This window comes from Ascaphus truei, unplaced genomic scaffold, assembly GCF_040206685.1.
Source record: "Ascaphus truei isolate aAscTru1 unplaced genomic scaffold, aAscTru1.hap1 HAP1_SCAFFOLD_112, whole genome shotgun sequence".
NCBI classification, from domain to species: Eukaryota; Metazoa; Chordata; class Amphibia; order Anura; family Ascaphidae; genus Ascaphus; species Ascaphus truei.
In genome coordinates, this window is record NW_027453986.1 from 518,767 (window position 1) to 590,855 (window position 72,089).

Sequence of the window (72,089 nt, forward strand, 5' to 3'; positions counted from 1 at the left end):
AAACTTGCCATTTTACCGCTGAACCTAAAAATGGGTAGAAAGTACTTTTTCTCCCTTCCTGTTAATGCCACAGACTTCGCCTTTACAGGGCACACGTTTTCTATCTTCCCCGCTTCAGCCCATGAAATATTGAGCTTCAAATGTGTTGTTAACATTGTGTAAAAAAGTTGCTCACAGCTGTTCTAGGAACACATTGTGAAATCGCGTATATCTTTTCTTCTACACATAGGAATGTATTGTGCTTTGCTTAACACACTATTCTACAGTCAAGAGGAGAGAATTCATCAAGTTTAATAAGCAAAAACACTGTATAAGTCGAATTTCAGCATTTTTGTGTGACCGGGAAAACCACAGTCACAAGCCGAGATGCAGTTCCATAGAAACTTGCCATTTTACCGCTGAACCTAAAAATGGGTAGAAAGTACTTTTTCTCCCTTCCTGTTAATGCCACAGACTTCGCCTTTACAGGGCACACGTTTTCTATCTTCCCCGCTTCAGCCCATGAAATATTGAGCTTCAAATGTGTTGTTAACATTGTGTAAAAAAGTTGCTCACAGCTGTTCTAGGAACACATTGTGAAATCGCGTATATCTTTTCTTCTACACATAGGAATGTATTGTGCTTTGCTTAACACACTATTCTACAGTCAAGAGGAGAGAATTCATCAAGTTTAATAAGCAAAAACACTGTATAAGTCGAATTTCAGCATTTTTGTGTGACCGGGAAAACCACAGTCACAAGACGAGATGCAGTTCCATAGAAACTTGCCATTTTACCGCTGAACCTAAAAATGGGTAGAAAGTACTTTTTCTCCCTTCCTGTTAATGCCACAGACTTCGCCTTTACAGGGCACACGTTTTCTATCTTCCCCGCTTCAGCCCATGAAATATTGAGCTTCAAATGTGTTGTTAACGTGGTGTAAAAAAGTTGCTCACAGCTGTTCTAGGAACACATTGTGAAATCGCGTATATCTTTGCTTCTACACATAGCAATGTATTGTGCTTTGCTTTACACACTATTCTACAGTCAAGAGGAGAGAATTCATCAAGTTTAATAAGCAAATACACTGTATAAGTCGAATTTCAGCATTTTTGTGTGACCGGGAAAACCACAGTCACAAGCCGAGATGCAGTTCCATAGAAACTTGCCATTTTACCGCTGAACCTAAAAATGGGTAGAAAGTACTTTTTCTCCCTTCCTGTTAATGCCACAGACTTCGCCTTTACAGGGCACACGTTTTCTATCTTCCCCGCTTCAGCCCATGAAATATTGAGCTTCAAATGTGTTGTTAACATTGTGTAAAAAAGTTGCTCACAGCTGTTCTAGGAACACATTGTGAAATCGCGTATATCTTTGCTTCTACACATAGGAATGTATTGTGCTTTGCTTTACACACTCTTCTACAGTCAAGAGGAGAGAATTCATCAAGTTTAATAAGCACAAACACTGTATAAGTCGAATTTCAGCATTTTTGTGTGACCGGGAAAACCACAGTCACAAGCCGAGATGCAGTTCCATAGAGACTTGCCATTTTACCGCTGAACCTAAAAATGGGTAGAAAGTACTTTTTCTCCCTTCCTGTTAATGCCACAGACTTCGCCTTTACAGGGCACACGTTTTCTATCTTCCCCGCTTCAGCCCATGAAATATTGAGCTTCAAATGTGTTGTTAACATTGTGTAAAAAAGTTGCTCACAGCTGTTCTAGGAACACATTGTGAAATCGCGTATATCTTTTCTTCTACACATAGGAATGTATTGTGCTTTGCTTAACACACTATTCTACAGTCAAGAGGAGAGAATTCATCAAGTTTAATAAGCAAAAACACTGTATAAGTCGAATTTCAGCATTTTTGTGTGACCGGGAAAACCACAGTCACAAGACGAGATGCAGTTCCATAGAAACTTGCCATTTTACCGCTGAACCTAAAAATGGGTAGAAAGTACTTTTTCGCCCTTCCTGTTAATGCCACAGACTTCGCCTTTACAGGGCACACGTTTTCTATCTTCCCCGCTTCAGCCCATGAAATATTGAGCTTCAAATGTGTTGTTAACGTGGTGTAAAAAAGTTGCTCACAGCTGTTCTAGGAACACATTGTGAAATCGCGTATATCTTTGCTTCTACACATAGCAATGTATTGTGCTTTGCTTTACACACTATTCTACAGTCAAGAGGAGAGAATTCATCAAGTTTAATAAGCAAATACACTGTATAAGTCGAATTTCAGCATTTTTGTGTGACCGGGAAAACCACAGTCACAAGCCGAGATGCAGTTCCATAGAAACTTGCCATTTTACCGCTGAACCTAAAAATGGGTAGAAAGTACTTTTTCTCCCTTCCTGTTAATGCCACAGACTTCGCCTTTACAGGGCACACGTTTTCTATCTTCCCCGCTTCAGCCCATGAAATATTGAGCTTCAAATGTGTTGTTAACATTGTGTAAAAAAGTTGCTCACAGCTGTTCTAGGAACACATTGTGAAATCGCGTATATCTTTGCTTCTACACATAGGAATGTATTGTGCTTTGCTTTACACACTCTTCTACAGTCAAGAGGAGAGAATTCATCAAGTTTAATAAGCACAAACACTGTATAAGTCGAATTTCAGCATTTTTGTGTGACCGGGAAAACCACAGTCACAAGCCGAGATGCAGTTCCATAGAGACTTGCCATTTTACCGCTGAACCTAAAAATGGGTAGAAAGTACTTTTTCTCCCTTCCTGTTAATGCCACAGACTTCGCCTTTACAGGGCACACGTTTTCTATCTTCCCCGCTTCAGCCCATGAAATATTGAGCTTCAAATCTGTTGTTAACGTGGTGTAAAAAAGTTGCTCACAGCTGTTTTGGGAACACATTGTGAAATCGCGTATATCTTTGCTTCTACACATAGGAATGTATTGTGCTTTGCTTTACACACTATTCTACAGTCAAGAGGAGAGAATTCATCAAGTTTAATAAGCAAAAACACTGTATAAGTCGAATTTCAGCATTTTTGTGTGACCGGGAAAACCACAGTCACAAGCCGAGATGCAGTTCCATAGAAACTTGCCATTTTACCGCTGAACCTAAAAATGGGTAGAAAGTACTTTTTCTCCCTTCCTGTTAATGCCACAGACTTCGCCTTTACAGGGCACACGTTTTCTATCTTCCCCGCTTCAGCCCATGAAATATTGAGCTTCAAATGTGTTGTTAACATTGTGTAAAAAAGTTGCTCACAGCTGTTCTAGGAACACATTGTGAAATCGCGTATATCTTTTCTTCTACACATAGGAATGTATTGTGCTTTGCTTAACACACTATTCTACAGTCAAGAGGAGAGAATTCATCAAGTTTAATAAGCAAAAACACTGTATAAGTCGAATTTCAGCATTTTTGTGTGACCGGGAAAACCACAGTCACAAGACGAGATGCAGTTCCATAGAAACTTGCCATTTTACCGCTGAACCTAAAAATGGGTAGAAAGTACTTTTTCTCCCTTCCTGTTAATGCCACAGACTTCGCCTTTACAGGGCACACGTTTTCTATCTTCCCCGCTTCAGCCCATGAAATATTGAGCTTCAAATGTGTTGTTAACATTGTGTAAAAAAGTTGCTCACAGCTGTTCTAGGAACACATTGTGAAATCGCGTATATCTTTTCTTCTACACATAGGAATGTATTGTGCTTTGCTTAACACACTATTCTACAGTCAAGAGGAGAGAATTCATCAAGTTTAATAAGCAAAAACACTGTATAAGTCGAATTTCAGCATTTTTGTGTGACCGGGAAAACCACAGTCACAAGACGAGATGCAGTTCCATAGAAACTTGCCATTTTACCGCTGAACCTAAAAATGGGTAGAAAGTACTTTTTCTCCCTTCCTGTTAATGCCACAGACTTCGCCTTTACAGGGCACACGTTTTCTATCTTCCCCGCTTCAGCCCATGAAATATTGAGCTTCAAATGTGTTGTTAACGTTGTGTAAAAAAGTTGCTCACAGCTGTTCTAGGAACACATTGTGAAATCGCGTATATCTTTTCTTCTACACATAGGAATGTATTGTGCTTTGCTTTACACACTATTCTACAGTCAAGAGGAGAGAATTCATCAAGTTTAATAAGCAAATACACTGTATAAGTCGAATTTCAGCATTTTTGTGTGACCGGGAAAACCACAGTCACAAGCCGAGATGCAGTTCCATAGAAACTTGCCATTTTACCGCTGAACCTAAAAATGGGTAGAAAGTACTTTTTCTCCCTTCCTGTTAATGCCACAGACTTCGCCTTTACAGGGCACACGTTTTCTATCTTCCCCGCTTCAGCCCATGAAATATTGAGCTTCAAATGTGTTGTTAACTTTGTGTAAAAAAGTTGCTCACAGCTGTTCTAGGAACACATTGTGAAATCGCGTATATCTTTGCTTCTACACATAGGAATGTATTGTGCTTTGCTTTACACACTATTCTACAGTCAAGAGGAGAGAATTCATCAAGTTTAATAAGCAAAAACACTGTATAAGTCGAATTTCAGCATTTTTGTGTGACCGGGAAAACCACAGTCACAAGCCGAGATGCAGTTCCATAGAAACTTGCCATTTTACCGCTGAACCTAAAAATGGGTAGAAAGTACTTTTTCTCCCTTCCTGTTAATGCCACAGACTTCGCCTTTACAGGGCACACGTTTTCTATCTTCCCCGCTTCAGCCCATGAAATATTGAGCTTCAAATGTGTTGTTAACGTGGTGTAAAAAAGTTGCTCACAGCTGTTCTAGGAACACATTGTGAAATCGCGTATATCTTTGCTTCTACACATAGCAATGTATTGTGCTTTGCTTTACACACTATTCTACAGTCAAGAGGAGAGAATTCATCAAGTTTAATAAGCAAATACACTGTATAAGTCGAATTTCAGCATTTTTGTGTGACCGGGAAAACCACAGTCACAAGGCGAGATGCAGTTCAATAGAAACTTGCCATTTTACCGCTGAACCTAAAAATGGGTAGAAAGTACTTTTTCTCCCTTCCTGTTAATGCCACAGACTTCGCCTTTACAGGGCACACGTTTTCTATCTTCCCCGCTTCAGCCCATGAAATATTGAGCTTCAAATGTGTTGTTAACATTGTGTAAAAAAGTTGCTCACAGCTGTTCTAGGAACACATTGTGAAATCGCGTATATCTTTTCTTCTACACATAGGAATGTATTGTGCTTTGCTTAACACACTATTCTACAGTCAAGAGGAGAGAATTCATCAAGTTTAATAAGCAAAAACACTGTATAAGTCGAATTTCAGCATTTTTGTGTGACCGGGAAAACCACAGTCACAAGACGAGATGCAGTTCCATAGAAACTTGCCATTTTACCGCTGAACCTAAAAATGGGTAGAAAGTACTTTTTCTCCCTTCCTGTTAATGCCACAGACTTCGCCTTTACAGGGCACACGTTTTCTATCTTCCCCGCTTCAGCCCATGAAATATTGAGCTTCAAATGTGTTGTTAACGTTGTGTAAAAAAGTTGCTCACAGCTGTTCTAGGAACACATTGTGAAATCGCGTATATCTTTTCTTCTACACATAGGAATGTATTGTGCTTTGCTTAACACACTATTCTACAGTCAAGAGGAGAGAATTCATCAAGTTTAATAAGCAAAAACACTGTATAAGTCGAATTTCAGCATTTTTGTGTGACCGGGAAAACCACAGTCACAAGACGAGATGCAGTTCCATAGAAACTTGCCAATTTACCGCTGAACCTAAAAATGGGTAGAAAGTACTTTTTCTCCCTTCCTGTTAATGCCACAGACTTCGCCTTTACAGGGCACACGTTTTCTATCTTTCCCGCTTCAGCCCATGAAATATTGAGCTTCAAATGTGTTGTTAACGTGGTGTAAAAAAGTTGCTCACAGCTGTTCTAGGAACACATTGTGAAATCGCGTATATCTTTGCTTCTACACATAGCAATGTATTGTGCTTTGCTTTACACACTATTCTACAGTCAAGAGGAGAGAATTCATCAAGTTTAATAAGCAAATACACTGTATAAGTCGAATTTCAGCATTTTTGTGTGACCGGGAAAACCACAGTCACAAGCCGAGATGCAGTTCCATAGAAACTTGCCATTTTACCGCTGAACCTAAAAATGGGTAGAAAGTACTTTTTCTCCCTTCCTGTTAATGCCACAGACTTCGCCTTTACAGGGCACACGTTTTCTATCTTCCCCGCTTCAGCCCATGAAATATTGAGCTTCAAATGTGTTGTTAACATTGTGTAAAAAAGTTGCTCACAGCTGTTCTAGGAACACATTGTGAAATCGCGTATATCTTTTCTTCTACACATAGGAATGTATTGTGCTTTGCTTAACACACTATTCTACAGTCAAGAGGAGAGAATTCATCAAGTTTAATAAGCAAAAACACTGTATAAGTCGAATTTCAGCATTTTTGTGTGACCGGGAAAACCACAGTCACAAGACGAGATGCAGTTCCATAGAAACTTGCCATTTTACCGCTGAACCTAAAAATGGGTAGAAAGTACTTTTTCTCCCTTCCTGTTAATGCCACAGACTTCGCCTTTACAGGGCACACGTTTTCTATCTTCCCCGCTTCAGCCCATGAAATATTGAGCTTCAAATTTGTTGTTAACGTTGTGTAAAAAAGTTGCTCACAGCTGTTCTAGGAACACATTGTGAAATCGCGTAAATCTTTGCTTCTACACATAGCAATGTATTGTGCTTTGCTTTACACACTATTCTACAGTCAAGAGGAGAGAATTCATCAAGTTTAATAAGCAAAAACACTGTATAAGTCGAATTTCAGCATTTTTGTGTGACCGGGAAAACCACAGTCACAAGCCGAGATGCAGTTCCATAGAAACTTGCCATTTTACCGCTGAACCTAAAAATGGGTAGAAAGTACTTTTTCTCCCTTCCTGTTAATGCCACAGACTTCGCCTTTACAGGGCACACGTTTTCTATCTTCCCCGCTTCAGCCCATGAAATATTGAGCTTCAAATGTGTTGTTAACATTGTGTAAAAAAGTTGCTCACAGCTGTTTTGGGAACACATTGTGAAATCGCGTATATCTTTGCTTCTACACATAGGAATGTATTGTGCTTTGCTTTAGACACTATTCTACAGTCAAGAGGTGAGAATTCATCAAGTTTAATAAGCAAAAACACTGTATAAGTCGAATTTCAGCATTTTTGTGTGACCGGGAAAACCACAGTCACAAGCCGAGATGCAGTTCCATAGAAACTTGCCATTTTACCGCTGAACCTAAAAATGGGTAGAAAGTACTTTTTCTCCCTTCCTGTTAATGCCACACACTTCGCCTTTACAGGGCACACGTTTTCTATCTTCCCCACTTCAGCCCATGAAATATTGAGCTTCAAATGTGTTGTTAACGTGGTGTAAAAAAGTTGCTCACAGCTGTTCTAGGAACACATTGTGAAATCGCGTATATCTTTGCTTCTACACATAGCAATGTATTGTGCTTTGCTTTACACACTATTCTACAGTCAAGAGGAGAGAATTCATCAAGTTTAATAAGCAAATACACTGTATAAGTCGAATTTCAGCATTTTTGTGTGACCGGGAAAACCACAGTCACAAGCCGAGATGCAGTTCCATAGAAACTTGCCATTTTACCGCTGAACCTAAAAATGGGTAGAAAGTACTTTTTCTCCCTTCCTGTTAATGCCACAGACTTCGCCTTTACAGGGCACACGTTTTCTATCTTCCCCACTTCAGCCCATGAAATATTGAGCTTCAAATGTGTTGTTAACGTGGTGTAAAAAAGTTGCTCACAGCTGTTCTAGGAACACATTGTGAAATCGCGTATATCTTTGCTTCTACACATAGCAATGTATTGTGCTTTGCTTTACACACTATTCTACAGTCAAGAGGAGAGAATTCATCAAGTTTAATAAGCAAATACACTGTATAAGTCGAATTTCAGCATTTTTGTGTGACCGGGAAAACCACAGTCACAAGCCGAGATGCAGTTCCATAGAAACTTGCCATTTTACCGCTGAACCTAAAAATGGGTAGAAAGTACTTTTTCTCCCTTCCTGTTAATGCCACAGACTTCGCCTTTACAGGGCACACGTTTTCTATCTTCCCCGCTTCAGCCCATGAAATATTGAGCTTCAAATGTGTTGTTAACGTGGTGTAAAAAAGTTGCTCACAGCTGTTCTAGGAACACATTGTGAAATCGCGTATATCTTTGCTTCTACACATAGCAATGTATTGTGCTTTGCTTTACACACTATTCTACAGTCAAGAGGAGAGAATTCATCAAGTTTAATAAGCAAATACACTGTATAAGTCGAATTTCAGCATTTTTGTGTGACCGGGAAAACCACAGTCACAAGCCGAGATGCAGTTCCATAGAAACTTGCCATTTTACCGCGGAACCTAAAAATGGGTAGAAAGTACTTTTTCTCCCCTCCTGTTAATGCCACAGACTTCGCCTTTACAGGGCACACGTTTTCTATCTTCCCCGCTTCAGCCCATGAAATATTGAGCTTCAAATGTGTTGTTAACGTTGTGTAAAAAAGTTGCTCACAGCTGTTCTAGGAACACATTGTGAAATCGCGTATATCTTTTCTTCTACACATAGGAATGTATTGTGCTTTGCTTTACACACTATTCTACAGTCAAGAGGAGAGAATTCATCAAGTTTAATAAGCACAAACACTGTATAAGTCGAATTTCAGCATTTTTGTGTGACCGGGAAAACCACAGTCACAAGCCGAGATGCAGTTCCATAGAAACTTGCCATTTTACCGCTGAACCTAAAAATGGGTAGAAAGTACTTTTTCTCCCTTCCAGTTAATGCCACAGACTTCGCCTTTACAGGGCACACGTTTTCTATCTTCCCCGCTTCAGCCCATGAAATATTGAGCTTCAAATGTGTTGTTAACATTGTGTAAAAAAGTTGCTCACAGCTGTTCTAGGAACACATTGTGAAATCGCGTATATCTTTTCTTCTACACATAGGAATGTATTGTGCTTTGCTTTACACACTATTCTACAGTCAAGAGGAGAGAATTCATCAAGTTTAATAAGCAAAAACACTGTATAAGTCGAATTTCAGCATTTTTGTGTGACCGGGAAAACCACAGTCAAAAGACGAGATGCAGTTCCATAGAAACTTGCCATTTTACCGCTGAACCTAAAAATGGGTAGAAAGTACTTTTTCTCCCTTCCTGTTAATGCCACAGACTTCGCCTTTACAGGGCACACGTTTTCTATCTTCCCCGCTTCAGCCCATGAAATATTGAGCTTCAAATGTGTTGTTAACATTGTGTAAAAAAGTTGCTCACAGCTGTTCTAGGAACACATTGTGAAATCGCGTATATCTTTGCTTCTACACATAGGAATGTATTGTGCTTTGCTTTACACACTATTCTACAGTCAAGAGGAGAGAATTCATCAAGTTTAATAAGCAAAAACACTGTATAAGTCGAATTTCAGCATTTTTGTGTGACCGGGAAAACCACAGTCACAAGCCGAGATGCAGTTCCATAGAAACTTGCCATTTTACCGCTGAACCTAAAAATGGGTAGAAAGTACTTTTTCTCCCTTCCTGTTAATGCCACAGACTTCGCCTTTACAGGGCACACGTTTTCTATCTTCCCCGCTTCAGCCCATGAAATATTGAGCTTCAAATGTGTTGTTAACGTGGTGTAAAAAAGTTGCTCACAGCTGTTCTAGGAACACATTGTGAAATCGCGTATATCTTTGCTTCTACACATAGCAATGTATTGTGCTTTGCTTTACACACTATTCTACAGTCAAGAGGAGAGAATTCATCAAGTTTAATAAGCAAATACACTGTATAAGTCGAATTTCAGCATTTTTGTGTGACCGGGAAAACCACAGTCACAAGCCGAGATGCAGTTCCATAGAAACTTGCCATTTTACCGCTGAACCTAAAAATGGGTAGAAAGTACTTTTTCTCCCTTCCTGTTAATGCCACAGACTTCGCCTTTACAGGGCACACGTTTTCTATCTTCCCCGCTTCAGCCCATGAAATATTGAGCTTCAAATGTGTTGTTAACATTGTGTAAAAAAGTTGCTCACAGCTGTTCTAGGAACACATTGTGAAATCGCGTATATCTTTTCTTCTACACATAGGAATGTATTGTGCTTTGCTTAACACACTATTCTACAGTCAAGAGGAGAGAATTCATCAAGTTTAATAAGCAAAAACACTGTATAAGTCGAATTTCAGCATTTTTGTGTGACCGGGAAAACCACAGTCACAAGACGAGATGCAGTTCCATAGAAACTTGCCATTTTACCGCTGAACCTAAAAATGGGTAGAAAGTACTTTTTCTCCCTTCCAGTTAATGCCACAGACTTCGCCTTTACAGGGCACACGTTTTCTATCTTCCCCGCTTCAGCCCATGAAATATTGAGCTTCAAATGTGTTGTTAACATTGTGTAAAAAAGTTGCTCACAGCTGTTCTAGGAACACATTGTGAAATCGCGTATATCTTTTCTTCTACACATAGGAATGTATTGTGCTTTGCTTTACACACTATTCTACAGTCAAGAGGAGAGAATTCATCAAGTTTAATAAGCAAAAACACTGTATAAGTCGAATTTCAGCATTTTTGTGTGACCGGGAAAACCACAGTCAAAAGACGAGATGCAGTTCCATAGAAACTTGCCATTTTACCGCTGAACCTAAAAATGGGTAGAAAGTACTTTTTCTCCCTTCCTGTTAATGCCACAGACTTCGCCTTTACAGGGCACACGTTTTCTATCTTCCCCGCTTCAGCCCATGAAATATTGAGCTTCAAATGTGTTGTTAACATTGTGTAAAAAAGTTGCTCACAGCTGTTCTAGGAACACATTGTGAAATCGCGTATATCTTTGCTTCTACACATAGGAATGTATTGTGCTTTGCTTTACACACTATTCTACAGTCAAGAGGAGAGAATTCATCAAGTTTAATAAGCAAAAACACTGTATAAGTCGAATTTCAGCATTTTTGTGTGACCGGGAAAACCACAGTCACAAGCCGAGATGCAGTTCCATAGAAACTTGCCATTTTACCGCTGAACCTAAAAATGGGTAGAAAGTACTTTTTCTCCCTTCCTGTTAATGCCACAGACTTCGCCTTTACAGGGCCCACGTTTTCTATCTTCCCCATTTCAGCCCATGAAATATTGAGCTTCAAATGTGTTGTTAACGTGGTGTAAAAAAGTTGCTCACAGCTGTTCTAGGAACACATTGTGAAATCGCGTATATCTTTGCTTCTACACATAGCAATGTATTGTGCTTTGCTTTACACACTATTCTACAGTCAAGAGGAGAGAATTCATCAAGTTTAATAAGCAAATACACTGTATAAGTCGAATTTCAGCATTTTTGTGTGACCGGGAAAACCACAGTCACAAGCCGAGATGCAGTTCCATAGAAACTTGCCATTTTACCGCTGAACCTAAAAATGGGTAGAAAGTACTTTTTCTCCCTTCCTGTTAATGCCACAGACTTCGCCTTTACAGGGCACACGTTTTCTATCTTCCCCGCTTCAGCCCATGAAATATTGAGCTTCAAATGTGTTGTTAACATTGTGTAAAAAAGTTGCTCACAGCTGTTCTAGGAACACATTGTGAAATCGCGTATATCTTTTCTTCTACACATAGGAATGTATTGTGCTTTGCTTAACACACTATTCTACAGTCAAGAGGAGAGAATTCATCAAGTTTAATAAGCAAAAACACTGTATAAGTCGAATTTCAGCATTTTTGTGTGACCGGGAAAACCACAGTCACAAGACGAGATGCAGTTCCATAGAAACTTGCCATTTTACCGCTGAACCTAAAAATGGGTAGAAAGTACTTTTTCTCCCTTCCTGTTAATGCCACAGACTTCGCCTTTACAGGGCACACGTTTTCTATCTTCCCCGCTTCAGCCCATGAAATATTGAGCTTCAAATGTGTTGTTAACGTTGTGTAAAAAAGTTGCTCACCGCTGTTCTAGGAACACATTGTGAAATCGCGTATATCTTTTCTTCTACACATAGGAATGTATTGTGCTTTGCTTAACACACTATTCTACAGTCAAGAGGAGAGAATTCATCAAGTTTAATAAGCAAAAACACTGTATAAGTCGAATTTCAGCATTTTTGTGTGACCGGGAAAACCACAGTCACAAGCCGAGATGCAGTTCCATAGAAACTTGCCATTTTACCGCTGAACCTAAAAATGGGTAGAAAGTACTTTTTCTCCCTTCCTGTTAATGCCACAGACTTCGCCTTTACAGGGCACACGTTTTCTATCTTCCCCGCTTCAGCCCATGAAATATTGAGCTTCAAATGTGTTGTTAACGTTGTGTAAAAAAGTTGCTCACAGCTGTTCTAGGAACACATTGTGAAATCGCGTAAATCTTTGCTTCTACACATAGCAATGTATTGTGCTTTGCTTTACACACTATTCTACAGTCAAGAGGAGAGAATTCATCAAGTTTAATAAGCAAAAACACTGTATAAGTCGAATTTCAGCATTTTTGTGTGACCGGGAAAACCACAGTCACAAGCCGAGATGCAGTTCCATAGAAACTTGCCATTTTACCGCTGAACCTAAAAATGGGTAGAAAGTACTTTTTCTCCCTTCCTGTTAATGCCACACACTTCGCCTTTACAGGGCACACGTTTTCTATCTTCCCCACTTCAGCCCATGAAATATTGAGCTTCAAATGTGTTGTTAACGTGGTGTAAAAAAGTTGCTCACAGCTGTTCTAGGAACACATTGTGAAATCGCGTATATCTTTGCTTCTACACATAGCAATGTATTGTGCTTTGCTTTACACACTATTCTACAGTCAAGAGGAGAGAATTCATCAAGTTTAATAAGCAAATACACTGTATAAGTTGAATTTCAGCATTTTTGTGTGACCGGGAAAACCACAGTCACAAGCCGAGATGCAGTTCCATAGAAACTTGCCATTTTACCGCTGAACCTAAAAATGGGTAGAAAGTACTTTTTCTCCCTTCCTGTTAATGCCACAGACTTCGCCTTTACAGGGCACACGTTTTCTATCTTCCCCACTTCAGCCCATGAAATATTGAGCTTCAAATGTGTTGTTAACGTGGTGTAAAAAAGTTGCTCACAGCTGTTCTAGGAACACATTGTGAAATCGCGTATATCTTTGCTTCTACACATAGCAATGTATTGTGCTTTGCTTTACACACTATTCTACAGTCAAGAGGAGAGAATTCATCAAGTTTAATAAGCAAATACACTGTATAAGTCGAATTTCAGCATTTTTGTGTGACCGGGAAAACCACAGTCACAAGCCGAGATGCAGTTCCATAGAAACTTGCCATTTTACCGCTGAACCTAAAAATGGGTAGAAAGTACTTTTTCTCCCTTCCTGTTAATGCCACAGACTTCGCCTTTACAGGGCACACGTTTTCTATCTTCCCCGCTTCAGATCATGAAATATTGAGCTTCAAATGTGTTGTTAACGTGGTGTAAAAAAGTTGCTCACAGCTGTTCTAGGAACACATTGTGAAATCGCGTATATCTTTGCTTCTACACATAGCAATGTATTGTGCTTTGCTTTACACACTATTCTACAGTCAAGAGGAGAGAATTCATCAAGTTTAATAAGCAAATACACTGTATAAGTCGAATTTCAGCATTTTTGTGTGACCGGGAAAACCACAGTCACAAGCCGAGATGCAGTTCCATAGAAACTTGCCATTTTACCGCGGAACCTAAAAATGGGTAGAAAGTACTTTTTCTCCCCTCCTGTTAATGCCACAGACTTCGCCTTTACAGGGCACACGTTTTCTATCTTCCCCGCTTCAGCCCATGAAATATTGAGCTTCAAATGTGTTGTTAACGTTGTGTAAAAAAGTTGCTCACAGCTGTTCTAGGAACACATTGTGAAATCGCGTATATCTTTTCTTCTACACATAGGAATGTATTGTGCTTTGCTTTACACACTATTCTACAGTCAAGAGGAGAGAATTCATCAAGTTTAATAAGCACAAACACTGTATAAGTCGAATTTCAGCATTTTTGTGTGACCGGGAAAACCACAGTCACAAGCCGAGATGCAGTTCCATAGAAACTTGCCATTTTACCGCTGAACCTAAAAATGGGTAGAAAGTACTTTTTCTCCCTTCCAGTTAATGCCACAGACTTCGCCTTTACAGGGCACACGTTTTCTATCTTCCCCGCTTCAGCCCATGAAATATTGAGCTTCAAATGTGTTGTTAACATTGTGTAAAAAAGTTGCTCACAGCTGTTCTAGGAACACATTGTGAAATCGCGTATATCTTTTCTTCTACACATAGGAATGTATTGTGCTTTGCTTTACACACTATTCTACAGTCAAGAGGAGAGAATTCATCAAGTTTAATAAGCAAAAACACTGTATAAGTCGAATTTCAGCATTTTTGTGTGACCGGGAAAACCACAGTCAAAAGACGAGATGCAGTTCCATAGAAACTTGCCATTTTACCGCTGAACCTAAAAATGGGTAGAAAGTACTTTTTCTCCCTTCCTGTTAATGCCACAGACTTCGCCTTTACAGGGCACACGTTTTCTATCTTCCCCGCTTCAGCCCATGAAATATTGAGCTTCAAATGTGTTGTTAACATTGTATAAAAAAGTTGCTCACAGCTGTTCTAGGAACACATTGTGAAATCGCGTATATCTTTGCTTCTACACATAGGAATGTATTGTGCTTTGCTTTACACACTATTCTACAGTCAAGAGGAGAGAATTCATCAAGTTTAATAAGCAAAAACACTGGATAAGTCGAATTTCAGCATTTTTGTGTGACCGGGAAAACCACAGTCACAAGCCGAGATGCAGTTCCATAGAAACTTGCCATTTTACCGCTGAACCTAAAAATGGGTAGAAAGTACTTTTTCTCCCTTCCTGTTAATGCCACAGACTTCGCCTTTACAGGGCCCACGTTTTCTATCTTCCCCGCTTCAGCCCATGAAATATTGAGCTTCAAATGTGTTGTTAACATTGTGTAAAAAAGTTGCTCACAGCTGTTCTTGGAACACATTGTGAAATCGCGTATATCTTTGCTTCTACACATAGAAATGTATTGTGCTCTGCTTTACACACTATTCTACAGTCAAGAGGAGAGAATTCATCAAGTTTAATAAGCAAAAACACTGTATAAGTCGAATTTCAGCATTTTTGTGTGACCGGGAAAACCACAGTCACAAGCCGAGATGCAGTTCCATAGAAACTTGCCGTTTTACCGCTGAACCTAAAAATGGGTAGAAAGTACTTTTTCTCCCTTCCTGTTAATGCCACAGACTTCGCCTTTACAGGGCACACGTTTTCTATCTTCCCCGCTTCAGCCCATGAAATATTGAGCTTCAAATGTGTTGTTAACATTGTGTAAAAAAGTTGCTCACAGCTGCTCTTGGAACACATTGTGAAATCACGTAAATCTTTGCTTCTACACATAGGAATGTATTGTGCTTTGCTTTACACACTCTTCTACAGTCAAGAGGAGAGAATTCATCAAGTTTAATAAGCACAAACACTGTATAAGTCGAATTTCAGCATTTTTGTGTGACCGGGAAAACCACAGTCACAAGCCGAGATGCAGTTCCATAGAAACTTGCCATTTTACCGCTGAACCTAAAAATGGGTAGAAAGTACTTTTTCTCCCTTCCTGTTAATGCCACAGACTTCGCCTTTACAGGGCACACGTTTTCTATCTTCCCCGCTTCAGCCCATGAAATATTGAGCTTCAAATGTGTTGTTAACATTGTGTAAAAAAGTTGCTCACAGCTGTTCTTGGAACACATTGTGAAATCACGTAAATCTTTGCTTCTACACATAGGAATGTATTGTGCTTTGCTTTACACACTCTTCTACAGTCAAGAGGAGAGAATTCATCAAGTTTAATAAGCACAAACACTGTATAAGTCGAATTTCAGCATTTTTGTGTGACCGGGAAAACCACAGTCACAAGCCGAGATGCAGTTCCATAGAAACTTGCCATTTTACCGCTGAACCTAAAAATGGGTAGAAAGTACCTTTTCTCCCTTCCTGTTAATGCCACAGACTTCGCCTTTACAGGGCACACGTTTTCTATCTTCCCCGCTTCAGCCCATGAAATATTGAGCTTCAAATGTGTTGTTAACGTGGTGTAAAAAAGTTGCTCACAGCTGTTCTAGGAACACATTGTGAAATCGCGTATATCTTTGCTTCTACACATAGCAATGTATTGTGCTTTGCTTTACACACTATTCTACAGTCAAGAGGAGAGAATTCATCAAGTTTAATAAGCAAATACACTGTATAAGTCGAATTTCAGCATTTTTGTGTGACCGGGAAAACCACAGTCACAAGCCGAGATGCAGTTCCATAGGAACTTGCCATTTTACCGCTGAACCTAAAAATGGGTAGAAAGTACTTTTTCTCCCTTCCTGTTAATGCCACAGACTTCGCCTTTACAGGGCACACGTTTTCTATCTTCCCCGCTTCAGCCCATGAAATATTGAGCTTCAAATGTGTTGTTAACATTGTGGAAAAAAGTTGCTCACAGCTGTTCTAGGAACACATTGTGAAATCGCGTATATCTTTTCTTCTACACATAGGAATGTATTGTGCTTTGCTTAACACACTATTCTACAGTCAAGAGGAGAGAATTCATCAAGTTTAATAAGCAAAAACACTGTATAAGTCGAATTTCAGCATTTTTGTGTGACCGGGAAAACCACAGTCACAAGAGGAGATGCAGTTCCATAGAAACTTGCCATTTTACCGCTGAACCTAAAAATGGGTAGAAAGTACTTTTTCTCCCTTCCTGTTAATGCCACAGACTTCGCCTTTACAGGGCACACGTTTTCTATCTTCCCCGCTTCAGCCCATGAAATATTGAGCTTCAAATGTGTTGTTAACATTGTGTAAAAAAGTTGCTCACAGCTGTTCTAGGAACACATTGTGAAATCGCGTATATCTTTGCTTCTACACATAGAAATGTATTGTGCTTTGCTTTACACACTATTCTACAGTCAAGAGGAGAGAATTCATCAAGTTTAATAAGCAAAAACACTGTATAAGTCGAATTTCAGCATTTTTGTGTGACCGGGAAAACCACAGTCACAAGCCGAGATGCAGTTCCATAGAAACTTGCCATTTTACCGCTGAACCTAAAAATGGGTAGAAAGTACTTTTTCTCCCTTCCTGTTAATGCCACAGACTTCGCCTTTACAGGGCACACGTTTTCTATCTTCCCCGCTTCAGCCCATGAAATATTGAGCTTCAAATGTGTTGTTAACGTGGTGTAAAAAAGTTGCTCACAGCTGTTCTAGGAACACATTGTGAAATCGCGTATATCTTTGCTTCTACACATAGCAATGTATTGTGCTTTGCTTTACACACTATTCTACAGTCAAGAGGAGAGAATTCATCAAGTTTAATAAGCAAAAACACTGTATAAGTCGAATTTCAGCATTTTTGTGTGACCGGGAAAACCACAGTCACAAGCCGAGATGCAGTTCCATAGAAACTTGCCATTTTACCGCTGAACCTAAAAATGGGTAGAAAGTACTTTTTCTCCCTTCCTGTTAATGCCACAGACTTCGCCTTTACAGGGCACACGTTTTCTATCTTCCCCGCTTCAGCCCATGAAATATTGAGCTTCAAATGTGTTGTTAACATTGTGTAAAAAAGTTGCTCACAGCTGTTCTAGGAACACATTGTGAAATCGCGTATATCTTTGCTTCTACACATAGGAATGTATTGTGCTTTGCTTTACACACTCTTCTACAGTCAAGAGGAGAGAATTCATCAAGTTTAATAAGCACAAACACTGTATAAGTCGAATTTCAGCATTTTTGTGTGACCGGGAAAACCACAGTCACAAGCCGAGATGCAGTTCCATAGAAACTTGCCATTTTACCGCTGAACCTAAAAATGGGTAGAAAGTACTTTTTCTCCCTTCCTGTTAATGCCACAGACTTCGCCTTTACAGGGCACACGTTTTCTATCTTCCCCGCTTCAGCCCATGAAATATTGAGCTTCAAATGTGTTGTTAACATTGTGTAAAAAAGTTGCTCACAGCTGTTCTTGGAACACATTGTGAAATCGCGTAAATCTTTGCTTCTACACATAGGAATGTATTGTGCTTTGCTTTACACACTCTTCTACAGTCAAGAGGAGAGAATTCATCAAGTTTAATAAGCACAAACACTGTATAAGTCGAATTTCAGCATTTTTGTGTGACCGGGAAAACCACAGTCACAAGCCGAGATGCAGTTCCATAGAAACTTGCCATTTTACCGCTGAACCTAAAAATGGGTAGAAAGTACTTTTTCTCCCTTCCTGTTAATGCCACAGACTTCGCCTTTACAGGGCACACGTTTTCTATCTTCCCCGCTTCAGCCCATGAAATATTGAGCTTCAAATGTGTTGTTAACGTGGTGTAAAAAAGTTGCTCACAGCTGTTCTAGGAACACATTGTGAAATCGCGTATATCTTTGCTTCTACACATAGCAATGTATTGTGCTTTGCTTTACACACTATTCTACAGTCAAGAGGAGAGAATTCATCAAGTTTAATAAGCAAATACACTGTATAAGTCGAATTTCAGCATTTTTGTGTGACCGGGAAAACCACAGTCACAAGCCGAGATGCAGTTCCATAGGAACTTGCCATTTTACCGCTGAACCTAAAAATGGGTAGAAAGTACTTTTTCTCCCTTCCTGTTAATGCCACAGACTTCGCCTTTACAGGGCACACGTTTTCTATCTTCCCCGCTTCAGCCCATGAAATATTGAGCTTCAAATGTGTTGTTAACATTGTGGAAAAAAGTTGCTCACAGCTGTTCTAGGAACACATTGTGAAATCGCGTATATCTTTTCTTCTACACATAGGAATGTATTGTGCTTTGCTTAACACACTATTCTACAGTCAAGAGGAGAGAATTCATCAAGTTTAATAAGCAAAAACACTGTATAAGTCGAATTTCAGCATTTTTGTGTGACCGGGAAAACCACAGTCACAAGAGGAGATGCAGTTCCATAGAAACTTGCCATTTTACCGCTGAACCTAAAAATGGGTAGAAAGTACTTTTTCTCCCTTCCTGTTAATGCCACAGACTTCGCCTTTACAGGGCACACGTTTTCTATCTTCCCCGCTTCAGCCCATGAAATATTGAGCTTCAAATGTGTTGTTAACATTGTGTAAAAAAGTTGCTCACAGCTGTTCTAGGAACACATTGTGAAATCGCGTATATCTTTGCTTCTACACATAGAAATGTATTGTGCTTTGCTTTACACACTATTCTACAGTCAAGAGGAGAGAATTCATCAAGTTTAATAAGCAAAAACACTGTATAAGTCGAATTTCAGCATTTTTGTGTGACCGGGAAAACCACAGTCACAAGCCGAGATGCAGTTCCATAGAAACTTGCCATTTTACCGCTGAACCTAAAAATGGGTAGAAAGTACTTTTTCTCCCTTCCTGTTAATGCCACAGACTTCGCCTTTACAGGGCACACGTTTTCTATCTTCCCCGCTTCAGCCCATGAAATATTGAGCTTCAAATGTGTTGTTAACGTGGTGTAAAAAAGTTGCTCACAGCTGTTCTAGGAACACATTGTGAAATCGCGTATATCTTTGCTTCTACACATAGCAATGTATTGTGCTTTGCTTTACACACTATTCTACAGTCAAGAGGAGAGAATTCATCAAGTTTAATAAGCAAAAACACTGTATAAGTCGAATTTCAGCATTTTTGTGTGACCGGGAAAACCACAGTCACAAGCCGAGATGCAGTTCCATAGAAACTTGCCATTTTACCGCTGAACCTAAAAATGGGTAGAAAGTACTTTTTCTCCCTTCCTGTTAATGCCACAGACTTCGCCTTTACAGGGCACACGTTTTCTATCTTCCCCGCTTCAGCCCATGAAATATTGAGCTTCAAATGTGTTGTTAACATTGTGTAAAAAAGTTGCTCACAGCTGTTCTAGGAACACATTGTGAAATCGCGTATATCTTTGCTTCTACACATAGGAATGTATTGTGCTTTGCTTTACACACTCTTCTACAGTCAAGAGGAGAGAATTCATCAAGTTTAATAAGCACAAACACTGTATAAGTCGAATTTCAGCATTTTTGTGTGACCGGGAAAACCACAGTCACAAGCCGAGATGCAGTTCCATAGAAACTTGCCATTTTACCGCTGAACCTAAAAATGGGTAGAAAGTACTTTTTCTCCCTTCCTGTTAATGCCACAGACTTCGCCTTTACAGGGCACACGTTTTCTATCTTCCCCGCTTCAGCCCATGAAATATTGAGCTTCAAATGTGTTGTTAACATTGTGTAAAAAAGTTGCTCACAGCTGTTCTTGGAACACATTGTGAAATCGCGTAAATCTTTGCTTCTACACATAGGAATGTATTGTGCTTTGCTTTACACACTCTTCTACAGTCAAGAGGAGAGAATTCATCAAGTTTAATAAGCACAAACACTGTATAAGTCGAATTTCAGCATTTTTGTGTGACCGGGAAAACCACAGTCACAAGCCGAGATGCAGTTCCATAGAAACTTGCCATTTTACCGCTGAACCTAAAAATGGGTAGAAAGTACTTTTTCTCCCTTCCTGTTAATGCCACAGACTTCGCCTTTACAGGGCACACGTTTTCTATCTTCCCCGCTTCAGCCCATGAAAAATTGAGCTTCAAATGTGTTGTTAACATTGTGTAAAAAAGTTGCTCACAGCTGTTCTAGGAACACATTGTGAAATCGCGTATATCTTTGCTTCTACACATAGGAATGTATTGTGCTTTGCTTTACACACTATTCTACAGTCAAGAGGAGAGAATTCATCAAGTTTAATAAGCAAAAACACTGTATAAGTCGAATTTCAGCATTTTTGTGTGACCGGGAAAACCACAGTCACAAGCCGAGATGCAGTTCCATAGAAACTTGCCATTTTACCGCTGAACCTAAAAATGGGTAGAAAGTACTTTTTCTCCCTTCCTGTTAATGCCACAGACTTCGCCGTTACAGGGCACACGTTTTCTATCTTCCCCGCTTCAGCCCATGAAATATTGAGCTTCAAATCTGTTGTTAACGTGGTGTAAAAAAGTTGCTCACAGCTGTTCTAGGAACACATTGTGAAATCGCGTATATCTTTGCTTCTACACATAGCAATGCATTGTGATTTGCTTTACACACTATTCTACAGTCAAGAGGAGAGAATTCATCAAGTTTAATAAGCAAAAACACTGTATAAGTCGATTTTCAACATTATTGTGTGACCGGGAAAACCACAGTCACAAGCCGAGATGCAGTTCCATAGAAACTTGCCATTTTACCGCTGAACCTAAAAATGGGTAGAAAGTACTTTTTCTCCCTTCCTGTTAATGCCACAGACTTGGCCTTTACAGGGCACACGTTTTCTATCTTCCCCGCTTCAGCCCATGAAATATTAAGCTTCAAATGTGTTGTTAACATTGTGTAAAAAAAGTTGCTCACAGCTGTTCTAGGAACACATTGTGAAATCGCGTATATCTTTTCTTCTACACATAGGAATGTATTGTGCTTTGCTTTACACACTATTCTACAGTCAAGAGGAGAGAATTCATCAAGTTTAATAAGCACAAACACTGTATAAGTCGAATTTCAGCATTTTTGTGTGACCGGGAAAACCACAGTCACAAGCCGAGATGCAGTTCCATAGAAACTTGCCATTTTACCGCTGAACCTAAAAATGGGTAGAAAGTACTTTTTCTCCCTTCCTGTTAATGCCACAGACTTCGCCTTTACAGGGCACACGTTTTCTATCTTCCCCGCTTCAGCCCATGAAATATTGAGCTTCAAATGTGTTGTTAACGTTGTGTAAAAAAGTTGCTCACAGCTGTTCTAGGAACACATTGTGAAATCGCGTATATCTTTGCTTCTACACATAGGAATGTATTGTGCTTTGCTTTACACACTATTCTACAGTCAAGAGGAGAGAATTCATCAAGTTTAATAAGCACAAACACTGTATAAGTCGAATTTCAGCATTTTTGTGTGACCGGGAAAACCACAGTCACAAGCCGAGATGCAGTTCCATAGAAACTTGCCATTTTACCGCTGAACCTAAAAATGGGTAGAAAGTACTTTTTCTCCCTTCCTGTTAATGCCACAGACTTGGCCTTTACAGGGCACACGTTTTCTATCTTCCCCGCTTCAGCCCATGAAATATTGAGCTTCAAATGTGTTGTTAACATTGTGTAAAAAAGTTGCTCACAGCTGTTCTAGGAACACATTGTGAAATCGCGTATATCTTTTCTTCTACACATAGGAATGTATTGTGCTTTGCTTAACACACTATTCTACAGTCAAGAGGAGAGAATTCATCAAGTTTAATAAGCAAAAACACTGTATAAGTCGAATTTCAGCATTTTTGTGTGACCGGGAAAACCACAGTCACAAGACGAGATGCAGTTCCATAGAAACTTGCCATTTTACCGCTGAACCTAAAAATGGGTAGAAAGTACTTTTTCTCCCTTCCTGTTAATGCCACAGACTTCGCCTTTACAGGGCACACGTTTTCTATCTTCCCCGCTTCAGCCCATGAAATATTGAGCTTCAAATGTGTTGTTAACTTTGTGTAAAAAAGTTGCTCACAGCTGTTCTAGGAACACATTGTGAAATCGCGTATATCTTTTCTTCTACACATAGGAATGTATTATGCTTTGCTTTACACACTATTCTACAGTCAAGAGGAGAGAATTCATCAAGTTTAATAAGCAAATACACTGTATAAGTCGAATTTCAGCATTTTTGTGTGACCGGGAAAACCACAGTCACAAGCCGAGATGCAGATCCATAGAAACTTGCCATTTTACCGCTGAACCTAAAAATGGGTAGAAAGTACTTTTTCTCCCTTCCTGTTAATGCCACAGACTTCGCCTTTACAGGGCACACGTTTTCTATCTTCTCCGCTTCAGAACATGAAATATTGAGCTTCAAATGTGTTGATAACATTGTGTAAAAAAGTTGCTCACAGCTGTTCTAGGAACACATTGTGAAATCGCGTATATCTTTTCTTCTACACATAGGAATGTATTGTGCTTTGCTTAACACACTATTCTACAGTCAAGAGGAGAGAATTCATCAAGTTTAATAAGCACAAACACTGTATAAGTCGAATTTCAGCATTTTTGTGTGACCGGGAAAACCACAGTCACAAGCCGAGATGCAGTTCCATAGAAACTTGCCATTTTACCGCTGAACCTAAAAATGGGTAGAAAGTACTTTTTCTCCCTTCCTGTTAATGCCACAGACTTGGCCTTTACAGGGCACACGTTTTCTATCTTCCCCGCTTCAGCCCATGAAATATTGAGCTTCAAATGTGTTGTTAACATTGTGTAAAAAAGTTGCTCACAGCTGTTCTAGGAACACATTGTGAAATCGCGTACATCTTTTCTTCTACACATAGGAATGTATTGTGCTTTGCTTAACACACTATTCTACAGTCAAGAGGAGAGAATTCATCAAGTTTAATAAGCAAAAACACTGTATAAGTCGAATTTCAGCATTTTTGTGTGACCGGGAAAACCACAGTCACAAGACGAGATGCAGTTCCATAGAAACTTGCCATTTTACCGCTGAACCTAAAAATGGGTAGAAAGTACTTTTTCTCCCTTCCTGTTAATGCCACAGACTTCGCCTTTACAGGGCACACGTTTTCTATCTTCCCCGCTTCAGCCCATGAAATATTGAGCTTCAAATGTGTTGTTAACTTTGTGTAAAAAAGTTGCTCACAGCTGTTCTAGGAACACATTGTGAAATCGCGTATATCTTTTCTTCTACACATAGGAATGTATTGTGCTTTGCTTTACACACTATTCTACAGTCAAGAGGAGAGAATTCATCAAGTTTAATAAGCAAATACACTGTATAAGTCGAATTTCAGCATTTTTGTGTGACCGGGAAAACCACAGTCACAAGCCGAGATGCAGTTCCATAGAAACTTGCCATTTTACCGCTGAACCTAAAAATGGGTAGAAAGTACTTTTTCTCCCTTCCTGTTAATGCCACAGACTTGGCCTTTACAGGGCACACGTTTTCTATCTTCCCCGCTTCAGCCCATGAAATATTGAGCTTCAAATGTGTTGTTAACATTGTGTAAAAAAGTTGCTCACAGCTGTTCTAGGAACACATTGTGAAATCGCGTATATCTTTTCTTCTACACATAGGAATGTATTGTGCTTTGCTTAACACACTATTCTACAGTCAAGAGGAGAGAATTCATCAAGTTTAATAAGCAAAAACACTGTATAAGTCGAATTTCAGCATTTTTGTGTGACCGGGAAAACCACAGTCACAAGACGAGATGCAGTTCCATAGAAACTTGCCATTTTACCGCTGAACCTAAAAATGGGTAGAAAGTACTTTTTCTCCCTTCCTGTTAATGCCACAGACTTCGCCTTTACAGGGCACACGTTTTCTATCTTCCCCGCTTCAGCCCATGAAATATTGAGCTTCAAATGTGTTGTTAACTTTGTGTAAAAAAGTTGCTCACAGCTGTTCTAGGAACACATTGTGAAATCGCGTATATCTTTTCTTCTACACATAGGAATGTATTATGCTTTGCTTTACACACTATTCTACAGTCAAGAGGAGAGAATTCATCAAGTTTAATAAGCAAATACACTGTATAAGTCGAATTTCAGCATTTTTGTGTGACCGGGAAAACCACAGTCACAAGCCGAGATGCAGATCCATAGAAACTTGCCATTTTACCGCTGAACCTAAAAATGGGTAGAAAGTACTTTTTCTCCCTTCCTGTTAATGCCACAGACTTCGCCTTTACAGGGCACACGTTTTCTATCTTCCCCGCTTCAGAACATGAAATATTGAGCTTCAAATGTGTTGTTAACATTGTGTAAAAAAGTTGCTCACAGCTGTTCTAGGAACACATTGTGAAATCGCGTATATCTTTTCTTCTACACATAGGAATGTATTGTGCTTTGCTTAACACACTATTCTACAGTCAAGAGGAGAGAATTCATCAAGTTTAATAAGCACAAACACTGTATAAGTCGAATTTCAGCATTTTTGTGTGACCGGGAAAACCACAGTCACAAGCCGAGATGCAGTTCCATAGAAACTTGCCATTTTACCGCTGAACCTAAAAATGGGTAGAAAGTACTTTTTCTCCCTTCCTGTTAATGCCACAGACTTGGCCTTTACAGGGCACACGTTTTCTATCTTCCCCGCTTCAGCCCATGAAATATTGAGCTTCAAATGTGTTGTTAACATTGTGTAAAAAAGTTGCTCACAGCTGTTCTAGGAACACATTGTGAAATCGCGTATATCTTTTCTTCTACACATAGGAATGTATTGTGCTTTGCTTAACACACTATTCTACAGTCAAGAGGAGAGAATTCATCAAGTTTAATAAGCAAAAACACTGTATAAGTCGAATTTCAGCATTTTTGTGTGACCGGGAAAACCACAGTCACAAGACGAGATGCAGTTCCATAGAAACTTGCCATTTTACCGCTGAACCTAAAAATGGGTAGAAAGTACTTTTTCTCCCTTCCTGTTAATGCCACAGACTTCGCCTTTACAGGGCACACGTTTTCTATCTTCCCCGCTTCAGCCCATGAAATATTGAGCTTCAAATGTGTTGTTAACTTTGTGTAAAAAAGTTGCTCACAGCTGTTCTAGGAACACATTGTGAAATCGCGTATATCTTTTCTTCTACACATAGGAATGTATTGTGCTTTGCTTTACACACTATTCTACAGTCAAGAGGAGAGAATTCATCAAGTTTAATAAGCAAATACACTGTATAAGTCGAATTTCAGCATTTTTGTGTGACCGGGAAAACCACAGTCACAAGCCGAGATGCAGTTCCATAGAAACTTGCCATTTTACCGCTGAACCTAAAAATGGGTAGAAAGTACTTTTTCTCCCTTCCTGTTAATGCCACAGACTTGGCCTTTACAGGGCACACGTTTTCTATCTTCCCCGCTTCAGCCCATGAAATATTGAGCTTCAAATGTGTTGTTAACATTGTGTAAAAAAGTTGCTCACAGCTGTTCTAGGAACACATTGTGAAATCGCGTATATCTTTTCTTCTACACATAGGAATGTATTGTGCTTTGCTTAACACACTATTCTACAGTCAAGAGGAGAGAATTCATCAAGTTTAATAAGCAAAAACACTGTATAAGTCGAATTTCAGCATTTTTGTGTGACCGGGAAAACCACAGTCACAAGACGAGATGCAGTTCCATAGAAACTTGCCATTTTACCGCTGAACCTAAAAATGGGTAGAAAGTACTTTTTCTCCCTTCCTGTTAATGCCACAGACTTCGCCTTTACAGGGCACACGTTTTCTATCTTCCCCGCTTCAGCCCATGAAATATTGAGCTTCAAATGTGTTGTTAACTTTGTGTAAAAAAGTTGCTCACAGCTGTTCTAGGAACACATTGTGAAATCGCGTATATCTTTTCTTCTACACATAGGAATGTATTGTGCTTTGCTTTACACACTATTCTACAGTCAAGAGGAGAGAATTCATCAAGTTTAATAAGCAAATACACTGTATAAGTCGAATTTCAGCATTTTTGTGTGACCGGGAAAACCACAGTCACAAGACGAGATTCAGTTCCATAGGAACTTGCCATTTTACCGCTGAACCTAAAAATGGGTAGAAAGTACTTTTTCTCCCTTCCTGTTAATGCCACAGACTTCGCCTTTACAGGGCACACGTTTTCTATCTTCCCCGCTTCAGCCCATGAAATATTGAGCTTCAAATGTGTTGTTAACATTGTGTAAAAAAGTTGCTCACAGCTGTTCTAGGAACACATTGTGAAATCGCGTATATCTTTTCTTCTACACATAGGAATGTATTGTGCTTTGCTTAACACACTATTCTACAGTCAAGAGGAGAGAATTCATCAAGTTTAATAAGCAAAAACACTGTATACGTCGAATTTCAGCATTTTTGTGTGACCGGGAAAACCACAGTCACAAGCCGAGATGCAGTTCCATAGAGACTTGCCATTTTACCGCGGAACCTAAAAATGGGTAGAAAGTACTTTTTCTCCCTTCCTGTTAATGCCACAGACTTCGCCTTTACAGGGCACACGTTTTCTATCTTCCCCGCTTCAGCCCATGAAATATTGAGCTTCAAATGTGTTGTTAACATTGTGTAAAAAAGTTGCTCACAGCTGTTCTAGGAACACATTGTGAAATCGCGTATATCTTTTCTTCTACACATAGGAATGTATTGTGCTTTGCTTAACACACTATTCTACAGTCAAGAGGAGAGAATTCATCAAGTTTAATAAGCAAAAACACTGTATACGTCGAATTTCAGCATTTTTGTGTGACCGGGAAAACCACAGTCACAAGCCGAGATGCAGTTCCATAGAAACTTGCCATTTTACCGCTGAACCTAAAAATGGGTAGAAAGTACTTTTTCTCCCTTCCTGTTAATGCCACAGACTTCGCCTTTACAGGGCACACGTTTTCTATCTTCCCCGCTCCAGCCCATGAAATATTGAGCTTCAAATGTGTTGTTAACGTTGTGTAAAAAAGTTGCTTACAGCTGTTCAAGGAACACATTGTGAAATCGCGTATATCTTTTCTTCTACACATAGGAATGTATTGTGCTTTGCTTTACACACTATTCTACAGTCAAGAGGAGAGAATTCATCAAGTTTAATAAGCAAAAACTCTGTATAAGTCGAATTTCAGCATTTTTGTGTGACCGGGAAAACCACAGTCACAAGCCGAGATGCAGTTCCATAGAAACTTGCCGTTTTACCGCTGAACCTAAAAATGGGTAGAAAGTACTTTTTCTCCCTTCCTGTTAATGCCACAGACTTCGCCTTTACAGGGTACACGTTTTCTATCTTCCCCGCTTCAGCCCATGAAATATTGAGCTTCAAATGTGTTGTTAACATTGTGTAAAAAAGTTGCTCACAGCTGTTCTAGGAACACATTGTGAAATCGCGTATATCTTTGCTTCTACACATAGGAATGTATTGTGCTTTGCTTTACACACTATTCTACAGTCAAGAGGAGAGAATTCATCAAGTTTAATAAGCAAAAACACTGTATAAGTCGAATTTCAGCATTTTTGTGTGACCGGGAAAACCACAGTCACAAGCCGAGATGCAGTTCCATAGAAACTTGCCATTTTACCGCTGAACCTAAAAATGGGTAGAAAGTACTTTTTCTCCCTTCCTGTTAATGCCACAAACTTCGCCTTTACAGGGCACACGTTTTCTATCTTCCCCGCTTCAGCCCATGAAATATTGAGCTTCAAATCTGTTGTTAACGTGGTGTAAAAAAGTTGCTCACAGCTGTTCTAGGAACACATTGTGAAATCGCGTATATCTTTGCTTCTACACATAGCAATGTATTGTGCTTTGCTTTACACACTATTCTACAGTCAAGAGGAGAGAATTCATCAAGTTTAATAAGCAAAAACACTGTATAAGTCGAATTTCAGCATTTTTGTGTGACCGGGAAAACCACAGTCACAAGACGAGATGCAGTTCCATAGAAACTTGCCATTTTACCGCTGAACCTAAAAATGGGTAGAAAGTACTTTTTCTCCCTTCCTGTTAATGCCACAGACTTCGCCTTTACAGGGCACACGTTTTCTATCTTCCCCGCTTCAGCCCATGAAATATTGAGCTTCAAATGTGTTGTTAACTTTGTGTAAAAAAGTTGCTCACAGCTGTTCTAGGAACACATTGTGAAATCGCGTATATCTTTTCTTCTACACATAGGAATGTATTGTGCTTTGCTTTACACACTATTCTACAGTCAAGAGGAGAGAATTCATCAAGTTTAATAAGCAAATACACTGTATAAGTCGAATTTCAGCATTTTTGTGTGACCGGGAAAACCACAGTCACAAGACGAGATTCAGTTCCATAGGAACTTGCCATTTTACCGCTGAACCTAAAAATGGGTAGAAAGTACTTTTTCTCCCTTCCTGTTAATGCCACAGACTTCGCCTTTACAGGGCACACGTTTTCTATCTTCCCCGCTTCAGCCCATGAAATATTGAGCTTCAAATGTGTTGTTAACATTGTGTAAAAAAGTTGCTCACAGCTGTTCTAGGAACACATTGTGAAATCGCGTATATCTTTTCTTCTACACATAGGAATGTATTGTGCTTTGCTTAACACACTATTCTACAGTCAAGAGGAGAGAATTCATCAAGTTTAATAAGCAAAAACACTGTATACGTCGAATTTCAGCATTTTTGTGTGACCGGGAAAACCACAGTCACAAGCCGAGATGCAGTTCCATAGAGACTTGCCATTTTACCGCGGAACCTAAAAATGGGTAGAAAGTACTTTTTCTCCCTTCCTGTTAATGCCACAGATTCGCCTTTACAGGGCACACGTTTTCTATCTTCCCCGCTTCAGCCCATGAAATATTGAGCTTCAAATGTGTTGTTAACGTTGTGTAAAAAAGTTGCTCACAGCTGTTCTAGGAACACATTGTGAAATCGCGTATATCTTTTCTTCTACACATAGGAATGTATTGTGCTTTGCTTAACACACTATTCTACAGTCAAGAGGAGAGAATTCATCAAGTTTAATAAGCAAAAACACTGTATACGTCGAATTTCAGCATTTTTGTGTGACCGGGAAAACCACAGTCACAAGCCGAGATGCAGTTCCATAGAAACTTGCCATTTTACCGCTGAACCTAAAAATGGGTAGAAAGTACTTTTTCTCCCTTCCTGTTAATGCCACAGACTTCGCCTTTACAGGGCACACGTTTTCTATCTTCCCCGCTCCAGCCCATGAAATATTGAGCTTCAAATGTGTTGTTAACGTTGTGTAAAAAAGTTGCTTACAGCTGTTCAAGGAACACATTGTGAAATCGCGTATATCTTTTCTTCTACACATAGGAATGTATTGTGCTTTGCTTTACACACTATTCTACAGTCAAGAGGAGAGAATTCATCAAGTTTAATAAGCAAAAACTCTGTATAAGTCGAATTTCAGCATTTTTGTGTGACCGGGAAAACCACAGTCACAAGCCGAGATGCAGTTCCATAGAAACTTGCCGTTTTACCGCTGAACCTAAAAATGGGTAGAAAGTACTTTTTCTCCCTTCCTGTTAATGCCACAGACTTCGCCTTTACAGGGTACACGTTTTCTATCTTCCCCGCTTCAGCCCATGAAATATTGAGCTTCAAATGTGTTGTTAACATTGTGTAAAAAAGTTGCTCACAGCTGTTCTAGGAACACATTGTGAAATCGCGTATATCTTTGCTTCTACACATAGGAATGTATTGTGCTTTGCTTTACACACTATTCTACAGTCAAGAGGAGAGAATTCATCAAGTTTAATAAGCAAAAACACTGTATAAGTCGAATTTCAGCATTTTTGTGTGACCGGGAAAACCACAGTCACAAGCCGAGATGCAGTTCCATAGAAACTTGCCATTTTACCGCTGAACCTAAAAATGGGTAGAAAGTACTTTTTCTCCCTTCCTGTTAATGCCACAGACTTCGCCTTTACAGGGCACACGTTTTCTATCTTCCCCGCTTCAGCCCATGAAATATTGAGCTTCAAATCTGTTGTTAACGTGGTGTAAAAAAGTTGCTCACAGCTGTTCTAGGAACACATTGTGAAATCGCGTATATCTTTGCTTCTACACATAGCAATGTATTGTGCTTTGCTTTACACACTATTCTACAGTCAAGAGGAGAGAATTCATCAAGTTTAATAAGCAAAAACACTGTATAAGTCAATTTTCAGCATTATTGTGTGACCGGGAAAACCACAGTCACAAGCCGAGATGCAGTTCCATAGAAACTTGCCATTTTACCGCTGAACCTAAAAATGGGTAGAAAGTACTTTTTCTCCCTTCCTGTTAATGCCACAGACTTCGCCTTTACAGGGCACACGTTTTCTATCTTCCCCGCTTCAGCCCATGAAATATTGAGCTTCAAATGTGTTGTTAACATTGTGTAAAAAAGTTGCTCACAGCTGTTCTAGGAACACATTGTGAAATCGCGTATATCTTTGCTTCTACACATAGGAATGTATTGTGCTTTGCTTTACACACTATTCTACAGTCAAGAGGAGAGAATTCATCAAGTTTAATAAGCACAAACACTGTATAAGTCGAATTTCAGCATTTTTGTGTGACCGGGAAAACCACAGTCACAAGCCGAGATGCAGTTCCATAGAAACTTGCCATTTTACCGCTGAACCTAAAAATGGGAAAAAGTACTTTTTCTCCCTTCCTGTTAATGCCACAGACTTCGCCTTTACAGGGCACACGTTTTCTATCTTCCCCGCTTCAGCCCATGAAATATTGAGCTTCAAATGTGTTGTTAACTTTGTGTAAAAAAGTTGCTGAAAATGAACGTGCGCGTCTTTCACTCTTCCCGAGGGACTTAGAAGAATTTTGTGATATTTTTTATTAAAATGGTGTATAAGGGTATATATATAAATATATTTTATGCACTGTATATGAGCTGGCGATTTCTAAGTCTGTGGTTCCGAGAGGGGGTAACCAGGCTCACTAATAAAGGTCAAGCCACTTGGCTGCCAGAATGCCGTGCTTCAGCACAGACCAGAAAGGCATTGTGATAAGCGTATCCCCGGTATAGTCAGGGGTTAATGGGAGTCGTCCCCGTCCCCCCAGTATACGGCCAGAACCATGGACCCGGTACTTGTGGTTCGGACCGTCTCCAACCAGCCAAAATGTTGTGAGAGTGAAATTATGTCTAAGTCCAGCTTTGGTACATTAGAAGCAACTCTGAAACTTAACCTAAGCGTTTTTCGAAGCTACTTTTTGGCTAACTTCTTATAGGAAGGTCTAGGAGCTCTGAAAATGAACGTACGCGTCTTTCACTCTTCCCGAGGGACTTAGAAGAATTTTGTGATATTTTTTATTAAAATGGTGTATAAGGGTATATATATAAATATATTTTATGCACTGTATATGAGCTGGCGATTTCTTAGTCTGTGGTTCCGAGAGGGGGTAACCAGGCTCACTAATAAAGGTCAAGCCACTTGGCTGCCAGAATGCCCTGCTTCAGCACAGACCAGAAAGGCATTGGATAAACGTATCCCCGGTATAGTCAGGGGTTAATGGGAGTCGTCCCCGTCCCCCCAGTATACGGCCAGAACCATGGACCCGGTACTTGTGGTTCGGACTGTCTCCAACCAGCCATAATGTTGTGAGAGTGAAATTATGTCTAAGTCCAGCTTTGGTACATTAGAAGCAACTCTGAAACTTAACCTAAGCGTTTTTCGAAGCTACTTTTTGGCTAACTTCTTATAGGAAGGTCTAGGAGCTCTGAAAATGAACGTGCGCGTGTTTCACTCTTTCCGAAGGACTTAGAAGAATTTTGTGATATTTTTTATTAAAATGGTGTATAAGGGTATATATATAAATATATTTTATGCACTGTATATGAGCTGGCGATTTCTAAGTCTGTGGTTCCGAGAGGGGGTAACCAGGCTCACTAATAAAGGTCAAGCCACTTGGCTGCCAGAATGCCCTGCTTCAGCACAGACCAGAAAGGCATTGTGATAAGCGTATCCCCGGTATAGTCAGGGGTTAATGGGAGTCGTCCCCGTCCCCCCAGTATACGGTCAGAACCATGGACCCGGTACTTGTGGTTCGGACCCTCTCCAACCAGCCATAATGTTGTGAGAGTGAAATTATGTCTAAATCCAGCTTTGGTACATTAGAAGCAACTCTGAAACTTAACCTAAGCGTTTTTCGAAGCTACTTTTTGGCTAACTTCTTATAGGAAGGTCTAGGAGCTCTGAAAATGAACGTGCGCGTCTTTCACTCTTTCCGAAGGACTTAGAAGAATTTTGTGATATTTTTTATTAAAATGGTGTATAAGGGTATATATATAAATATATTTTATGCACTGTATATGAGCTGGCGATTTCTAAGTCTGTGGTTCCGAGAGGGGGTAACCAGGCTCACTAATAAAGGTCAAGCCACTTGGCTGCCAGAATGCCCTGCTTCAGCACAGACCAGAAAGGCATTGTGATAAGCGTATCCCCGGTATAGTCAGGGGTTAATGGGAGTCGTCCCCGTCCCCCCAGTATACGGTCAGAACCATGGACCCGGTACTTGTGGTTCGGACCCTCTCCAACCAGCCATAATGTTGTGAGAGTGAAATTATGTCTAAATCCAGCTTTGGTACATTAGAAGCAACTCTGAAACTTAACCTAAGCGTTTTTCGAAGCTACTTTTTGGCTAACTTCTTATAGGAAGGTCTAGGAGCTCTGAAAATGAACGTACGCGTCTTTCACTCTTCCCGAGGGACTTAGAAGAATTTTGTGATATTTTTTATTAAAATGGTGTATAAGGGTATATATATAAATATATTTTATGCACTGTATATGAGCTGGCGATTTCTAAGTCTGTGGTTCCGAGAGGGGGTAACCAGGCTCACTAATAAAGGTCAAGCCACTTGGCTGCCAGAATGCCCTGCTTCAGCACAGACCAGAAAGGCATTGTGATAAGCGTATCCCCGGTATAGTCAGGGGTTAATGGGAGTCGTCCCCGTCCCCCCCAGTATACGGCCAGAACCATGGACCCGGTACTTGTGGTTCGGACCCTCTCCAACCAGCCATAATGTTGTGAGAGTGAAATTATGTCTAAGTCCAGCTTTGGTACATTAGAAGCAACTCTGAAACTTAACCTAAGCGTTTTTCGAAGCTACTTTTTGGCTAACTTCTTATAGGAAGGTCTAGGAGCTCTGAAAATGAACGTACGCGTCTTTCACTCTTCCCGAGGGACTTAGAAGAATTTTGTGATATTTTTTATTAAAATGGTGTATAAGGGTATATATATAAATATATTTTATGCACTGTATATGAGCTGGCGATTTCTAAGTCTGTGGTTCCGAGAGGGGGTAACCAGGCTCACTAATAAAGGTCAAGCCACTTGGCTGCCAGAATGCCCTGCTTCAGCACAGACCAGAAAGGCATTGTGATAAGCGTATCCCCGGTATAGTCAGGGGTTAATGGGAGTCGTCCCCGTCCCCCCAGTATACGGCCAGAACCATGGACCCGGTACTTGTGGTTCGGACCCTCTCCAACCAGCCATAATGTTGTGAGAGTGAAATTATGTCTAAGTCCAGCTTTGGTACATTAGAAGCAACTCTGAAACTTAACCTAAGCGTTTTTCGAAGCTACTTTTTGGCTAACTTCTTATAGGAAGGTCTAGGAGCTCTGAAAATGAACGTACGCGTCTTTCACTCTTCCCGAGGGACTTAGAATAATTTTGTGATATTTTTTATTAAAATGGTGTATAAGGGTATATATATAAATATATTTTATGCACTGTATATGAGCTGGCGATTTCTAAGTCTGTGGTTCCGAGAGGGGGTAACCAGGCTCACTAATAAAGGTCAAGCCACTTGGCTGCCAGAATGCCCTGCTTCAGCACAGACCAGAAAGGCATTGTGATAAACGTATCCCCGGTATAGTCAGGGGTTAATGGGAGTCGTCCCCGTCCCCCCAGTATACGGCCAGAACCATGGACCCGGTACTTCTGGTTCGGACTGTCTCCAACCAGCCATAATGTTGTGAGAGTGAAATTATGTCTAAGTCCAGCTTTGGTACATTAGAAGCAACTCTGAAACTTAACCTAAGCGTTTTTCGAAGCTACTTTTTGGCTAACTTCTTATAGGAAGGTCTAGGAGCTCTGAAAATGAACGTACGCGTCTTTCACTCTTCCCGAGGGACTTAGAAGAATTTTGTGATATTTTTTATTAAAATGGTGTATAAGGGTATATATATAAATATATTTTATGCACTGTATATGAGCTGGCGATTTCTAAGTCTGTGGTTCCGAGAGGGGGTAACCAGGCTCACTAATAAAGGTCAAGCCACTTGGCTGCCAGAATGCCCTGCTTCAGCACAGACCAGAAAGGCATTGTGATAAGCGTATCCCCGGTATAGTCAGGGGTTAATGGGAGTCGTCCCCGTCCCCCCAGTATACGGCCAGAACCATGGACCCGGTACTTGTGGTTCGGACCCTCTCCAACCAGCCATAATGTTGTGAGAGTGAAATTATGTCTAAGTCCAGCTTTGGTACATTAGAAGCAACTCTGAAACTTAACCTAAGCGTTTTTCGAAGCTACTTTTTGGCTAACTTCTTATAGGAAGGTCTAGGAGCTCTGAAAATGAACGTACGCGTCTTTCACTCTTCCCGAGGGACTTAGAAGAATTTTGTGATATTTTTTATTAAAATGGTGTATAAGGGTATATATATAAATATATTTTATGCACTGTATATGAGCTGGCGATTTCTAAGTCTGTGGTTCCGAGAGGGGGTAACCAGGCTCACTAATAAAGGTCAAGCCACTTGGCTGCCAGAATGCCCTGCTTCAGCACAGACCAGAAAGGCATTGTGATAAGCGTATCCCCGGTATAGTCAGGGGTTAATGGGAGTCGTCCCCGTCCCCCCAGTATACGGCCAGAACCATGGACCCGGTACTTGTGGTTCGGACCCTCTCCAACCAGCCATAATGTTGTGAGAGTGAAATTATGTCTAAGTCCAGCTTTGGTACATTAGAAGCAACTCTGAAACTTAACCTAAGCGTTTTTCGAAGCTACTTTTTGGCTAACTTCTTATAGGAAGGTCTAGGAGCTCTGAAAATGAACGTACGCGTCTTTCACTCTTCCCGAGGGACTTAGAAGAATTTTGTGATATTTTTTATTAAAATGGTGTATAAGGGTATATATATAAATATATTTTATGCACTGTATATGAGCTGGCGATTTCTAAGTCTGTGGTTCCGAGAGGGGGTAACCAGGCTCACTAATAAAGGTCAAGCCACTTGGCTGCCAGAATGCCCTGCTTCAGCACAGACCAGAAAGGCATTGGATAAACGTATCCCCGGTATACTGTAGTCAGGGGTTAATGGGAGTCGTCCCCATCCCCCCAGTATACGGCCAGAACCATGGACCCGGTACTTGTGGTTCGGACTGTCTCCAACCAGCCATAATGTTGTGAGAGTGAAATTATGTCTAAGTCCAGCTTTGGTACATTAGAAGCAACTCTGAAACTTAACCTAAGCGTTTTTCGAAGCTACTTTTTGGCTAACTTCTTATAGGAAAGTCTAGGAGCTCTGAAAATGAACGTGCGCGTCTTTCACTCTTTCCGAAGGACTTAGAAGAATTTTGTGATATTTTTTATTAAAATGGTGTATAAGGGTATATATATAAATATATTTTATGCACTGTATATGAGCTGGCGATTTCTAAGTCTGTGGTTCCGAGAGGGGGTAACCAGGCTCACTAATAAAGGTCAAGCCACTTGGCTGCCAGAATGCCCTGCTTCAGCACAGACCAGAAAGGCATTGTGATAAGCGTATCCCCGGTATAGTCAGGGGTTAATGGGAGTCGTCCCCGTCCCCCCAGTATACGGCCAGAACCATGGACCCGGTACTTGTGGTTCGGACCCTCTCCAACCAGCCATAATGTTGTGAGAGTGAAATTATGTCTAAGTCCAGCTTTGGTACATTAGAAGCATCTCTGAAACTTAACCTAAGCGTTTTTCGAAGCTACTTTTTGGCTAACTTCTTATAGGAAGGTCTAGGAGCTCTGAAAATGAACGTACGCGTCTTTCACTCTTCCCGAGGGACTTAGAAGAATTTTGTGATATTTTTTATTAAAATGGTGTATAAGGGTATATATATAAATATATTTTATGCACTGTATATGAGCTGGCGATTTCTAAGTCTGTGGTTCCGAGAGGGGGTAACCAGGCTCACTAATAAAGGTCAAGCCACTTGGCTGCCAGAATGCCCTGCTTCAGCACAGACCAGAAAGGCATTGGATAAACGTAGCCCCGGTATACTGTAGTCAGGGGTTAATGGGAGTCGTCCCCATCCCCCCAGTATACGGCCAGAACCATGGACCCGGTACTTGTGGTTCGGACTGTCTCCAACCAGCCATAATGTTGTGAGAGTGAAATTATGTCTAAGTCCAGCTTTGGTACATTAGAAGCAACTCTGAAACTTAACCTAAGCGTTTTTCGAAGCTACTTTTTGGCTAACTTCTTATAGGAAAGTCTAGGAGCTCTGAAAATGAACGTGCGCGTCTTTCACTCTTTCCGAAGGACTTAGAAGAATTTTGTGATATTTTTTATTAAAATGGTGTATAAGGGTATATATATAAATATATTTTATGCACTGTATATGAGCTGGCGATTTCTAAGTCTGTGGTTCCGAGAGGGGGTAACCAGGCTCACTAATAAAGGTCAAGCCACTTGGCTGCCAGAATGCCCTGCTTCAGCACAGACCAGAAAGGCATTGTGATAAGCGTATCCCCGGTATAGTCAGGGGTTAATGGGAGTCGTCCCCGTCCCCCCAGTATACGGCCAGAACCATGGACCCGGTACTTGTGGTTCGGACCCTCTCCAACCAGCCATAATGTTGTGAGAGTGAAATTATGTCTAAGTCCAGCTTTGGTACATTAGAAGCAACTCTGAAACTTAACCTAAGCGTTTTTCGAAGCTACTTTTTGGCTAACTTCTTATAGGAAGGTCTAGGAGCTCTGAAAATGAACGTACGCGTCTTTCACTCTTCCCGAGGGACTTAGAAGAATTTTGTGATATTTTTTATTAAAATGGTGTATAAGGGTATATATATAAATATATTTTATGCACTGTATATGAGCTGGCGATTTCTAAGTCTGTGGTTCCGAGAGGGGGTAACCAGGCTCACTAATAAAGGTCAAGCCACTTGGCTGCCAGAATGCCCTGCTTCAGCACAGACCAGAAAGGCATTGTGATAAGCGTATCCCCGGTATAGTCAGGGGTTAATGGGAGTCGTCCCCGTCCCCCCAGTATACGGCCAGAACCATGGACCCGGTACTTGTGGTTCGGACCCTCTCCAACCAGCCATAATGTTGTGAGAGTGAAATTATGTCTAAGTCCAGCTTTGGTACATTAGAAGCAACTCTGAAACTTAACCTAAGCGTTTTTCGAAGCTACTTTTTGGCTAACTTCTTATAGGAAGGTCTAGGAGCTCTGAAAATGAACGTACGCGTCTTTCACTCTTCCCGAGGGACTTAGAAGAATTTTGTGATATTTTTTATTAAAATGGTGTATAAGGGTATATATATAAATATATTTTATGCACTGTATATGAGCTGGCGATTTCTAAGTCTGTGGTTCCGAGAGGGGGTAACCAGGCTCACTAATAAAGGTCAAGCCACTTGGCTGCCAGAATGCCCTGCTTCAGCACAGACCAGAAAGGCATTGTGATAAACGTATCCCCGGTATAGTCAGGGGTTAATGGGAGTCGTCCCCGTCCCCCCAGTATACGGCCAGAACCATGGACCCGGTACTTCTGGTTCGGACTGTCTCCAACCAGCCATAATGTTGTGAGAGTGAAATTATGTCTAAGTCCAGCTTTGGTACATTAGAAGCAACTCTGAAACTTAACCTAAGCGTTTTTCGAAGCTACTTTTTGGCTAACTTCTTATAGGAAGGTCTAGGAGCTCTGAAAATGAACGTACGCGTCTTTCACTCTTCCCGAGGGACTTAGAAGAATTTTGTGATATTTTTTATTAAAATGGTGTATAAGGGTATATATATAAATATATTTTATGCACTGTATATGAGCTGGCGATTTCTAAGTCTGTGGTTCCGAGAGGGGGTAACCAGGCTCACTAATAAAGGTCAAGCCACTTGGCTGCCAGAATGCCCTGCTTCAGCACAGACCAGAAAGGCATTGGATAAACGTAGCCCCGGTATACTGTAGTCAGGGGTTAATGGGAGTCGTCCCCATCCCCCCAGTATACGGCCAGAACCATGGACCCGGTACTTGTGGTTCGGACTGTCTCCAACCAGCCATAATGTTGTGAGAGTGAAATTATGTCTAAGTCCAGCTTTGGTACATTAGAAGCAACTCTGAAACTTAACCTAAGCGTTTTTCGAAGCTACTTTTTGGCTAACTTCTTATAGGAAAGTCTAGGAGCTCTGAAAATGAACGTGCGCGTCTTTCACTCTTTCCGAAGGACTTAGAAGAATTTTGTGATATTTTTTATTAAAATGGTGTATAAGGGTATATATATAAATATATTTTATGCACTGTATATGAGCTGGCGATTTCTAAGTCTGTGGTTCCGAGAGGGGGTAACCAGGCTCACTAATAAAGGTCAAGCCACTTGGCTGCCAGAATGCCCTGCTTCAGCACAGACCAGAAAGGCATTGTGATAAGCGTATCCCCGGTATAGTCAGGGGTTAATGGGAGTCGTCCCCGTCCCCCCAGTATACGGCCAGAACCATGGACCCGGTACTTGTGGTTCGGACCCTCTCCAACCAGCCATAATGTTGTGAGAGTGAAATTATGTCTAAGTCCAGCTTTGGTACATTAGAAGCAACTCTGAAACTTAACCTAAGCGTTTTTCGAAGCTACTTTTTGGCTAACTTCTTATAGGAAGGTCTAGGAGCTCTGAAAATGAACGTACGCGTCTTTCACTCTTCCCGAGGGACTTAGAAGAATTTTGTGATATTTTTTATTAAAATGGTGTATAAGGGTATATATATAAATATATTTTATGCACTGTATATGAGCTGGCGATTTCTAAGTCTGTGGTTCCGAGAGGGGGTAACCAGGCTCACTAATAAAGGTCAAGCCACTTGGCTGCCAGAATGCCCTGCTTCAGCACAGACCAGAAAGGCATTGTGATAAGCGTATCCCCGGTATAGTCAGGGGTTAATGGGAGTCGTCCCCGTCCCCCCAGTATACGGCCAGAACCATGGACCCGGTACTTGTGGTTCGGACCCTCTCCAACCAGCCATAATGTTGTGAGAGTGAAATTATGTCTAAGTCCAGCTTTGGTACATTAGAAGCAACTCTGAAACTTAACCTAAGCGTTTTTCGAAGCTACTTTTTGGCTAACTTCTTATAGGAAGGTCTAGGAGCTCTGAAAATGAACGTACGCGTCTTTCACTCTTCCCGAGGGACTTAGAAGAATTTTGTGATATTTTTTATTAAAATGGTGTATAAGGGTATATATATAAATATATTTTATGCACTGTATATGAGCTGGCGATTTCTAAGTCTGTGGTTCCGAGAGGGGGTAACCAGGCTCACTAATAAAGGTCAAGCCACTTGGCTGCCAGAAAGCCCTGCTTCAGCACAGACCAGAAAGGCATTGTGATAAACGTATCCCCGGTATAGTCAGGGGTTAATGGGAGTCGTCCCCGTCCCCCCAGTATACGGCCAGAACCATGGACCCGGTACTTCTGGTTCGGACTGTCTCCAACCAGCCATAATGTTGTGAGAGTGAAATTATGTCTAAGTCCAGCTTTGGTACATTAGAAGCAACTCTGAAACTTAACCTAAGCGTTTTTCGAAGCTACTTTTTGGCTAACTTCTTATAGGAAGGTCTAGGAGCTCTGAAAATGAACGTACGCGTCTTTCACTCTTCCCGAGGGACTTAGAAGAATTTTGTGATATTTTTTATTAAAATGGTGTATAAGGGTATATATATAAATATATTTTATGCACTGTATATGAGCTGGCGATTTCTAAGTCTGTGGTTCCGAGAGGGGGTAACCAGGCTCACTAATAAAGGTCAAGCCACTTGGCTGCCAGAATGCCCTGCTTCAGCACAGACCAGAAAGGCATTGTGATAAGCGTATCCCCGGTATAGTCAGGGGTTAATGGGAGTCGTCCCCGTCCCCCCAGTATACGGCCAGAACCATGGACCCGGTACTTGTGGTTCGGACCCTCTCCAACCAGCCATAATGTTGTGAGAGTGAAATTATGTCTAAGTCCAGCTTTGGTACATTAGAAGCAACTCTGAAACTTAACCTAAGCGTTTTTCGAAGCTACTTTTTGGCTAACTTCTTATAGGAAGGTCTAGGAGCTCTGAAAATGAACGTACGCGTCTTTCACTCTTCCCGAGGGACTTAGAAGAATTTTGTGATATTTTTTATTAAAATGGTGTATAAGGGTATATATATAAATATATTTTATGCACTGTATATGAGCTGGCGATTTCTAAGTCTGTGGTTCCGAGAGGGGGTAACCAGGCTCACTAATAAAGGTCAAGCCACTTGGCTGCCAGAATGCCCTGCTTCAGCACAGACCAGAAAGGCATTGTGATAAACGTATCCCCGGTATAGTCAGGGGTTAATGGGAGTCGTCCCCGTCCCCCCAGTATACGGCCAGAACCATGGACCCGGTACTTCTGGTTCGGACTGTCTCCAAACAGCCATAATGTTGTGAGAGTGAAATTATGTCTAAGTCCAGCTTTGGTACATTAGAAGCAACTCTGAAACTTAACCTAAGCGTTTTTCGAAGCTACTTTTTGGCTAACTTCTTATAGGAAGGTCTAGGAGCTCTGAAAATGAACGTACGCGTCTTTCACTCTTCCCGAGGGACTTAGAAGAATTTTGTGATATTTTTTATTAAAATGGTGTATAAGGGTATATATATAAATATATTTTATGCACTGTATATGAGCTGGCGATTTCTAAGTCTGTGGTTCCGAGAGGGGGTAACCAGGCTCACTAATAAAGGTCAAGCCACTTGGCTGCCAGAATGCCCTGCTTCAGCACAGACCAGAAAGGCATTGTGATAAGCGTATCCCCGGTATAGTCAGGGGTTAATGGGAGTCGTCCCCGTCCCCCCAGTATACGGCCAGAACCATGGACCCGGTACTTGTGGTTCGGACCCTCTCCAACCAGCCATAATGTTGTGAGAGTGAAATTATGTCTAAGTCCAGCTTTGGTACATTAGAAGCAACTCTGAAACTTAACCTAAGCGTTTTTCGAAGCTACTTTTTGGCTAACTTCTTATAGGAAGGTCTAGGAGCTCTGAAAATGAACGTACGCGTCTTTCACTCTTCCCGAGGGACTTAGAAGAATTTTGTGATATTTTTTATTAAAATGGTGTATAAGGGTATATATATAAATATATTTTATGCACTGTATATGAGCTGGCGATTTCTAAGTCTGTGGTTCCGAGAGGGGGTAACCAGGCTCACTAATAAAGGTCAAGCCACTTGGCTGCCAGAATGCCCTGCTTCAGCACAGACCAGAAAGGCATTGGATAAACGTATCCCCGGTATACTGTAGTCAGGGGTTAATGGGAGTCGTCCCCATCCCCCCAGTATACGGCCAGAACCATGGACCCGGTACTTGTGGTTCGGACTGTCTCCAACCAGCCATAATGTTGTGAGAGTGAAATTATGTCTAAGTCCAGCTTTGGTACATTAGAAGCAACTCTGAAACTTAACCTAAGCGTTTTTCGAAGCTACTTTTTGGCTAACTTCTTATAGGAAAGTCTAGGAGCTCTGAAAATGAACGTGCGCGTCTTTCACTCTTTCCGAAGGACTTAGAAGAATTTTGTGATATTTTTTATTAAAATGGTGTATAAGGGTATATATATAAATATATTTTATGCACTGTATATGAGCTGGCGATTTCTAAGTCTGTGGTTCCGAGAGGGGGTAACCAGGCTCACTAATAAAGGTCAAGCCACTTGGCTGCCAGAATGCCCTGCTTCAGCACAGACCAGAAAGGCATTGTGATAAGCGTATCCCCGGTATAGTCAGGGGTTAATGGGAGTCGTCCCCGTCCCCCCAGTATACGGCCAGAACCATGGACCCGGTACTTGTGGTTCGGACCCTCTCCAACCAGCCATAATGTTGTGAGAGTGAAATTATGTCTAAGTCCAGCTTTGGTACATTAGAAGCATCTCTGAAACTTAACCTAAGCGTTTTTCGAAGCTACTTTTTGGCTAACTTCTTATAGGAAGGTCTAGGAGCTCTGAAAATGAACGTACGCGTCTTTCACTCTTCCCGAGGGACTTAGAAGAATTTTGTGATATTTTTTATTAAAATGGTGTATAAGGGTATATATATAAATATATTTTATGCACTGTATATGAGCTGGCGATTTCTAAGTCTGTGGTTCCGAGAGGGGGTAACCAGGCTCACTAATAAAGGTCAAGCCACTTGGCTGCCAGAATGCCCTGCTTCAGCACAGACCAGAAAGGCATTGTGATAAGCGTATCCCCGGTATAGTCAGGGGTTAATGGGAGTCGTCCCCGTCCCCCCAGTATACGGCCAGAACCATGGACCCGGTACTTGTGGTTCGGACCCTCTCCAACCAGCCATAATGTTGTGAGAGTGAAATTATGTCTAAGTCCAGCTTTGGTACATTAGAAGCAACTCTGAAACTTAACCTAAGCGTTTTTCGAAGCTACTTTTTGGCTAACTTCTTATAGGAAGGTCTAGGAGCTTTGAAAATGAACGTACGCGTCTTTCACTCTTCCCGAGGGACTTAGAAGAATTTTGTGATATTTTTTATTAAAATGGTGTATAAGGGTATATATATAAATATATTTTATGCACTGTATATGAGCTGGCGATTTCTAAGTCTGTGGTTCCGAGAGGGGGTAACCAGGCTCACTAATAAAGGTCAAGCCACTTGGCTGCCAGAATGCCCTGCTTCAGCACAGACCAGAAAGGCATTGTGATAAACGTATCCCCGGTATAGTCAGGGGTTAATGGGAGTCGTCCCCGTCCCCCCAGTATACGGCCAGAACAATGGACCCGGTACTTCTGGTTCGGACTGTCTCCAACCAGCCATAATGTTGTGAGAGTGAAATTATGTCTAAGTCCAGCTTTGGTACATTAGAAGCAACTCTGAAACTTAACCTAAGCGTTTTTCGAAGCTACTTTTTGGCTAACTTCTTATAGGAAGGTCTAGGAGCTCTGAAAATGAACGTACGCGTCTTTCACTCTTCCCGAGGGACTTAGAAGAATTTTGTGATATTTTTTATTAAAATGGTGTATAAGGGTATATATATAAATATATTTTATGCACTGTATATGAGCTGGCGATTTCTAAGTCTGTGGTTCCGAGAGGGGGTAACCAGGCTCACTAATAAAGGTCAAGCCACTTGGCTGCCAGAATGCCCTGCTTCAGCACAGACCAGAAAGGCATTGTGATAAGCGTATCCCCGGTATAGTCAGGGGTTAATGGGAGTCGTCCCCGTCCCCCCAGTATACGGCCAGAACCATGGACCCGGTACTTGTGGTTCGGACCCTCTCCAACCAGCCATAATGTTGTGAGAGTGAAATTATGTCTAAGTCCAGCTTTGGTACATTAGAAGCATCTCTGAAACTTAACCTAAGCGTTTTTCGAAGCTACTTTTTGGCTAACTTCTTATAGGAAGGTCTAGGAGCTCTGAAAATGAACGTACGCGTCTTTCACTCTTCCCGAGGGACTTAGAAGAATTTTGTGATATTTTTTATTAAAATGGTGTATAAGGGTATATATATAAATATATTTTATGCACTGTATATGAGCTGGCGATTTCTAAGTCTGTGGTTCCGAGAGGGGGTAACCAGGCTCACTAATAAAGGTCAAGCCACTTGGCTGCCAGAATGCCCTGCTTCAGCACAGACCAGAAAGGCATTGTGATAAGCGTATCCCCGGTATAGTCAGGGGTTAATGGGAGTCGTCCCCGTCCCCCCAGTATACGGCCAGAACCATGGACCCGGTACTTGTGGTTCGGACCCTCTCCAACCAGCCATAATGTTGTGAGAGTGAAATTATGTCTAAGTCCAGCTTTGGTACATTAGAAGCAACTCTGAAACTTAACCTAAGCGTTTTTCGAAGCTACTTTTTGGCTAACTTCTTATAGGAAGGTCTAGGAGCTCTGAAATTGAACGTACGCGTCTTTCACTCTTCCCGAGGGACTTAGAAGAATTTTGTGATATTTTTTATTAAAATGGTGTATAAGGGTATATATATAAATATATTTTATGCACTGTATATGAGCTGGCGATTTCTAAGTCTGTGGTTCCGAGAGGGGGTAACCAGGCTCACTAATAAAGGTCAAGCCACTTGGCTGCCAGAATGCCCTGCTTCAGCACAGACCAGAAAGGCATTGTGATAAACGTATCCCCGGTATAGTCAGGGGTTAATGGGAGTCGTCCCCGTCCCCCCAGTATACGGCCAGAACCATGGACCCGGTACTTCTGGTTCGGACTGTCTCCAACCAGCCATAATGTTGTGAGAGTGAAATTATGTCTAAGTCCAGCTTTGGTACATTAGAAGCAACTCTGAAACTTAACCTAAGCGTTTTTCGAAGCTACTTTTTGGCTAACTTCTTATAGGAAGGTCTAGGAGCTCTGAAAATGAACGTACGCGTCTTTCACTCTTCCCGAGGGACTTAGAAGAATTTTGTGATATTTTTTATTAAAATGGTGTATAAGGGTATATATATAAATATATTTTATGCACTGTATATGAGCTGGCGATTTCTAAGTCTGTGGTTCCGAGAGGGGGTAACCAGGCTCACTAATAAAGGTCAAGCCACTTGGCTGCCAGAATGCCCTGCTTCAGCACAGACCAGAAAGGCATTGTGATAAGCGTATCCCCGGTATAGTCAGGGGTTAATGGGAGTCGTCCCCGTCCCCCCAGTATACGGCCAGAACCATGGACCCGGTACTTGTGGTTCGGACCCTCTCCAACCAGCCATAATGTTGTGAGAGTGAAATTATGTCTAAGTCCAGCTTTGGTACATTAGAAGCATCTCTGAAACTTAACCTAAGCGTTTTTCGAAGCTACTTTTTGGCTAACTTCTTATAGGAAGGTCTAGGAGCTCTGAAAATGAACGTACGCGTCTTTCACTCTTCCCGAGGGACTTAGAAGAATTTTGTGATATTTTTTATTAAAATGGTGTATAAGGGTATATATATAAATATATTTTATGCACTGTATATGAGCTGGCGATTTCTAAGTCTGTGGTTCCGAGAGGGGGTAACCAGGCTCACTAATAAAGGTCAAGCCACTTGGCTGCCAGAATGCCCTGCTTCAGCACAGACCAGAAAGGCATTGTGATAAGCGTATCCCCGGTATAGTCAGGGGTTAATGGGAGTCGTCCCCGTCCCCCCAGTATACGGCCAGAACCATGGACCCGGTACTTGTGGTTCGGACCCTCTCCAACCAGCCATAATGTTGTGAGAGTGAAATTATGTCTAAGTCCAGCTTTGGTACATTAGAAGCAACTCTGAAACTTAACCTAAGCGTTTTTCGAAGCTACTTTTTGGCTAACTTCTTATAGGAAGGTCTAGGAGCTCTGAAAATGAACGTACGCGTCTTTCACTCTTCCCGAGGGACTTAGAAGAATTTTGTGATATTTTTTATTAAAATGGTGTATAAGGGTATATATATAAATATATTTTATGCACTGTATATGAGCTGGCGATTTCTAAGTCTGTGGTTCCGAGAGGGGGTAACCAGGCTCACTAATAAAGGTCAAGCCACTTGGCTGCCAGAATGCCCTGCTTCAGCACAGACCAGAAAGGCATTGTGATAAACGTATCCCCGGTATAGTCAGGGGTTAATGGGAGTCGTCCCCGTCCCCCCAGTATACGGCCAGAACCATGGACCCGGTACTTCTGGTTCGGACTGTCTCCAACCAGCCATAATGTTGTGAGAGTGAAATTATGTCTAAGTCCAGCTTTGGTACATTAGAAGCAACTCTGAAACTTAACCTAAGCGTTTTTCGAAGCTACTTTTTGGCTAACTTCTTATAGGAAGGTCTAGGAGCTCTGAAAATGAACGTACGCGTCTTTCACTCTTCCCGAGGGACTTAGAAGAATTTTGTGATATTTTTTATTAAAATGGTGTATAAGGGTATATATATAAATATATTTTATGCACTGTATATGAGCTGGCGATTTCTAAGTCTGTGGTTCCGAGAGGGGGTAACCAGGCTCACTAATAAAGGTCAAGCCACTTGGCTGCCAGAATGCCCTGCTTCAGCACAGACCAGAAAGGCATTGTGATAAGCGTATCCCCGGTATAGTCAGGGGTTAATGGGAGTCGTCCCCGTCCCCCCAGTATACGGCCAGAACCATGGACCCGGTACTTGTGGTTCGGACCCTCTCCAACCAGCCATAATGTTGTGAGAGTGAAATTATGTCTAAGTCCAGCTTTGGTACATTAGAAGCAACTCTGAAACTTAACCTAAGCGTTTTTCGAAGCTACTTTTTGGCTAACTTCTTATAGGAAGGTCTAGGAGCTCTGAAAATGAACGTACGCGTCTTTCACTCTTCCCGAGGGACTTAGAAGAATTTTGTGATATTTTTTATTAAAATGGTGTATAAGGGTATATATATAAATATATTTTATGCACTGTATATGAGCTGGCGATTTCTAAGTCTGTGGTTCCGAGAGGGGGTAACCAGGCTCACTAATAAAGGTCAAGCCACTTGGCTGCCAGAATGCCCTGCTTCAGCACAGACCAGAAAGGCATTGTGATAAGCGTATCCCCGGTATAGTCAGGGGTTAATGGGAGTCGTCCCCGTCCCCCCAGTATACGGCCAGAACCATGGACCCGGTACTTGTGGTTCGGACCCTCTCCAACCAGCCATAATGTTGTGAGAGTGAAATTATGTCTAAGTCCAGCTTTGGTACATTAGAAGCAACTCTGAAACTTAACCTAAGCGTTTTTCGAAGCTACTTTTTGGCTAACTTCTTATAGGAAGGTCTAGGAGCTCTGAAAATGAACGTACGCGTCTTTCACTCTTCCCGAGGGACTTAGAAGAATTTTGTGATATTTTTTATTAAAATGGTGTATAAGGGTATATATATAAATATATTTTATGCACTGTATATGAGCTGGCGATTTCTAAGTCTGTGGTTCCGAGAGGGGGTAACCAGGCTCACTAATAAAGGTCAAGCCACTTGGCTGCCAGAATGCCCTGCTTCAGCACAGACCAGAAAGGCATTGGATAAACGTATCCCCGGTATACTGTAGTCAGGGGTTAATGGGAGTCGTCCCCATCCCCCCAGTATACGGCCAGAACCATGGACCCGGTACTTGTGGTTCGGACTGTCTCAAACCAGCCATAATGTTGTGAGAGTGAAATTATGTCTAAGTCCAGCTTTGGTACATTAGAAGCAACTCTGAAACTTAACCTAAGCGTTTTTCGAAGCTACTTTTTGGCTAACTTCTTATAGGAAAGTCTAGGAGCTCTGAAAATGAACGTGCGCGTCTTTCACTCTTTCCGAAGGACTTAGAAGAATTTTGTGATATTTTTTATTAAAATGGTGTATAAGGGTATATATATAAATATATTTTATGCACTGTATATGAGCTGGCGATTTCTAAGTCTGTGGTTCCGAGAGGGGGTAACCAGGCTCACTAATAAAGGTCAAGCCACTTGGCTGCCAGAATGCCCTGCTTCAGCACAGACCAGAAAGGCATTGTGATAAGCGTATCCCCGGTATAGTCAGGGGTTAATGGGAGTCGTCCCCGTCCCCCCAGTATACGGCCAGAACCATGGACCCGGTACTTGTGGTTCGGACCCTCTCCAACCAGCCATAATGTTGTGAGAGTGAAATTATGTCTAAGTCCAGCTTTGGTACATTAGAAGCATCTCTGAAACTTAACCTAAGCGTTTTTCGAAGCTACTTTTTGGCTAACTTCTTATAGGAAGGTCTAGGAGCTCTGAAAATGAACGTACGCGTCTTTCACTCTTCCCGAGGGACTTAGAAGAATTTTGTGATATTTTTTATTAAAATGGTGTATAAGGGTATATATATAAATATATTTTATGCACTGTATATGAGCTGGCGATTTCTAAGTCTGTGGTTCCGAGAGGGGGTAACCAGGCTCACTAATAAAGGTCAAGCCACTTGGCTGCCAGAATGCCCTGCTTCAGCACAGACCAGAAAGGCATTGGATAAACGTAGCCCCGGTATACTGTAGTCAGGGGTTAATGGGAGTCGTCCCCATCCCCCCAGTATACGGCCAGAACCATGGACCCGGTACTTGTGGTTCGGACTGTCTCCAACCAGCCATAATGTTGTGAGAGTGAAATTATGTCTAAGTCCAGCTTTGGTACATTAGAAGCAACTCTGAAACTTAACCTAAGCGTTTTTCGAAGCTACTTTTTGGCTAACTTCTTATAGGAAAGTCTAGGAGCTCTGAAAATGAACGTGCGCGTCTTTCACTCTTTCCGAAGGACTTAGAAGAATTTTGTGATATTTTTTATTAAAATGGTGTATAAGGGTATATATATAAATATATTTTATGCACTGTATATGAGCTGGCGATTTCTAAGTCTGTGGTTCCGAGAGGGGGTAACCAGGCTCACTAATAAAGGTCAAGCCACTTGGCTGCCAGAATGCCCTGCTTCAGCACAGACCAGAAAGGCATTGTGATAAGCGTATCCCCGGTATAGTCAGGGGTTAATGGGAGTCGTCCCCGTCCCCCCAGTATACGGCCAGAACCATGGACCCGGTACTTGTGGTTCGGACCCTCTCCAACCAGCCATAATGTTGTGAGAGTGAAATTATGTCTAAGTCCAGCTTTGGTACATTAGAAGCAACTCTGAAACTTAACCTAAGCGTTTTTCGAAGCTACTTTTTGGCTAACTTCTTATAGGAAGGTCTAGGAGCTCTGAAAATGAACGTACGCGTCTTTCACTCTTCCCGAGGGACTTAGAAGAATTTTGTGATATTTTTTATTAAAATGGTGTATAAGGGTATATATATAAATATATTTTATGCACTGTATATGAGCTGGCGATTTCTAAGTCTGTGGTTCCGAGAGGGGGTAACCAGGCTCACTAATAAAGGTCAAGCCACTTGGCTGCCAGAATGCCCTGCTTCAGCACAGACCAGAAAGGCATTGTGATAAGCGTATCCCCGGTATAGTCAGGGGTTAATGGGAGTCGTCCCCGTCCCCCCAGTATACGGCCAGAACCATGGACCCGGTACTTGTGGTTCGGACCCTCTCCAACCAGCCATAATGTTGTGAGAGTGAAATTATGTCTAAGTCCAGCTTTGGTACATTAGAAGCAACTCTGAAACTTAACCTAAGCGTTTTTCGAAGCTACTTTTTGGCTAACTTCTTATAGGAAGGTCTAGGAGCTCTGAAAATGAACGTACGCGTCTTTCACTCTTCCCGAGGGACTTAGAAGAATTTTGTGATATTTTTTATTAAAATGGTGTATAAGGGTATATATATAAATATATTTTATGCACTGTATATGAGCTGGCGATTTCTAAGTCTGTGGTTCCGAGAGGGGGTAACCAGGCTCACTAATAAAGGTCAAGCCACTTGGCTGCCAGAATGCCCTGCTTCAGCACAGACCAGAAAGGCATTGTGATAAACGTATCCCCGGTATAGTCAGGGGTTAATGGGAGTCGTCCCCGTTCCCCCAGTATACGGCCAGAACCATGGACCCGGTACTTCTGGTTCGGACTGTCTCCAACCAGCCATAATGTTGTGAGAGTGAAATTATGTCTAAGTCCAGCTTTGGTACATTAGAAGCAACTCTGAAACTTAACCTAAGCGTTTTTCGAAGCAACTTTTTGGCTAACTTCTTATAGGAAGGTCTAGGAGCTCTGAAAATGAACGTGCGCGTCTTTCACTCTTCCCGAGGGACTTAGAAGAATTTTGTGATATTTTTTATTAAAATGGTGTATAAGGGTATATATATAAATATATTTTATGCACTGTATATGAGCTGGCGATTTCTAAGTCTGTGGTTCCGAGAGGGGGTAACCAGGCTCACTAATAAAGGTCAAGCCACTTGGCTGCCAGAATGCCCTGCTTCAGCACAGACCAGAAAGGCATTGGATAAACGTATCCCCGGTATACTGTAGTCAGGGGTTAATGGGAGTCGTCCCCATCCCCCCAGTATACGGCCAGAACCATGGACCCGGTACTTGTGGTTCGGACCCTCTCCAACCAGCCATAATGTTGTGAGAGTGAAATTATGTCTAAGTCCAGCTTTGGTACATTAGAAGCATCTCTGAAACTTAACCTAAGCGTTTTTCGAAGCTACTTTTTGGCTAACTTCTTATAGGAAGGTCTAGGAGCTCTGAAAATGAACGTACGCGTCTTTCACTCTTCCCGAGGGACTTAGAAGAATTTTGTGATATTTTTTATTAAAATGGTGTATAAGGGTATATATATAAATATATTTTATGCACTGTATATGAGCTGGCGATTTCTAAGTCTGTGGTTCCGAGAGGGGGTAACCAGGCTCACTAATAAAGGTCAAGCCACTTGGCTGCCAGAATGCCCTGCTTCAGCACAGACCAGAAAGGCATTGTGATAAGCGTATCCCCGGTATAGTCAGGGGTTAATGGGAGTCGTCCCCGTCCCCCCAGTATACGGCCAGAACCATGGACCCGGTACTTGTGGTTCGGACCCTCTCCAACCAGCCATAATGTTGTGAGAGTGAAATTATGTCTAAGTCCAGCTTTGGTACATTAGAAGCAACTCTGAAACTTAACCTAAGCGTTTTTCGAAGCTACTTTTTGGCTAACTTCTTATAGGAAGGTCTAGGAGCTCTGAAAATGAACGTACGCGTCTTTCACTCTTCCCGAGGGACTTAGAAGAATTTTGTGATATTTTTTATTAAAATGGTGTATAAGGGTATATATATAAATATATTTTATGCACTGTATATGAGCTGGCGATTTCTAAGTCTGTGGTTCCGAGAGGGGGTAACCAGGCTCACTAATAAAGGTCAAGCCACTTGGCTGCCAGAATGCCCTGCTTCAGCACAGACCAGAAAGGCATTGTGATAAACGTATCCCCGGTATAGTCAGGGGTTAATGGGAGTCGTCCCCGTCCCCCCAGTATACGGCCAGAACCATGGACCCGGTACTTCTGGTTCGGACTGTCTCCAACCAGCCATAATGTTGTGAGAGTGAAATTATGTCTAAGTCCAGCTTTGGTACATTAGAAGCAACTCTGAAACTTAACCTAAGCGTATTTCGAAGCTACTTTTTAGCTAACTTCTTATAGGAAGGTCTAGGAGCTCTGAAAATGAACGTGCGCGTCTTTCACTCTTCCCGAGGGACTTAGAAGAATTTTGTGATATTTTTTATTAAAATGGTGTATAAGGGTATATATATAAATATATTTTATGCACTGTATATGAGCTGGCGATTTCTAAGTCTGTGGTTCCGAGAGGGGGTAACCAGGCTCACTAATAAAGGTCAAGCCACTTGGCTGCCAGAATGCCCTGCTTCAGCACAGACCAGAAAGGCATTGTGATAAGCGTATCCCCGGTATAGTCAGGGGTTAATGGGAGTCGTCCCCGTCCCCCCAGTATACGGCCAGAACCATGGACCCGGTACTTTTGGTTCGGACTCTCTCCAACCAGCCATAATGTTGTGAGAGTGAAATTATGTCTAAGTCCAGCTTTGGTACATTAGAAGCAACTCTGAAACTTAACCTAAGCGTTTTTCGAAGCTACTTTTTGGCTAACTTCTTATAGGAAGGTCTAGGAGCTCTGAAAATGAACGTGCGCGTCTTTCACTCTTCCCGAGGGACTTAGAAGAATTTTGTGATATTTTTTATTAAAATGGTGTATAAGGGTATATATATAAATATATTTTATGCACTGTATATGAGCTGGCGATTTCTAAGTCTGTGGTTCCGAGAGGGGGTAACCAGGCTCACTAATAAAGGTCAAGCCACTTGGCTGCCAGAATGCCCTGCTTCAGCACAGACCAGAAAGGCATTGTGATAAGCGTATCCCCGGTATAGTCAGGAGTTAATGGGAGTCGTCCCCGTCCCCCCAGTATACGGCCAGAACCATGGACCCGGTACTTGTGGTTCGGACTGTCTCCAACCAGCCATAATGTTGTGAGAGTGAAATTATGTCTAAGTCCAGCTTTGGTACATTTGAAGCAACTCTGAAACTTAACCTAAGCGTTTTTCGAAGCTACTTTTTAGCTAACTTCTTATAGGAAGGGATAAGGATGGTATTATTACATAGCACTGACAGTGACGGCGGCGTTGTACATACAGGGATAAGGATAGTATTACATAGCACTGACAGTGACGGCGGGGCTGTACATACAGGGATAAGAATAGTATTATTGCACAGCACTGACAGTGACGGCGGCGCTGCACATACAGGGTTAAGGATAGCATTATTACATAGCACTGACAGTGACGGCGGCGTTGTACATACAGGGATAAGGATAGGATATATAAGACAGTACTGACAGTGACGGCGGCACTTATCCCTGTATGTACAGCGCCGCCGTCACTGTCAGTGCTATGTAATAATACTATCCTTATCCCTGTATGTACAGCGCCGCCATCACTGTCAGTGAGTAGAAAGTACTTTTCTCCACCCCTGTTATTGCCACAGACTTGCCCTTTACAGGGCGCCGCCGTCACTGTCAGTGCTATGTAATACAATCCTTATCCCTGTATGGACAGTGCCGCCGTCACTGTCACTGCTTTGCAATAATACTATCCTTATCTCTGTATGTACAGCGCCGCAGTCACTGTCAGTGCTATGTAATAATACTATCCTTATCCCTGTATGGACAGTGCCGCCGTCACTGTCACTGCTTTGCAATAATACTATCCTTATCTCTGTATGTACAGCGCCGCCGTCACTGTCAGTGCTATGTAATAATACTATTCTTATCCCTGTATGTACAACGCCGCCATTACTGTCAGTGCTATGTAATTGTACATACAGGGATAAGGATAGTATTACATAGCAATGACAGTGACAGCGCACTGTACATACAGGGATAAGGATATTATTATTACATAGCACTGACAGTGACGGCGGCGCTGTACATACAGGGATAAGGATAGTATTATTACATAGCACTGACAGTGACGGCGGCGCTGTACATACAGGGATAAGGATAGTATTATTACATAGCACTGACAGTGACGTGGCGCTGTACATACAGGGATAAGGATAGTATTATTACATAGCACTGACAGTGATGGTGGAACTGTACATAACGGGATAAGGATAGTATTATTACATAGCACTGACAGTGACGGCGGCGCTGTACACACAGGGATAAGGATAGTATTACATAGCACTGACAGTGACGTGGCGCTGTACATACAGGGATAAGGATAGTATTACACAGCACTGACAGTGACGGCGGCGCTGTACATACAGGGATAAGGATAGTATTACATAGCACTGACAGTGACGGCGGCGCTGTACATACAGGGATAAGGATATTATTATTACATAGCACTGACAGTGACGATGGCGCTGTACATACAGGGATAAGGATAGTATTATTACATAGCAGTGACAGTGACGGTGGCGCTGTACATACAGGGATAAGGATAGTATTACATAGAACTGACAGTGACGGCGGCGCTGTACATACAGGGATAAGGATAGTATTACATAGCACTGACAGTGAGGGCGGTGCTGTACATACAGGGATAAGGATAGTAATACACAGCACTGACAGTGACGGCGGCGCTGTACATACAGGGATAAGGATAGTATTACATAGCACTGACAGTGACGGCGGCGCTGTACACAAAGGGATAAGGATATTATTATTGCATAGCACTGACGGGCATTTACACTGCGCATCTCATTACAGGGGCATTTACACTGCGCATCTCATTACAGGGCATTTACACTGCGCATCTCATTACGGGGCATTTACACTGCGCATCTCATTACAGGGGCATTTACACTGTGCATCTCATTACGGGGCATTTACACTGCGCATCTCATTACAGGGCATTTACACTGCGCATCTCATTACGCAGCATTTACACTGCGCATCTCATTAAAGGGGCATTTACACTGCGCATCTCATTACGGGGCATTTACACTGCGCTTCTCATTACAGGGGCATTTACACTGCGCATCTCATTACAGGGGCATTTACACTGCGCATGTCATTACAGGGGCATTTACAATGCGCATCTCATTACAGGGGCATTTACACTGTGCATCTCATTACGGGGCATTTACACTGCGCATCTCATTACAGGGCATTTACACTGTGCATCTCATTAAGGGGCATTTACACTGGGCATCCCATTACGGGGCATTTACACTGCGCATCTCATTACAGTGGCATTTACATTGCGCATCTCATTACAGGGGCCTTTACACGGCGCATCTCATTACAGGGGCCTTTACACGGCGCATCTCATTACATAGGCCGTTACACGGCGCATCTCATTACAGGGGCCTTTACACTGCGCATCTCATTACAGGGGCCTTTACACTGCGCATCTAATTACAAGGGCCTTTACACTGCGCATCTCATTACAGGGGCATTTACACTGTGCATCTCATTACGGGGCATTTACACTGCGCATCTCATTACAGGGCATTTACACTGCGCATCTCATTACGGGGCATTTACACTGCGCATCTCATTAAAGGGGCATTTACACTGCGCATCTCATTACGGGGCATTTACACTGCGCTTCTCATTACAGGGGCATTTACACTGCGCATCTCATTACAGGGGCATTTACACTGTGCATGTCATTACAGGGGCATTTACAATGCGCATCTCATTACAGGGGCATTTACAATGTGCATCTCATTACGGGGCATTTACACTGCGCATCTCATTACAGGGCATTTACACTGTGCATCTCATTAAGGGGCATTTACACTGGGCATCCCATAACGGGGCATTTACACTGCGCATCTCATTACAGTGGCATTTACATTGCGCATCTCATTACAGGGGCCTTTACACGGCGCATCTCATTACAGGGGCCTTTACACGGCGCATCTCATTACATAGGCCGTTACACAGCGCATCTCATTACAGGGGCCTTTACACTGCGCATCTCATTACAGGGGCCTTTACACTGCGCATCTAATTACAAGGGCCTTTACACTGCGCATCTCATTACAGGGGCATTTACACTGCGCATCTCATTACAGGGGCATCTACACTGCGCATCTCATTACAGTGGCAATTACACGGCGCATCTCATTACAGGGGCCTTTACACTGCGCATCTCATTACAAGGGCCTTTACACTGCGCATCTCATTACAGGGGCCTTTACACTGCGCATCTCATTACAGGGGCATTTACACTGCGCATCTCATTACAGGGGCATTTACACTTGGCATCTCATTACAGGGGCATTTACACTGGGCATCTCATTACAGGGGGCATTTACACTGCACATCTCATTAAGGGGCATTTACACTGCGCATCTCATTAAGGGGCATTTACACTGCGCATCTCATTACGGGGCATTTACACTGCGCATCTCATTACAGGGGCCTTTACACTGCGCATCTCATTATGGGGCCTTTACACTGCGCATCTCATTACAGGGGCCTTTACACTGCGCATCTCATTACTGGGCATTTACACTGCGCATCTCATTACAGGGGCATTTACACTGCGCATCTCATTACAGGGGCATTTACACTGCGCATCTCATTACAGGGACATTTACACTGCGCATCTCATTACAGGGGCATTTACACTGCGCATCTCATTAAAGGGGCCTTTACACTGCGCATCTCATTACGGGGCTTTTACACTGCGCATCTCATTAAAGGGGCCTTTACACTGCGCATCTCATTACGGGGCTTTTGCACTGCGCATCTCATTACAGGGGCCTTTACACTGCGCATCTCATTACGGGGCATTTACACTGCGCATCTCATTACAGGGGCATTTACACTGCGCATCTCATTACAGGGGCATTTACACTGGGCATCTCATTACAGGGGCATTTACACTGCGCATCTCATTACAGGGGCATTTACATGGCGCATCTCATTACAGGGGCCTTTCCACTGCGCATCTCATTACAGGGGCCTTTACACTGCGCATCTCATTACAGGGGCCTCTACACTGCGCATCTCATTACGGGGCCTCTACACTGCGCATCTCATTACAGGGGCATTTACACTGCGCATCTCATTAAAGGGGCATTTACACTGCGCATCTCATTACAGGGGCATATACACTGCGCATCTCATTACAGGGGCATTTACACTGCACATCTCATTACAGGGGCATTTACACTGCGCATCTCATTACAGGGGCATTTACACTGCGCATCTCATTACAGGGGCCTTTACACTGCGCATCTCATTACTGGGCATTTACACTGCGCATCTCATTACAGGGGCATTTACACTGCGCATCTCATTACAGGGGCATTTACACTGCGCATCTCATTACAGGGACATTTACACTGCGCATCTCATTACAGGGGCATTTACACTGCGCATCTCATTAAAGGGGCCTTTACACTGCGCATCTCATTACGGGGCTTTTACACTGCGCATCTCATTAAAGGGGCCTTTACACTGCGCATCTCATTACGGGGCTTTTGCACTGCGCATCTCATTACAGGGGCCTTTACACTGCGCATCTCATTACGGGGCATTTACACTGCGCATCTCATTACAGGGGCATTTACACTGCGCATCTCATTACAGGGGCATTTACACTGGGCATCTCATTACAGGGGCATTTACACTGCGCATCTCATTACAGGGGCATTTACATGGCGCATCTCATTACAGGGGCCTTTCCACTGCGCATCTCATTACAGGGGCCTTTACACTGCGCATCTCATTACAGGGGCCTCTACACTGCGCATCTCATTACGGGGCCTCTACACTGCGCATCTCATTACAGGGGCATTTACACTGCGCATCTCATTAAAGGGGCATTTACACTGCGCATCTCATTACAGGGGCATATACACTGCGCATCTCATTACAGGGGCATTTACACTGCACATCTCATTACAGGGGCATTTACACTGCGCATCTCATTACAGGGGCATTTACACTGCGCATCTCATTACAGGGGCATTTAGACTGCGCATCTCATTACGGGGCATTTACACTGTGCATCTCATTAAGGGGCATTTACACTGGGCATCTCATTACGGTGCATTTACACTGCGCATCTCATTACAGGGGCATTTATACTGCGCATCTCATTACAGGGGCCTTTACACGGCGCATCTCATTACAGGGGCCTTTACACGGCGCATCTCATTACAGGGGCCTTTACACGGCACATCTCATTACAGGGGCCTTTACATGGCGCATCTCATTACAGGGGCCTTTACACGGCGCATCTCATTACAGGGGCCTTTACACTGCGCATCTCATTACAAGGGCCTTTACACTGCGCATCTCATTACAGGGGCATTTACACTGCACATCTCATTACAGGGGCATTTACACTGCGCATCTTATTACAGGGGCATTTACACGGCGCATCTCATTACAGGGGCATTTACAGGGCGCATCTCATTACAGGGGCCTTTACACGGCGCATCTCATTACAGGGGCCTTTACACTGCGCATCTCATTACAGGGGCCTTTACTGTAAGTGCTATGTAATACTATCCTTATCCCTGTGTGTACAGCGCCGCCGTCACTGTCAGTGCTATGTAATAATACTATCCTTATCCCTGTATGTACAGCGCCCCCTGTATGTACAGCGCCGCCGTCACTGTCAGTGCTATGTAATAATATTATCCTTATCCCTGTATGTACAGCGCTGCCGTCACTGTCAGTGCTATGTAATAATACTATCCTTATCTCTGTATGTACAGTGACGCCGTCACTGTCACTGCTATGTAATAATACTATCCTTATCCCTGTATGTACAGCGCTGCCGTCACTGTCAGTGCTATGTAATAATACTATCCTTATCCCTGTATGTACAGCGCCGCCGTCACTGTCACTGCTATGTAATAATACTATCCTTATCCCTGTATGTACAGCGCCGCCGTTACATAGCACTGACAGTGACGACGGCGCTGTACATACATCTCTCTGCGCTCTTTTTCTCTCTCTCTGCGCTCTTTCTCTCTCTCTGCGCTCTTTCTTTCTCTCTCTCTGTGCTCTCTCTCTCTCTGCGCTCTCTCTCTCTGGGCTCTCTCTCTGTCTGCGCTCTCTCTCTCTCTGCGCTCTTTCTTTCTCTCTCTGCGCTCTTTCTCTCTCTCTGCGCTCTTTCTTTCTCTCTCTCTCTGCACTCTTTCTTTCTCTCTCTGCGCTCTTTCTCTCTCTCTGCGCTCTTTCTTTCTCTCTCTGCGCTCTTTCTTTCTCTCTCTCTGCGCTCTTTCTTTCTCTCTCTGCGCTCTTTCTCTCTCTCTGCTCTCTTTCTTTCTCTCTCTGCGTTCTTTCTTTCTCTCTCTCTCTGCACTCTTTCTTCCTCTCTCTCTGCGCTCTTTCTTTCTCTGCGCTTTTTCTCTCTCTCTGCGCTCTTTCTTTCTTTCTCTCTGTGCGCTCTTTCTTTCTCTCTCTCTCTGCGCTCTTTCTTTCTCTGCGCTCTTTCTCTCTCTCTGCGCTCTTTCTTTCTCTCTCTCTGCGCTCTCTCTCTCTCTCTCTGCTCTCTCTCTCTCTGGGCTCTCTCTCTGTCTGCGCTCTCTCTCTCTCTCTGCGCTCTTTTTTTCTCTTTCTCTCTGCGCTCTTTCTCTCTCTCTCTCTGCGCTCTTTCTCTCTCTCTCTGCGTTCTTTCATCCTCTCTCTGCGCTCTCTCTCTCTGCGCTCTTTCTTTCTTTCTCTCTCTGCGCTCTTTCTCTCTCTCTCTGCGCTCTTTCTCTCTCTCTGCGCTCTTTCTCTCTGCGCTCTTTCTTTCTCTCTCTGCGCTCTTTCTCTCTCTCTGCGCTCTTTCTTTCTCTCTCTCTCTGCACTCTCTCTCTCTGCGCTCTCTCTGCACTCTTTCTCTCTCTCTGCGCTCTTTCTTTCTCTCTCTCTGCGCTCTTTCTCTCTCTCTCTGCGCTCTTTCTCTCTCTCTGCGCTCTTTCTTTCTCTCTCTGCGTTCTTTCTTTCTCTCTCTCTTTGCACTCTTTCTTCCTCTCTCTCTCTGCGCTCTTTCTTTCTCTGCGCTTTTTCTCTCTCTCTGCGCTCTTTCTTTCTTTCTCTCTGCGCTCTTTCTTTCTCTCTGCGCTCTTACTTTCTCTCTGCGCTCTTTCTTTCTCTCTGCGCTCTTTCTCTCTCTCTCTCTGCGCTCTTTTTCTCTCTCTCTCTGCGCTCTTTCTTTCTCAATCTGCGCTCTTTCTTTCTCTCTCTCTCTGCACTCTTTGTCTCTCTCTGCGCTCTTTCTTTCTCTCTCTGCGCTCTCTCTCTCTCTCTCTGCGCTCTTTCTTTCTCTATCTCTGCGCTCATTCTTTCTCTATCTCTGCGCTCTTTCTCTCTCTCTGTGCTCTTTCTTTCTCTCTCTGCGCTCTTTCTTTCTCTCTCTCTGCACTCTTTCTCTCTCTCTCTGCGCTCTCTCTCTCTCTCTCTGCACTCTTTCTTCCTCTCTCTCTCTGCGCTCTTTCTTTCTCTGTGCTTTTTCTCTCTCTCTGCGCTCTTTCTTTCTTTCTCTCTGTGCGCTCTTTCTTTCTCTCTCTCTCTGCGCTCTTTCTTTCTCTGCGCTCTTTCTCTCTCTCTGCGCTCTTTCTTTCTCTCTCTCTGCGCTCTCTCTCTCTCTCTCTCTGCGCTCTCTCTCTCTGGGCTCTCTCTCTGTCTGCGCTCTCTCTCTCTCTCTGCGCTCTTTTTTTCTCTTTCTCTCTGCGCTCTTTCTCTCTCTCTCTCTGCGCTCTTTCTCTCTCTCTCTGCGTTCTTTCATCCTCTCTCTCTGCGCTCTCTCTCTCTATCTGCGCTCTTTCTTTCTTTCTCTCTCTGCGCTCTTTCTCTCTCTCTGCGCTCTTTCTCTCTCTCTGCGCTCTTTCTCTCTCTCTATGCGCTATTTCTTTCTCTCTCTCTGCGCTCTTTCTCTCTGCGCTCTTTCTTTCTCTCTCTGCGCTCTTTCTCTCTCTCTGCGCTCTTTCTTTCTCTCTCTCTCTGCACTCTCTCTCTCTGCGCTCTCTCTGCACTCTTTCTCTCTCTCTGCGCTCTTTCTTTCTCTCTCTCTGCACTCTTTCTTTCTCTCTCTCTGCGCTCTTTCTCTCTCTCTCTGCGCTCTTTCTCTCTCTCTGCGCTCTTTCTTTCTCTCTCTGCGTTCTTTCTTTCTCTCTCTCTTTGCACTCTTTCTTCCTCTCTCTCTCTGCGCTCTTTCTTTCTCTGCGCTTTTTCTCTCTCTCTGCGCTCTTTCTTTCTTTCTCTCTGCGCTCTTTCTTTCTCTCTGCGCTCTTACTTTCTCTCTGCGCTCTTTCTTTCTCTCTGCGCTCTTTCTCTCTCTCTCTCTGCGCTCTTTTTCTCTATCTCTATGCACTCTTTCTTTCTCAATCTGCGCTCTTTCTTTCTCTCTCTCTCTGCGCTCTTTGTCTCTCTCTGCGCTCTTTCTTTCTCTCTCTGCGCTCTCTCTCTCTCTCTGCGCTCTTTCTTTCTCTATCTCTGCGCTCATTCTTTCTCTATCTCTGCGCTCTTTCTCTCTCTCTGTGCTCTTTCTCTCTCTCTGCGCTCTTTCTCTCTCTCTCTCTCTGCGCTCTTTCTTTCTCTCTCACACACAAGGCACAGCTATCTCTCACTCCCTGTCACACACGAGGCACAGCTATCTCTCACTCCCTGTCACACACGAGCTACAGCTATCTCTCACTCTCTGTCATACATGAGGCACAGTTATCTCTCACTCCCTGTCACACACGAGGCACAGCTATCTCTCACTCCCTGTCACACATGAGGCACAGTTATCTCTCCCTCCCTGTCACACACGAGGCACAGTGATCTGTGCTGATTATTGAGTGACAGCTGCTCCGCCTGCAACAAAACTCTCTAATTAAACAGAAGCATCTGGCTCAGCGGAGAGATCCTCGGCCCCTCACTCATTGCCCCGGGGGGCGGCCCGGGGTACGTCAGGCACTGCCACCTGCCAATATGTAACACCAGCATCTAATATAGAGCAGGGCCGAGTATCATTCCTGCAGGGATTCCTCTTCTCGAGACTTAACCCCTTTTGGGGTTACATTTGACATGACTGTGTCATGACTGTTGACTGTGACATGGAGAGATAGCTGTGCATCGTGTGTGTGATAGTGAGAGATTACTGTTCATCGTGTGTGTGTGACAGTGAGAGATAGTTGTGCATCGTGTGTGTGTGACAGGGAGAGATAGCTGTGCATCGTGTGTGTGACATGGAGAGATTACTGTTCATCGTGTGTGTGTGTGACAGTGAAAGATAGTTGTGCATCGTGTGTGTGTGACAGGGAGAGATAGCTGTGCATCGTGTGTGTGACATGGAGAGATAGCTTTGCATCGTGTGTGTGTGTCAGGGAGTGAGAGATAGCTGTGCATCGTGTGTGACAGTGATAGATAGCTGTGCATCGTGTGTGTGTGACAGTGAGAGATAGCTGTGCATCGTGTGTGTGTGACAGTGAGAGTTAGCTATGCATCGTGTGCGTGTGACAGGGAGAGATAGCATTGCTTCGTGTGTGTGTGTGTGTGTGTGACAGGGAGAGATAGCTGTGCATCGTGTGTGTGTGACAGTGAGAGATAGCGGTGCATCATGTGTGTGTGACAGTGAGAGATAGCTGTGCATCGTGTGTGTGTGTGACAGTGATAGATAGCTGTGCATCGTGTGTGTGTGACAGGGATAGATAGCTGTGCATTGTGTGTGTGACAGGGAGAGATAGCTGTGCATCGTGTGTGTGTCAGGGAGTGAGAGATAGCTGTGCATCATGTGTGTGTGACAGGGAGAGATAGCTGTGCATTGTGTGTGACATTGAGAGATAGCTGTGCATCGGGTGTGTGTGTGTGACAGGGAGAGATAGCTGTTCATCGTGTGTGTGTGTGTCAAGGAGTGAGAGATAGTTGTGAATCTTGTGTGTGTCAGGGAGTGAGAGATAGCTGTGCATCGTGTGAGTGTTTCAGGGAGTGATAGATAGCTGTGCATCGTGTGAGTGTGACAGTGAGAGTTAGCTGTGCATCGTGTGTCTGTGACAGGGAGAGATAGATGTGCATCGTGTGTGTGACAGGGAGAGATAGCTGTGCATTGTGTGTGTGTGACAGGGAGAGATAGCTGTGCATCGTGTGTGTGAGACAGGGAGAGATAGCTGTGCATCGTGTGTGTGTGACAGAGAGAGATAGCTGTGCATCGTGTGTGTGTCAGGGAGTGAGAGATAGCTGTGCATCGTGTGTGTGTGTGACAGGGAGAGATAGCTGTGCATTGTGTGTGTGTGAAAGGGAGAGATAGCTGTGCATCGTGTGTGTGTCAGGGAGTGAGAGATAGTTGTGCATCGTGTGTGTGAGACAGTGAGAGATAGCTGTGCATTGTGTGTGTGTGACAGTGAGAGATAGCTGTGCATCGTGTGTGTGTGACAGGGAGAGATAGCTGTGCATCGTGTGTGTGTCAGGGAGTGAGAGATAGCTGTGCATCATGTGTGTGTGACAGGGAAAGATAGCTGTGCATTGTGTGTGTGTGTGACAGTGAGAGATATCGGTGCATCGTGTGTGTGTGACAGGGAGAGATAGCTGTTCATCGTGTGTGTGTGTGTGTGTCATTGAGTGAGAGATAGTTGTGCATCGTGTGTGTGTCAGGGAGTGAGAGAAAGCTGTGCATCGTGTGTGTGTTTCAGGGAGTGAGAGATAGCTGTGCATCATGTATGTGTGTGACAGGGAGAGATAGTTGTACATCGTGTGTGCATCTCTCACTGTCACACATACGATGCACAGCTATCTCTCCTTGTCACACACACACGATGCACAGCTATCTCACACTGTCACACACACACACACACACACACACACACACACACACACACACACACACACACACACACACACACACACACACACACACACACACACACACACACACGGCACAGCTATCTCTTCCTGTCACACACACACACACACACACACACACACGATGCACAGCTAACTCTCACTGTCACACACACACGAGGCACAGCTATCTATCACTCCCTGTCACACACACACAATGCACAGCTATCTCTCACTCCCTGACACACACACACAAACAATGCACAGCTATCTCTCACTCTCACACACACGATGCACAGCTATCTCTCACTCCCTGACACACGCACACAATGCACAGCTATCTCTCACTCCTTGAAACACACACGATGCACAGCTATCTCTCACTGTCACACACACACGATGCACAGCTATGTCTCACTGTCACACACACACACATGATGCACAGCTATGTCTCACTGTCACACACACACGATGCACAGCTATCTCTCCCTGTCACACACACGATGCACAGATATCTCTCACTCCCTGAAACACACACAATGCACAGCTATCTCTCCCTGTCACACATACACAATGCACAGCTATCTCTCCCTGTCACACACACACAATGCACAGCTATCTCTCCCTGTCACACATACACAATGCACAGCTATCTCTCCATGTCACACACACACATGATGCACAGCTATCTCACACTGTCTCACACACACGATGCACAACTATCTCTCACTCCCTGACACACACACGATGCACAGCTATCATTCCCTGTCACACACACAAGATGCACAGCTATCTCTCACTCCCTGACACACACACGATGCACAGCTACCTCTCTCTGTCACACACACATGATGCACAGCTATCTCTCCCTGTATCACACACACGATTCACAGCTATCTCTCCCTGTCACACACACACGATGCACAGCTACCTCTCACTGTCACACACGATGAACAGTAATCTCTCACTATCACACACACGATGCACAGCTATCTTTCCCTGTCACACACACACACACACACACGATGCACAGCTATCATTCCCTGTCACACACACAAGATGCACAGCTATCTCTCACTCCCTGACACACACACGATGCACAGCTACCTCTCTCTGTCACACACACATGATGCACAGCTATCTCTCCCTGTCACACACACACGATGCACAGCTACCTCTCACTGTCACACACGATGAACAGTAATCTCTCACTATCACACACACGATGCACAGCTATCTTTCCCTGTCACACACACACACACACACACACGATGCACAGCTATCTCTCACTCCCTGACACACACACGATGCACAGCTATCTCTCCCTGTCACACACACACAATGCACAGCTATCTCTCCCTGTCACACACACACGATGCACACCTATCTCTCACTCCCTGACACACACAAACGATGCACAGCTATCTCTCACTGTCACACACACATGATGCACAGCTATCTCTCCCTGTCACACACACACACGATGCACAGCTATCTCTCCCTGTCACACACACACGATGCACAGCTATCTCTCCCTGTCACACACACACGATGCACAGCTATCTCTCCCTGTCACACATACACGATACACAGCTATCTCTCCCTGTCATACACACACGATGCGCAGCTATCTCTCCCTGTCACACACACGATGCACAGCTATCTCTCACTGTCACACACACACACACGATGCACAGCTATCTTTCACTGTCACACACACGATGCACAGCTATCTCTCCCTGTCACACACATACAATGCACAGCTATCTCTCACTGTCTCACACACATACACGATGCACAGCTTTCTCTCACTGTCACACACACAAACGATGCACAGCTATCTCACACTGTCACACACACACGATGCACAGCTATCTCACACTGTCACACACACACGATGCACAGCTCTCACTCCGCCACACACACACGATGCACAGCTATCTCTCCCTGTCACACACACACGATGCACAGCTATCTCTCCCTGTCATACACACACGATGCACAGCTATCTCTCCCTGTCACACACACACGCTGCACAGCTATCTCTCACTGTCACACACACGATGCACAGTTATCTCTCACTCCGTCATACATGGGGCACAGCTATCTCTCACTCCCTGTCACACACAAGGCACAGCTATATCTCACTCCCTGTCACACACACGAGGCACAGCTATCTCTCACTCCCTGTCACACACGATGCACAGTCATCTCTCACTCCCTGTCACACACGAGGCACAGCTATCTCTCACTCCCTGTCACACATGAGGCACAGTTATCTCTCCCTCCCTGTCACACATGAGGCACAGTGATCTGTGCTGATTATTGAGTGACAGCTGCTCCGCCTGCAACAAAACTCTCTAATTAAACAGAAGCATCTGGCTCAGCGGAGAGATCCTCGGCCCCTCACCCATTGCCCCGGGGGGCGGCCCGGGGTACGTCAGGCACTGCCACCTGCCAATATGTAACACCAGCATCTAATATAGAGCAGGGCCGAGTATCATTCCTGCAGGGATTCCTCTTCTCGAGACTTAACCCCTTTTGTGATATACTGTAGAGGCCATGGTCCCATTGCGAACTTTAATGCGGGGTATGCCTGTGTTACTCAGGCCTGTTATCTTAGTCCCATTGCGTACGTTAATGCAGGGTATGCCTGTAGTTACTCAGGCCTGTTAGCTTAGTCCCATCGCGTACGTTAATGCGGGGTATGCCTGTAGTTACTCAGGCCTGTTAGCTTAGTCCCATTGCGTACGTTAATGCGGGGTATGCCTTTAGTTACTCAGGCCTGTTAGCTTTGTCCCATTGCGTACATTAATGCGGGGTATGCCTGTGTTACTCAGGCCTGTTAGCTTAGTCCCATTGTGTACGTTAATGCGGGGTATGCCTGTGTTACTCAGGCCTGTTAGCCTAGTCCCATTGCGTACGTTACTGCGGGGTATGCCTGTAGTTACTCAGGCCTGTTAGCTTAGTCCCATTGCGTACGTTAATGCGGGTGTGCCTGTAGTTACTCAGGCCTGAGAGAGAAAGAAGTAACCCCTGCCTCACCCCATAGTAACCCCTGCCTCACCCCATAGTAACCCCAGCCTCACCCCATAGTAACTCCTGCCGCACCCCATAGTAACCCCTGCCTCACCCCATAGTAACCCCTGCCTCACCCCATAGTAACCCCTGCCTCACCCCATAGTAACCCCTGCCTCACCCCATATTAACCCCTGCCTCACCCCATATTAACCCCTGCCTCACCACATACTAACCCCTGCCTCACCCCATATTAACCCCTGCCTCACCCCATAGTAACCCCAGCCTCACCCCATAGTAACCCCTGCCTCACCCCATAGTAACCCCTGCCTCACACCTATAGTAACCCCTGCCGCACCCCATAGTAACCCCTGCCACACCCCATAGTAACCCCTGTCTCACCCCATAGTAACCCCTGCCTCACCCTATAGTAACTCCTGCCTCACACCATATTAACCCCTGCCTCACCCCATAGTAAGTGGCTTGACCTTTATTAGTGAGCCTGGTTACCCCCTCTCGGAACCACAGACTTAGAAATCGCCAGCTCATATACAGTGCATAAAATATATTTATATATATACCCTTATACACCATTTTAATAAAAAAATATCACAAAATTCTTCTAAGTCCCTCGGGAAGAGTGAAAGACGCGCACGTTCATTTTCAGAGCTCCTAGACCTTCCTATAAGAAGTTAGCCAAAAAGTAGCTTCGAAAAACGCTTAGGTTAAGTTTCAGAGTTGCTTCTAATGTACCAAAGCTGGACTTAGACATAATTTCACTCTCACAACATTATGGCTGGTTGGAGAGGGTCCGAACCACAAGTAGCGGGTCCATGGTTCTGGCCGTATACTGGGGGGACGGGGACGACTCCCATTAACCCCTGACTATACCGGGGATACGCTTATCACAATGCCTTTCTGGTCTGTGCTGAAGCAGGGCATTCTGGCAGCCAAGTGGCTTGACCTTTATTAGTGAGCCTGGTTACTCCCTCTCGGAACCACAGACTTAGAAATCGCCAGCTCATATACAGTGCATAAAATATATTTATATATATACCCTTATACACCATTTTAATAAAAAATATCACAAAATTCTTCTAAGTCCCTTGGGAAGAGTGAAAGACGCGCACGTTCATTTTCAGAGCTCCTAGACCTTCCTATAAGAAGTTAGCCAAAAAGTAGCTTCGAAAAACGCTTAGGTTAAGTTTCAGAGTTGCTTCTAATGTACCAAAGTTGGACTTAGATATAATTTCACTCTCACAACATTATGGCTGGTTGGAGACAGTCCGAACCACAAGTACCGGGTCCATGGTTCTGGCCGTATACTGGAGGGACGGGGACGACTCCCATTAACCCCTGACTATACCGGGGATACGCTTATCACAATGCCTTTCTGGTCTGTGCTGAAGCAGGGCATTCTGGCAGGCAAGTGGCTTGACCTTTATTAGTGAGCCTGGTTACCCCCTCTCGGAACCACAGACTTAGAAATCGCCAGCTCATATACAGTGCATAAAATATATTTATATATATACCCTTATACACCATTTTAATAAAAAATATCACAAAATTCTTCTTAGTCCCTCGGGAAGAGTGAAAGACGCGCACGTTCATTTTCAGAGCTCCTAGACCTTCCTATAAGAAGTTAGCCAAAAAGTAGCTTCGAAAAACGCTTAGGTTAAGTTTCAGAGTTGCTTCTAATGTACCAAAGCTGGACTTAGACATAATTTCACTCTCACAACATTATGGCTGGTTGGAGACAGTCCGAACCACAAGTACCGGGTCCATGGTTCTGGCCGTATACTGGGGGGACGGGGACGACTCCCATTAACCCCTGACTATACCGGGGATACGCTTATCACAATGCCTTTCTGGTCTGTGCTGAAGCAAGGCATTCTGGCAGCCAAGTGGTTTGACCTTTATTAGTGAGCCTGGTTACCCCCTCTCGGAACCACAGACTTAGAAATCGCCAGCTCATATACAGTGCATAAAATATATTTATATATATACCCTTATACACCATTTTAATAAAAAATATCACAAAATTCTTCTAAGTCCCTCGGGAAGAGTGAAAGACGCGCACGTTCATTTTCAGAGCTCCTAGACCTTCCTATAAGAAGTTAGCCAAAAAGTAGCTTCGAAAAACGCTTAGGTTAAGTTGCAGAGTTGCTTCTAATGTACCAAAGCTGGACTTAGACATAATTTCACTCTCACAACATTATGGCTGGTTGGAGACAGTCCGAACCACAAGTACCGGGTCCATGGTTCTGGCCGTATACTGGGGGGACGGGGACGACTCCCATTAACCCCTGACTATACCGGGGATACGCTTATCACAATGCCTTTCTGGTCTGTGCTGAAGGAGGGAATTCTGGCAGCCAAGTGGCTTGACCTTTACTAGTGAGCCTGGTTACCCCCTCTCGGAACCACAGACTTAGAAATCGCCAGCTCATATACAGTGCATAAAATATATTTATATATATATACCCTTATACACCATTTTTATAAAAAATATCACAAAATTCTTCTAAGTCCCTCGGGAAGAGTGAAAGACGCGCACGTTCATTTTTAGAGCTCCTAGACCTTCCTATAAGAAGTTAGCCAAAAAGTAGCTTCGAAAAACGCTTAGGTTAAGTTTCAGAGTTGCTTCCTTATGTACCAAAGCTGGACTTAGACATAATTTCACTCTCACAACATTATGGCTGGTTGGAGAGGGTCCGAACCACAAGTACCGGGTCCATGGTTCTGGCCGTATACTGGGGGGACGGGGACGACTCCCATTAACCCCTGACTATACCGGGGATACGCTTATCACAATGCCTTTCTGGTCTGTGCTGAAGCAGGGCATTCTGGCAGCCAAGTGGCTTGATCTTTATTAGTGAGCCTGGTTACCCCCTCTCGGAACCACAGACTTAGAAATCGCCAGCTCATATACAGTGCATAAAATATATTTATATATATACCCTTATACACCATTTTAATAAAAAATATCACAAAATTCTTCTAAGTCCCTCGGGAAGAGTGAAAGACGCGCACGTTCATTTTCAGAGCTCCTAGACCTTCCTATAAGAAGTTAGCCAAAAAGTAGCTTCGAAAAACGCTTAGGTTAAGTTTCAGAGTTGCTTCTAATGTACCAAAGCTGGACTTAGACATAATTTCACTCTCACAACATTATGGCTGGTTGGAGACAGTCCGAACCACAAGTACCGGGTCCATGGTTCTGGCCGTATACTGGGGGGACGGGGACGACTCCCATTAACCCCTGACTATACCGGGGATACGCTTATCACAATGCCTTTCTGGTCTGTGCTGAAGGAGGGAATTCTGGCAGCCAAGTGGCTTGACCTTTACTAGTGAGCCTGATTACCCCCTCTCGGAACCACAGACTTAGAAATCGCCAGCTCATATACAGTGCATAAAATATATTTATATATATATACCCTTATACACCATTTTTATAAAAAATATCACAAAATTCTTCTAAGTCCCTCGGGAAGAGTGAAAGACGCGCACGTTCATTTTTAGAGCTCCTAGACCTTCCTATAAGAAGTTAGCCAAAAAGTAGCTTCGAAAAACGCTTAGGTTAAGTTTCAGAGTTGCTTCTAATGTACCAAAGCTGGACTTAGACATAATTTCACTCTCACAACATTATGGCTGGTTGGAGAGGGTCCGAACCACAAGTACCGGGTCCATGGTTCTGGCCGTATACTGGGGGGACGGGGACGACTCCCATTAACCCCTGACTATACCGGGGATACGCTTATCACAATGCCTTTCTGGTCTGTGCTAAAGCAGGGCATTCTGGCAGCCAAGTGGCTTGATCTTTATTAGTGAGCCTGGTTACCCCCTCTCGGAACCACAGACTTAGAAATCGCCAGCTCATATACAGTGCATAAAATATATTTATATATATACCCTTATACACCATTTTAATAAAAAATATCACAAAATTCTTCTAAGTCCCTCGGGAAGAGTGAAAGACGCGCACGTTCATTTTCAGAGCTCCTAGACCTTCCTATAAGAAGTTAGCCAAAAAGTAGCTTCGAAAAACGCTTAGGTTAAGTTTCAGAGTTGCTTCTAATGTACCAAAGCTGGACTTAGACATAATTTCACTCTCACAACATTATGGCTGGTTGGAGACAGTCCGAACCACAAGTACCGGGTCCATGGTTCTGGCCGTATACTGGGGGGACGGGGACGACTCCCATTAACCCCTGACTATACCGGGGATACGCTTATCACAATGCCTTTCTGGTCTGTGCTGAAGGAGGGAATTCTGGCAGCCAAGTGGCTTGACCTTTACTAGTGAGCCTGATACCCCCTCTCGGAACCACAGACTTAGAAATCGCCAGCTCATATACAGTGCATAAAATATATTTATATATATACCCTTATACACCATTTAATAAAAAATATCACAAAATTCTTCTAAGTCCCTCGGGAAGAGTGAAAGACGCGCACGTTCATTTTCAGAGCTCCTAGACCTTCCTATAAGAAGTTAGCCAAAAAGTAGCTTCGAAAAACGCTTAGGTTAAGTTTCAGAGTTGCTTCTAATGTACCAAAGCTGGACTTAGACATAATTTCACTCTCACAACATTATGGCTGGTTGGAGACAGTCCGAACCACAAGTACAGGGTCCATGGTTCTGGCCGTATACTGGGGGGACGGGGACGACTCCCATTAACCCCTGACTATACCGGGGATACGCTTATCACAATGCCTTTCTGGTCTGTGCTGAAGCAGGGCATTCTGGCAGCCAAGTGGCTTGACCTTTATTAGTGAGCCTGGTTACCCCCTCTCGGAACCACAGACTTAGAAATCGCCAGCTCATATACAGTGCATAAAATATATTTATATATATACCCTTATACACCATTTTAATAAAAAATATCACAAAATTCTTCTAAGTCCCTCGGGAAGAGTGAAAGACGCGCACGTTCATTTTCAGAGCTCCTAGACCTTCCTATAAGAAGTTAGCCAAAAAGTAGCTTCGAAAAACGCTTAGGTTAAGTTTCAGAGTTGCTTCTAATGTACCAAAGCTGGACTTAGACATAATTTCACTCTCACAACATTATGGCTGGTTGGAGACAGTCCGAACCACAAGTACCGGGTCCATGGTTCTGGCCGTATACTGGGGGGACGGGGACGACTCCCATTAACCCCTGACTATACCGGGGATACGCATATCACAATGCCTTTCTGGTCTGTGCTGAAGCAGGGCATTCTGGCAGCCAAGTGGCTTGACCTTTATTAGTGAGCCTGGTTACCCCCTCTCGGAACCACAGACTTAGAAATCGCCAGCTCATATACAGTGCATAAAATATATTTATATATATACCCTTATACACCATTTTAATAAAAAATATCACAAAATTCTTCTAAGTCCCTCGGGAAGAGTGAAAGACGCGCACGTTCATTTTCAGAGCTCCTAGACCTTCCTATAAGAAGTTAGCCAAAAAGTAGCTTCGAAAAACGCTTAGGTTAAGTTTCAGAGTTGCTTCTAATGTACCAAAGCTGGACTTAGACATAATTTCACTCTCACAACATTATGGCTGGTTGGAGACAGTCCGAACCACAAGTACCGGGTCCATGGTTCTGGCCGTATACTGGGGGGGCGGTGACGACTCCCATTAACCCCTGACTATACCGGGGATACGCTTATCACAATGCCTTTCTGGTCTGTGCTGAAGCACGGCATTCTGGCAGC